Below are 70,644 nucleotides of genomic sequence, written 5' to 3'. Positions count from 1 at the left end.
ACTTCTATATGTAAACTGCATGGAATATACTTGTATTCAATGTGAATACACTGTTATACCATGAGTTTTTAGTTCTATATGTAAACTGCATGGAATATACTTGTATTCAATGTGAATACACTGTTATACCATGAGTTTTTACTTCTATATGTAAACAGCATGGAATATAAACTTGTATTCAATGTGAATACACTGTTATACCATGAGTTTTTACTTCTATATGTAAACAGCATCAAATATACTTGTATTCAATGTGAATACACTGTTATACCATGAGTTTTTACTTCTATGATGTAAACAGCATCGAATATACTTGTATTCAATGTGAATACACTGTTATACCATGAGTTTTTACTTCTATATGTAAACTGCATGGAATATACTTGTATTCAATGTGAATACACTGTTATACCATGAGTTTTTACTTCTATATGTAAACTGCATGGAAATATACTTGTATTCAATGTGAATACACTGTTATACCATGAGTTTTTACTTCTATATGTAAACTGCATGGAAATATACTTGTATTCAATGTGAATACACTGTTATACCATGAGTTTTTACTTCTATATGTAAACAGCATCGAAATATACTTGTATTCAATGTGAATACACTGTTATACCATGAGTTTTTACTTCTATATGTAAACTGCATGGAATATACTTGTATTCAATGTGAATACACTGTTATACCATGAGTTTTTAGTTCTATATGTAAACAGCATCAAATATACTTGTATTCAATGTGAATACACTGTTATACCATGAGTTTTTACTTCTATATGTAAACTGCATGGAATATACTTGTATTCAATGTGAATACACTGTTATACCATGAGTTTTTACTTCTATATGTAAACTGCATGGAATATACTTGTATTCAATGTGAATACACTGTTATACCATGAGTTTTTACTTCTATATGTAAACTGCATGGAATATACTTGTATTCAATGTGAATACACTGTTATACCATGAGTTTTTACTTCTATATGTAAACAGCATGAAATATACTTGTATTCAATGTGAATACACTGTTATACCATGAGTTTTTACTTCTATATGTAAACTGCATGGAATATACTTGTATTCAATGTGAATACACTGTTATACCATGAGTTTTTACTTCTATATGTAAACTGCATGGAATATACTTGTATTCAATGTGAATACACTGTTATACCATGAGTTTTTACTTCTATATGTAAACTGCATGGAAATATACTTGTATTCAATGTGAATACACTGTTATACCATGAGTTTTTACTTCTATATGTAAACAGCATCAAATATACTTGTATTCAATGTGAATACACTGTTATACCATGAGTTTTTACTTCTATATGTAAACAGCATGAAATATACTTGTATTCAATGTGAATACACTGTTATACCATGAGTTTTTACTTCTATATGTAAACAGCATGAAATATACTTGTATTCAATGTGGAATACACTGTTATACCATGAGTTTTTACTTCTATATGTAAACTGCATGAAATATACTTGTATTCAATGTGAATACACTGTTATACCATGAGTTTTTACTTCTATATGTAAACTACATGGAATATACTTGTATTCAATGTGAATACACTGTTATACCATGAGTTTTTAGTTCTATATGTAAACAGCATCAAATATACTTGTATTCAATGTGGAATACACTGTTATACCATGAGTTTTTACTTCTATATGTAAACTGCATGGAATATACTTGTATTCAATGTGAATACACTGTTATACCATGAGTTTTTACTTCTATATGTAAACAGCATCAAATATACTTGTATTCAATGTGAATACACTGTTATACCATGAGTTTTTACTTCTAATCGTAAACTGCATGGAATATACTTGTATTCAATGTGAATACACTGTTATACCATGAGTTTTTACTTCTATATGTAAACAGCATCAAATATACTTGTATTCAATGTGAATACACTGTTATACCATGAGTTTTTACTTCTATATGTAAACTGCATGGAATATACTTGTATTCAATGTGAATACACTGTTATACCATGAGTTTTTACTTCTATATGTAAACTCCACTGGAAATATACTTGTATTCAATGTGAATACACTGTTATACCATGAGTTTTTACTTCTATATGTAAACAGCATCAAATATACTTGTATTCAATGTGAATACAACTGTTATACCATGAGTTTTTACTTCTATATGTAAACTGCATGGAATATACTTGTATTCAATGTGAATACACTGTTATACCATGAGTTTTTACTTCTATATGTAAACTGCATGAAATATACTTGTATTCAATGTGAATACACTGTTATACCATGAGTTTTTACTTCTATATGTAAACTGCATGGAATATACTTGTATTCAATGTGAATACACTGTTATACCATGAGTTTTTACTTCTATATGTAAACAGCATCAAATATACTTGTATTCAATGTGAATACACTGTTATACCATGAGTTTTTACTTCTATATGTAAACTGCATGGAATATACTTGTATTCAATGTGAATACAACTGTTATACCATGAGTTTTTACTTCTATATGTAAACTGCATGGAATATACTTGTATTCAATGTGAATACACTGTTATACCATGAGTTTTTACTTCTATATGTAAACTGCATGGAATATACTTGTATTCAATGTGAATACACTGTTATACCATGAGTTTTTACTTCTATATGTAAACAGCATGAAATATACTTGTATTCAATGTGAATACACTGTTATACCATGAGTTTTTACTTCTATATGTAAACAGCATGAAATATACTTGTATTCAATGTGAATACACTGTTATACCATGAGTTTTTACTTCTATATGTAAACAGCATCAAATATACTTGTATTCAATGTGAATACACTGTTATACCATGAGTTTTTACTTCTATATGTAAACTGCATCAAATATACTTGTATTCAATGTGAATACACTGTTATACCATGAGTTTTTACTTCTATATGTAAACTGCATGGAATATACTTGTATTCAATGTGAATACACTGTTATACCATGAGTTTTTACTTCTATATGTAAACCGGGATGAAATATACTTGTATTCAATGTGAATACACTGTTATACCATGAGTTTTTACTTCTATATGTAAACTGCATCAAATATACTTGTATTCAATGTGAATACACTGTTATACCATGAGTTTTTACTTCTATATGTAAACTGCATGGAATATACTTGTATTCAATGTGAATACACTGTTATACCATGAGTTTTTACTTCTATATGTAAACTGCATGGAATATACTTGTATTCAATGTGAATACACTGTTATACCATGAGTTTTTACTTCTATATGTAAACAGCATCAAATATACTTGTATTCAATGTGAATACACTGTTATACCATGAGTTTTTACTTCTATATGTAAACTGCATGGAATATACTTGTATTCAATGTGAATACACTGTTATACCATGAGTTTTTACTTCTATATGTAAACAGCATCAAATATACTTGTATTCAATGTGAATACACTGTTATACCATGAGTTTTTACTTCTATATGTAAACAGCATGAAATATACTTGTATTCAATGTGAATACACTGTTATACCATGAGTTTTTACTTCTATATGTAAACTGCATGGAATATACTTGTATTCAATGTGAATACACTGTTATACCATGAGTTTTTACTTCTATATGTAAACTGCATGGAAATATACTTGTATTCAATGTGAATACACTGTTATACCATGAGTTTTTACTTCTATATGTAAAACTGCATGGAATATACTTGTATTCAATGTGAATACACTGTTATACCATGAGTTTTTACTTCTATATGTAAACAGCATGAAATATACTTGTATTCAATGTGAATACACTGTTATACCATGAGTTTTTACTTCTATATGTAAACAGCATGGAATATACTTGTATTCAATGTGAATACACTGTTATACCATGAGTTTTTACTTCTATATGTAAACTGCATGGAATATACTTGTATTCAATGTGAATACACTGTTATACCATGAGTTTTTACTTCTATATGTAAACTGCATGAAATATACTTGTATTCAATGTGAATACACTGTTATACCATGAGTTTTTACTTCTATATGTAAACTGCATGGAATATACTTGTATTCAATGTGAATACACTGTTATACCATGAGTTTTTACTTCTATATGTAAACTGCATGAAATATACTTGTATTCAATGTGAATACACTGTTATACCATGAGTTTTTACTTCTATATATAAACAGCATCAAATATACTTGTATTCAATGTGAATACACTGTTATACCATGAGTTTTTACTTCTATATGTAAACAGCATGAAATATACTTGTATTCAATGTGAATACACTGTTATACCATGAGTTTTTACTTCTATATGTAAACTGCATGGAATATACTTGTATTCAATGTGAATACACTGTTATACCATGAGTTTTTACTTCTATATGTAAACTGCATGGAAATATACTTGTATTCAATGTGAATACACTGTTATACCATGAGTTTTTACTTCTATATGTAAACTGCATGGAATATACTCTGTATTCAATGTGAATACACTGTTATACCATGAGTTTTTACTTCTATATGTAAACTGCATGGAATATACTTGTATTCAATGTGAATACACTGTTATACCATGAGTTTTTACTTCTATATGTAAACTGCATGGAATATACTTGTATTCAATGTGAATACACTGTTATACCATGAGTTTTTACTTCTTATATGTAAACTGCATGGAATATACTTGTATTCAATGTGAATACACTGTTATACCATGGAGTTTTTACTTCTATATGTAAACTGCATGGAATATACTTGTATTCAATGTGAATACACTGTTATACCATGAGTTTTTACTTCTATATGTAAACAGCATCAAATATACTTGTATTCCAATGTGAATACACTGTTATACCATGAGTTTTTACTTCTATATGTAAACAGCATCAGGAATATACTTGTATTCAATGTGAATACACTGTTATACCATGAGTTTTTACTTCTATATGTAAACTGCATGGAATATACTTGTATTCAATGTGAATACACTGTTATACCATGAGTTTTTACTTCTATATGTAAACAGCATGAAATATACTTGTATTCAATGTGAATACACTGTTATACCATGAGTTTTTACTTCTATATGTAAACAGCATGAAATATACTTGTATTCAATGTGAATAAACACTGTTATACCATGAGTTTTTACTTCTATATGTAAACTGCATGGAATATACTTGTATTCAATGTGAATACACTGTTATACCATGAGTTTTTACTTCTATATGTAAACTGCATCGAAATATACTTGTATTCAATGTGAATACACTGTTATACCATGAGTTTTTACTTCTATATGTAAACTGCATGGAATATACTTGTATTCAAGTGAATACACTGTTATACCATGAGTTTTTAGTTCTATATGTAAACAGCATCAAATATACTTGTATTCAATGTGAATACACTGTTATACCATGAGTTTTTACTTCTATATGTAAACAGCATGAAATATACTTGTATTCAATGTGAATACACTGTTATACCATGAGTTTTTACTTCTATATGTAAACTGCATGGAATATACTTGTATTCAATGTGAATACACTGTTATACCATGAGTTTTTACTTCTATATGTAAACTGCATCAAATATACTTGTATTCAATGTGAATACACTGTTATACCATGAGTTTTTATTCTATATGTAAACAGCATGGAATATACTTGTATTCAATGTGAATACACTGTTATACCATGAGTTTTTACTTCTATATGTAAACTGCATGGAAATATACTTGTATTCAATGTGAATACACTGTTATACCATGAGTTTTTACTTCTATATGTAAACTGCATGGAATATACTTGTATTCAATGTGAATACACTGTTATACCATGAGTTTTTACTTCTATATGTAAACTGCATGAAATATACTTGTATTCAATGTGAATACACTGTTATACCATGAGTTTTTACTTCTATATGTAAACAGCATCAATATACTTGTATTCAATGTGAATACACTGTTATACCATGAGTTTTTACTTCTATATGTAAACAGCATCGAAATATACTTGTATTCAATGTGAATACACTGTTATACCATGAGTTTTTACTTCTATATGTAAACTGCATGGAATATACTTGTATTCAATGTGAATACACTGTTATACCATGAGTTTTTACTTCTATATGAAACTGCAATGAAATATACTGTATTCAATGTGAATACACTGTTATACCATGAGTTTTTACTTCTATATGTAAACTGCATGAAATATACTTGTATTCAATGTGAATACACTGTTATACCATGAGTTTTTACTTCTATATGTAAACAGCATCAAATATACTTGTATTCAATGTGAATACACTGTTATACCATGAGTTTTTACTTCTATATGTAAACTGCATCAAATATACTTGTATTCAATGTGAATACACTGTTATACCATGAGTTTTTACTTCTATATGTAAACTGCATGGAATATACTTGTATTCAATGTGAATACACTGTTATACCATGAGTTTTTACTTCTATATGTAAACAGCATCAAATATACTTGTATTCAATGTGAATACACTGTTATACCATGAGTTTTTACTTCTATATGTAAACTGCATGGAATATACTTGTATTCAATGTGAATACACTGTTATACCATGAGTTTTTACTTCTATATGTAAACTGCATGAAATATACTTGTATTCAATGTGAATACACTGTTATACCATGAGTTTTTACTTCTATATGTAAACTAGCATGGAATATACTTGTATTCAATGTGAATACACTGTTATACCATGAGTTTTTACTTCTAATATGTAAACTGCATGGAATATACTTGTATTCAATGTGAATACACTGTTATACCATGAGTTTTTACTTCTATATGTAAACAGCATCAAATATACTTGTATTCAATGTGAATACACTGTTATACCATGAGTTTTTACTTCTATATGTAAACCAGCATGCAAATATACTTGTATTCAATGTGAATACACTGTTATACCATGAGTTTTTACTTCTATATGTAAACTGCATCAAATATACTTGTATTCAATGTGAATACACTGTTATACCATGAGTTTTTACTTCTATATGTAAACTGCATGGAATATACTTGTATTCAATGTGAATACACTGTTATACCATGAGTTTTTACTTCTATATGTAAACAGCATCAAATATACTTGTATTCAATGTGAATACACTGTTATACCATGAGTTTTTACTTCTATATGTAAACTGCATCAAATATACTTGTATTCAATGTGAATACACTGTTATACCATGAGTTTTTACTTCTATATGTAAACATGCATCAAATATACTTGTATTCAATGTGAATACACTGTTATACCATGAGTTTTTACTTCTATATGTAAACTGCATGAAATATACTTGTATTCAATGTGAATACACTGTTATACCATGAGTTTTTACTTCTATATGTAAACAGCATCAAATATACTTGTATTCAATGTGAATACACTGTTATACCATGAGTTTTTACTTATATATGTAAACTGCATGGAATATACTTGTATTCAATGTGAATACACTGTTATACCACATGAGTTTTTACTTCTATATGTAAACTGCATGAAATATACTTGTATTCAATGTGAATACACTGTTATACCATGAGTTTTTACTTCTATATGTAAACAGCATCAAATATACTTGTATTCAATGTGAATACACTGTTATACCATGAGTTTTTACTTCTATATGTAAACAGAATCAGAATATACTTGTATTCAATGTGAATACACTGTTATACCATGAGTTTTTACTTCTATATGTAAACTGCATGGAATATACTTGTATTCAATGTGAATACACTGTTATACCATGAGTTTTTACTTCTATATGTAAACAGCATCAAATATACTTGTATTCAATGTGAATACACTGTTATACCATGAGTTTTTACTTCTATATGTAAACTGCATGAAATATACTTGTATTCAATGTGAATACACTGTTATACCATGAGTTTTTACTTCTATATGTAAACTGCATGGAATATACTTGTATTCAATGTGAATACACTGTTATACCATGAGTTTTTACTTCTATATGTAAACTGCATGAAATATACTTGTATTCAATGTGAATACACTGTTATACCATGAGTTTTTACTTCTATATGTAAACTGCATGGAATATACTTGTATTCAATGTGAATACACTGTTATACCATGAGTTTTTACTTCTATATGTAAACAGCATCAAATATACTTGTATTCAATGTGAATACACTGTTATACCATGAGTTTTTACTTCTATATGTAAACTGCATGAAATATACTTGTATTCAATGTGAATACACTGTTATACCATGAGTTTTTACTTCTATATGTAAACAGCATCAAATATACTTGTATTCAATGTGAATACACTGTTATACCATGAGTTTTTACTTCTATATGTAAACTGCATGGAATATACTTGTATTCAATGTGAATACAACTGTTATACCATGAGTTTTTACTTCTATATGTAAACTGCATGGAATATACTTGTATTCAATGTGAATACACTGTTATACCATGAGTTTTTACTTCTATATGTAAACTGCATCAAATATACTTGTATTCAATGTGAATACACTGTTATACCATGAGTTTTTACTTCTATATGTAAACAGCATCAAATATACTTGTATTCAATGTGAATACACTGTTATACCATGAGTTTTTACTTCTATATGTAAACAGCATCAAATATACTTGTATTCAATGTGAATACACTGTTATACCATGAGTTTTTACTTCTATATGTAAACTGCATGGAATATACTTGTATTCAATGTGAATACACTGTTATACCAATGAGTTTTTACTTCTATATGTAAACAGCATCAAATATACTTGTATTCAATGTGAATACACTGTTATACCATGAGTTTTTACTTCTATATGTAAACAGCATCGAAATATACTTGTATTCAATGTGAATACACTGTTATACCATGGAGTTTTTACTTCTATATGTAAACTGCATGAAATATACTTGTATTCAATGTGAATACACTGTTATACCATGAGTTTTTACTTCTATATGTAAACTGCATCAAATATACTTGTATTCAATGTGAATACACTGTTATACCATGAGTTTTTACTTCTATATGTAAACTGCATGGAATATACTCTGTATTCAATGTGAATACACTGTTATACCATGAGTTTTTACTTCTATATGTAAACTGCATGGAATATACTTGTATTCAATGTGAATACACTGTTATACCATGAGTTTTTACTTCTATATGTAAACTGCATGGAAATATACTTGTATTCAATGTGAATACACTGTTATACCATGAGTTTTTACTTCTATATGTAAACTGCATGAAATATACTTGTATTCAATGTGAATACACTGTTATACCATGAGTTTTTACTTCTATATGTAAACTGCATCAAATATACTTGTATTCAATGTGAATACACTGTTATACCATGAGTTTTTACTTCTATATGTAAACAGCATGAAATATACTTGTATTCAATGTGAATACACTGTTATACCATGAGTTTTTACTTCTATATGTAAACTGCATCAAATATACTTGTATTCAATGTGAATACACTGTTATACCATGAGTTTTTACTTCTATATGTAAACTGCATGAAATATACTTGTATTCAATGTGAATACACTGTTATACCATGAGTTTTTACTTCTATATGTAAACTGCATCAAATATACTTGTATTCAATGTGAATACACTGTTATACCATGAGTTTTTACCTCTATATGTAAACTGCATGAAATATACTTGTATTCAATGTGAATACACTGTTATACACATGAGTTTTTACTTCTATATGTAAACTGCATGGAATATACTTGTATTCAATGTGAATACACTGTTATACCATGAGTTTTTACTTCTATATGTAAACTGCATGGAATATACTTGTATTCAATGTGAATACACTGTTATACCATGAGTTTTTATTCTATATGTAAACTGCATGGAAATATACTTGTATTCAATGTGAATACACTGGTTATACCATGAGTTTTTACTTCTATATGTAAACTGCATGGAATATACTTGTATTCAATGTGAATACACTGTTATACCATGAGTTTTTACTTCTATATGTAAACAGCATCAAATATACTTGTATTCAATGTGAATACACTGTTATACCATGAGTTTTTACTTACTTTTATGTAAACTGCATGGAATATACTTGTATTCAATGTGAATACACTGTTATACCATGAGTTTTTACTTCTATATGTAAACAGCATCAAATATACTTGTATTCAATGTGAATACACTGTTATACCATGAGTTTTTACTTCTATATGTAAACTGCATGAAATATACTTGTATTCAATGTGAATACAACTGTTATACCATGAGTTTTTACTTCTATATGTAAACTGCATGAAATATACTTGTATTCAATGTGAATACACTGTTATACCATGAGTTTTTACTTATATATGTAAACTGCATGGAATATACTTGTATTCAATGTGAATACACTGTTATACCATGAGTTTTTACTTCTATATGTAAACAGCATGAAATATACTTGTATTCAATGTGAATACACTGTTATACCATGAGTTTTTACTTCTATATGTAAACAGCATGGAAATATACTTGTATTCAATGTGAATACACTGTTATACCATGAGTTTTTACTTCTATATGTAAACTGCATGGAATATACTTGTATTCAATGTGAATACACTGTTATACCATGAGTTTTTACTTCTATATGTGAAACTGCATGGAATATACTTGTATTCAATGTGAATACACTGTTATACCATGAGTTTTTACTTCTATATGTAAACTGCATGAAATATACTTGTATTCAATGTGAATACACTGTTATACCATGAGTTTTTACTTCTATATGTAAACTGCATGAAATATACTTGTATTCAATGTGAATACACTGTTATACCATGAGTTTTTACTTCTATATGTAAACAGCATCAAATATACTTGTATTCAATGTGAATACACTGTTATACCATGAGTTTTTACTTCTATATGTAAACAGCATCAAAAATATACTTGTATTCAATGTGAATACACTGTTATACCATGAGTTTTTACTTCTATATGTAAACTGCATGGAATATACTTGTATTCAATGTGAATACACTGTTATACCAATGAGTTTTTACTTCTATATGTAAACAGCATCAAATATACTTGTATTCAATGTGAATACACTGTTATACCAATGAGTTTTTACTTCTATATGTAAACAGCATCAAATATACTTGTATTCAATGTGAATACACTGTTATACCATGAGTTTTTACTTATATATGTAAACTGCATGGAATATACTTGTATTCAATGTGAATACACTGTTATACCATGAGTTTTTACTTCTATATGTAAACTGCATGGAATATACTTGTATTCAATGTGAATACACTGTTATACCATGAGTTTTTACTTCTATATGTAAACAGCATCAAATATACTTGTATTCAATGTGAATACACTGTTATACCATGAGTTTTTACTTCTATATGTAAACTGCATCAAATATACTTGTATTCAATGTGAATACACTGTTATACCATGAGTTTTTACTTCTATATGTAAACTGCATGGAATATACTTGTATTCAATGTGAATACACTGTTATACCATGAGTTTTTACTTCTATATGTAAACTGCATGGAATATACTTGTATTCAATGTGAATACACTGTTATACCATGAGTTTTTACTTCTATATGTAAACAGCATCAAATATACTTGTATTCAATGTGAATACACTGTTATACCATGAGTTTTTACTTCTATATGTAAACAGCATCAAATATACTTGTATTCAATGTGAATACACTGTTATACCATGAGTTTTTACTTCTATATGTAAACTGCATGGAATATACTTGTATTCAATGTGAATACACTGTTATACCATGAGTTTTTACTTCTATATGTAAACAGCATGAAATATACTTGTATTCAATGTGAATACACTGTTATACCATGAGTTTTTACTTCTATATGTAAACAGCATGGAAATATACTTGTATTCAATGTGAATACACTGTTATACCATGAGTTTTTACTTCTATATGTAAAACTGCATGAAATATACTTGTATTCAATGTGAATACACTGTTATACCATGAGTTTTTACTTCCTATATGTAAACTGCATCAAATATACTTGTATTCAATGTGAATACACTGTTATACCATGAGTTTTTACTTCTATATGTAAACTGCATGGAATATACTTGTATTCAATGTGAATACACTGTTATACCATGAGTTTTTACTTCTATATGTAAACAGCATGAAATATACTTGTATTCAATGTGAATACACTGTTATACCATGAGTTTTTACTTCTATATGTAAACAGCATCAAATATACTTGTATTCAATGTGAATACACTGTTATACCATGAGTTTTTACTTCTATATGTAAACTGCATGGAATATACTTGTATTCAATGTGAATACACTGTTATACCATGAGTTTTTACTTCTATATGTAAACAGCATCAAATATACTTGTATTCAATGTGAATACACTGTTATACCATGAGTTTTTACTTCTATATGTAAACAGCATCAAATATACTTGTATTCAATGTGAATACACTGTTATACCATGAGTTTTTACTTCTATATGTAAACTGCATGGAATATACTTGTATTCAATGTGAATACACTGTTATACCATGAGTTTTTACTTCTATATGTAAAACTGCATGGAATATACTTGTATTCAATGTGAATACACTGTTATACCATGAGTTTTTACTTCTATATGTAAACTGCATGGAATATACTTGTATTCAATGTGAATACACTGTTATACCATGAGTTTTTATTTCTATATGTAAACTGCATGAAATATACTTGTATTCAATGTGAATACACTGTTATACCATGAGTTTTTACTTCTATATGTAAACTGCATGGAATATACTTGTATTCAATGTGAATACACTGTTATACCATGAGTTTTTACTTCTATATGTAAACTGCATGGAATATACTTGTATTCAATGTGAATACACTGTTATACCATGAGTTTTTACTTCTATATGTAAACTGCATGAAATATACTTGTATTCAATGTGAATACACTGTTATACCATGAGTTTTTACTTCTATATGTAAACAGCATCAAATATACTTGTATTCAATGTGAATACACTGTTATACCATGAGTTTTTACTTCTATATGTAAACGCAATGGAATATACTTGTATTCAATGTGAATACACTGTTATACCTTGAGTTTTTACTTCTATACGTAAACTGCATGGAATATACTTGTATTCAATGTGAATACACTGTTATACCATGAGTTTTTACTTCCAATATGTAAACTGCATGAAATATACTTGTATTCAATGTAAATACACTGTTATACCATGAGTTTTTACTTCTATATGTAAACTGCATGAAATATACTTGTATTCAATGTGAATACACTGTTATACCATGAGTTTTTACTTCTATATGTAAACTGCATGAAATATACTTGTATTCAATGTGAATACACTGTTATACCATGAGTTTTTACTTCTATATGTAAACTGCATGAAATATACTTGTATTCAATGTGAATACACTGTTATACCATGAGTTTTTACTTCTATATGTAAACTGCATGGAATATACTTGTATTCAATGTGAATACAACTGTTATACCATGAGTTTTTACTTCTATATGTAAACTGCATGGAATATACTTGTATTCAATGTGAATACACTGTTATACCATGAGTTTTTACTTCTATATGTAAACTGCATGGAATATACTTGTATTCAATGTGAATACACTGTTATACCATGAGTTTTTACTTCTATATGTAAACTGCATGGAATATACTTGTATTCAATGTGAATACACTGTTATACCATGAGTTTTATACTTCTATATGTAAACAGCATCAAATATACTTGTATTCAATGTGAATACACTGTTATACCATGAGTTTTTACTTCTATATGTAAACTGCATGAAATATACTTGTATTCAATGTGAATACACTGTTATACCATGAGTTTTTACTTCTATATGTAAACAGCATCAAATATACTTGTATTCAATGTGAATACACTGTTATACCATGAGTTTTTACTTCTATATGTAAACAGCATCAAATATACTTGTATTCAATGTGAATACACTGTTATACCATGAGTTTTTACTTATATATAAAAACGCATGAAATATACTTGTATTCAATGTGAATACACTGTTATACCATGAGTTTTTACTTCTATATGTAAACTGCATGGAATATACTTGTATTCAATGTGAATACACTGTTATACCATGAGTTTTTACTTCTATATGTAAACTGCATCAAATATACTTGTATTCAATGTGAATACACTGTTATACCATGAGTTTTTACTTCTATATGTAAACTGCATGGAATATACTTGTATTCAATGTGAATAAACACTGTTATACCATGAGTTTTTACTTCTATATGTAAACTGCATGGAATATACTTGTATTCAATGTGAATACACTGTTATACCATGAGTTTTTACTTCTATATGTAAACTGCATGGAATATACTTGTATTCAATGTGAATACACTGTTATACCATGAGTTTTTACTTCTATATGTAAACTGCATGGAATATACTTGTATTCAATGTGAATACACTGTTATACCATGAGTTTTTACTTCCATATGTAAACTGCATGGAATATACTTGTATTCAATGTGAATACACTGTTATACCATGAGTTTTTACTTCTATATGTAAACTGCATGGAATATACTTGTATTCAATGTGAATACACTGTTATACCATGAGTTTTTACTTCTATATGTAAACTGCATGGAATATACTTGTATTCAATGTGAATACACTGTTATACCATGAGTTTTTACTTCTATATGTAAACAGCATCAAATATACTTGTATTCAATGTGAATACACTGTTATACCATGAGTTTTTACTTCTATATGTAAACAGCATCAAATATACTTGTATTCAATGTGAATACACTGTTATACCATGAGTTTTTACTTCTATATGTAAACTGCATGGAATATACTTGTATTCAATGTGAATACACTGTTATACCATGAGTTTTTACTTTTATATGTAAACTGCATGGAATATACTTGTATTCAATGTGAATACACTGTTATACCATGAGTTTTTACTTCTATATGTAAACAGCATGAAATATACTTGTATTCAATGTGAATACACTGTTATACCATGAGTTTTTACTTCTATATGTAAACAGCATGAAATATACTTGTATTCAATGTGAATACACTGTTATACCATGAGTTTTTACTTTTATATGTAAACTGCATGAAATATACTTGTATTCAATGTGAATACACTGTTATACCATGAGTTTTTACTTCTATATGTAAACTGCATGGAATATACTTGTATTCAATGTGAATACACTGTTATACCATGAGTTTTTACTTCTATATGTAAACTGCATGAAATATACTTGTATTCAATGTGAAAACACTGTTATACCATGAGTTTTTACTTCTATATGTAAACTGCATGGAATATACTTGTATTCAATGTGAATACACTGTTATACCATGAGTTTTTACTTCTATATGTAAACTGCATGAAATATACTTGTATTCAATGTAAATACACTGTTATACCATGAGTTTTTACTTCTATATGTAAACTGCATGGAATATACTTGTATTCAATGTGAATACACTGTTATACCATGAGTTTTTACTTCTATATGTAAACAGCATCAAATATACTTGTATTCAATGTGAATACACTGTTATACCATGAGTTTTTACTTCTATATGTAAACTGCATGGAATATACTTGTATTCAATGTGAATACACTGTTATACCATGAGTTTTTACTTCTATATGTAAACTGCATGGAATATACTTGTATTCAATGTGAATACACTGTTATACCATGAGTTTTTACTTCTATATGTAAACTGCATCAAATATACTTGTATTCAATGTGAATACACTGTTATACCATGAGTTTTTACTTCTATATGTAAACTGCATGGAATATACTTGTATTCAATGTGAATACACTGTTATACCATGAGTTTTTACTTCTATATGTAAACTGCATGGAAAAATATACTTGTATTCAAATGTGAATACACAAGAAAATGTTATACCATGAGTTTTTACTTCTATATGTAAACAGCATGAAATATACTTGTATTCAATGTGAATACACTGTTATACCATGAGTTTTTACTTCTATATGTAAACAGCATGAAATATACTTGTATTCAATGTGAATACACTGTTATACCATGAGTTTTTACTTCTATATGTAAACAGCATCAAATATACTTGTATTCAATGTGAATACACTGTTATACCAATGAGTTTTTACTTCTATATGTAAACAGCATCAAATATACTTGTATTCAATGTGAATACACTGTTATACCATGAGTTTTTACTTCTATATGTAAACTGCATGAAATATACTTGTATAGAAAACTGTAAAAAATTCAATGTGAATACACTGTTAATAACCATGAGTTTTTACTTTTATATGTAAACTGCATGGAATATACTTGTATTACAAATGTGAAAAAATACAACTGTTATACCATGAGTTTTTACTTCTATATGTAAACTGCATGGAATATACTTGTATTCAATGTGAATACACTGTTATACCATGAGTTTTTACTTCTATATGTAAACTGCATGGAATATACTTGTATTCAATGTGAATACACTGTTATACCATGAGTTTTTACTTCTATATGTAAACAGCATGAAATATACTTGTATTCAATGTGAATACACTGTTATACCATGAGTTTTTACTTCTATATGTAAACAGCATGAAATATACTTGTATTCAATGTGAATACACTGTTATACCATGAGTTTTTACTTCTATATGTAAACTGCATGGAATATACTTGTATTCAATGTGAATACACTGTTATACCATGAGTTTTTACTTCTATATGTAAACAGCATGAAATATACTTGTATTCAATGTGAATACACTGTTATACCATGAGTTTTTACTTCTATATGTAAACTGCATGGAATATACTTGTATTCAATGTGAATACACTGTTATACCATGAGTTTTTACTTCTATATGTAAACTGCATGGAATATACTTGTATTCAATGTGAATACACTGTTATACCATGAGTTTTTAGTTCTATATGTAAACAGCATGAAATATACTTGTATTCAATGTGAATACACTGTTATACCATGAGTTTTTACTTCTATATGTAAACTGCATGGAATATACTTGTATTCAATGTGAATACACTGTTATACCATGAGTTTTTACTTCTATATGTAAACTGCATGGAATATACTTGTATTCAATGTGAATACACTGTTATACCATGAGTTTTTACTTCTATATGTAAACTGCATGGAATATACTTGTATTCAATGTGAATACACTGTTATACCATGAGTTTTTACTTCTATATGTAAACAGCATCAAATATACTTGTATTCAATGTGAATACACTGTTATACCATGAGTTTTTACTTCTATATGTAAACAGCATCAAATATACTTGTATTCAATGTGAATACACTGTTATACCATGAGTTTTTACTTCTATATGTAAACAGCATGAAATATACTTGTATTCAATGTGAATACACTGTTATACCATGAGTTTTTACTTCTATATGTAAACTGCATGGAATATACTTGTATTCAATGTGAATACACTGTTATACCATGAGTTTTTACTTCTATATGTAAACTGCATGGAATATACTTGTATTCAATGTGAATACACTGTTATACCATGAGTTTTTACTTCTATATGTAAACAGCATCAAATATACTTGTATTCAATGTGAATACACTGTTATACCATGAGTTTTTACTTCTATATGTAAACAGCATGAAATATACTTGTATTCAATGTGAATACACTGTTATACCATGAGTTTTTACTTCTATATGTAAACAGCATGAAATATACTTGTATTCAATGTGAATACACTGTTATACCATGAGTTTTTACTTCTATATGTAAACTGCATGAAATATACTTGTATTCAATGTGAATACACTGTTATACCATGAGTTTTTACTTCTATATGTAAACTGCATGGAATATACTTGTATTCAATGTGAATACACTGTTATACCATGAGTTTTTACTTCTAAATGTAAACAGCATGAAATATACTTGTATTCAATGTGAATACACTGTTATACCATGAGTTTTTACTTCTATATGTAAACAGCATGAAATATACTTGTATTCAATGTGAATACACTGTTATACCATGAGTTTTTACTTCTATATGTAAACTGCATCGAATATACTTGTATTCAATGTGAATACACTGTTATACCATGAGTTTTTACTTCTATATGTAAACTGCATGGAATATACTTGTATTCAATGTGAATACACTGTTATACCATGAGTTTTTACTTCTATATGTAAACAGCATCAAATATACTTGTATTCAATGTGAATACACTGTTATACCATGAGTTTTTACTTCTATATGTAAACAGCATCAAATATACTTGTATTCAATGTGAATACACTGTTATACCATGAGTTTTTACTTCTATATGTAAACTGCATGGAATATACTTGTATTCAATGTGAATACACTGTTATACCATGAGTTTTTACTTCTATATGTAAACTGCATAGAATATACTTGTATTCAATGTGAATACACTGTTATACCATGAGTTTTTACTTCTATATGTAAACTGCATGGAATATACTTGTATTCAATGTGAATACACTGTTATACCATGAGTTTTTACTTCTATATGTAAACTGCATGGAATATACTTGTATTCAATGTGAATACACTGTTATACCATGAGTTTTTACTTCTATATGTAAACAGCATCAAATATACCTGTATTCAATGTGAATACACTGTTATACCATGAGTTTTTACTTCTATATGTAAACTGCATGGAATATACTTGTATTCAATGTGAATACACTGTTATACCATGAGTTTTTACTTCTATATGTAAACAGCATCAAATATACTTGTATTCAATGTGAATACACTGTTATACCATGAGTTTTTACTTCTATATGTAAACAGCATCAAATATACTTGTATTCAATGTGAATACACTGTTATACCATGAGTTTTTACCTCTATATGTAAACTGCATGGAATATACTTGTATTCAATGTGAATACACTGTTATACCATGAGTTTTTACTCCTATATGTAAACAGCATCAAATATACTTGTATTCAATGTGAATACACTGTTATACCATGAGTTTTTACTTCTATATGTAAACAGCATCAAATATACTTGTATTCAATGTGAATACACTGTTATACCATGAGTTTTTACTTCTATATGTAAACAGCATCAAATATACTTGTATTCAATGTGAATACACTGTTATACCATGAGTTTTTACTTCTATATGTAAACAGCATCAAATATACTTGCATTCAATGTGAATACACTGTTATACCATGAGTTTTTACTTCTATATGTAAACAGCATCAAATATACTTGTATTCAATGTGAATACACTGTTATACCATGAGTTTTTACTTCTATATGTAAACAGCATGAAATATACTTGTATTCAATGTGAATACACTGTTATACCATGAGTTTTTACTTCTATATGTAAACAGCATCAAATATACTTGTATTCAATGTGAATACACTGTTATACCATGAGTTTTTACTTCTATATGTATACTGCATCAAATATACTTGTATTCAATGTGAATACACTGTTATACCATGAGTTTTTACTTCTATATGTAAACTGCATTGAATATACTTGTATTCAATGTGAATACACTGTTATACCATGAGTTTTTACTTCTACATGTAAACAGCATCAAATATACTTGTATTCTATTTCAATACACTGTTATACCATGAGTTTTTACTTCTATACGTAAACTGCATGGAATATACTTGTATTCAATGTGAATACAATGTTATACCATGAGTTTTTACTTCTATATGTAAACTGCATGGAATATACTTGTATTCAATGTGAATACACTGTTATACCACGAGTTTTTACTTCTATATGTAAAGTGCATGGAATATACTTGTATTCAATGTGAATACACTGTTATACCATGAGTTTTTACTTCTATATGTAAACAGCATCAAATATACTTGTATTCAATGTGAATACACTGTTATACCATGAGATTTTACTTCTATATGTAAACAGCATCAAATATACTTGTATTCAGTGTGAATACACTGTTATACCATGAGTTTTTACTTCTATATGTAAACAGCATCAAATATACTTGTATTCAATCTGAATACACTGTTATACCATGAGTTTTTACTTCTATATGTATACTGCATCAAATATACTTGTATTCAATGTAAGTACACTGTTATACCATGAGTTTTTACTTCTATATGTAAACTGCATGGAATATACTTGTATTCAATGTGAATACACTGTTATATCATGAGTTTTTACTTCTATATGTAAACAGCATCAAATATATTTGTATTCAATTTGAATACACTGTTATACCATGAGTTTTTACTTCTATATGTAAACTGCATGGAATATACTTGTATTCAATGTGAACACACTGTTATACCATGAGTTTTTACTTCTATATGTAAACAGCATCAAATATACTTGTATTCAATGTGAATACAGTTATACCATGAGTTTTTAATTCTATATGTAAACAGCATCAAATATACTTGTATTCAATGTGAATACACTGTTATACCATGAGTTTTTACCTCTATATGTAAACTGCATGGAATATACTTGTATTCAATGTGAATACACTGTTATACCACGAGTTTTTACTTCTATATGTAAACAGCATCGAATATACTTGTATTCAAGGTGAATACACTGTTATACCATGAGTTTTTACTTCTATATGTAAACAGCATCAAATATACTTGTATTCAATGTGAATACACTGGTATACCATGATATTTTATTTCTATATGTAAACAGCATCAAATATACTTGTGTTCAATGTGAATACACTGTTATACAATGAGTTTTTACTTCTATATGTAAACTGCATGGAATATACTTGTATTCAATGTGAATAAACTGTTATACCAGGAGTTTTTACTTCTATATGTAAACACAATCAAATATACTTGTATACAATGTGAATTCACTGTTATACCATGAGTTTTTACTTCTTTATGTAAACTGCATAGAATATACTTGTATTCAATGTGAATACACTGTTATACCATGAGTTTTTACTTCTATATGTAAACAGCATCAAATATACTTGTATTCTATTTCAATACACTGTTATACCATGAGTTTTTATTTCTATATGTAAACTGCATGGAATATACTTGTATTCAATGTGAATACACTGTTATACTATGAGTTTTTACTTCTATATGTAAACAGCATCAAATATACTTGTATTCAATGTGAATACACTGTTATACCATGAGTTTTTACTTCTATATGTAAACTGCATGGAATATACTTGTATTCAATATGAATACACTGTTATACCACGAGTTTTTACTTCTATATGTAAACAGCATCAAATATACTTGTATACAATGTGAATTCACTGTTATACCATGAGTTTTTACTTCTTTATGTAAACTGCATAGAATATACTTGTATTCAATGTGAATACACTGTAATATCATGAGTTTTTTCTTCTATATGTAAACTGCATGGAATATACTTGTATTCAATGTGAATACACTGCTATACCATGAGTTTTTACTTCTATATGTAAACTGCATGGAATATACTTGTATTCAATGTAAATACACTGTTATACAATGAGTTTTTACTTCTATATGTAAACTGCATCAAATATACTTGTATTCTATTTCAATACACTGTTATACCATGAGTTTTTACTTCTATATGTAAACTGCATGGAATATACTTGTATTCAATGTGAATACACTGTTATACTATGAGTTTTTACTTCTATATGTAAACAGCATCAAATATACTTGTATTCAATGTGAATACACTGTTATACCATGAGTTTTTACTTCTATATGTAAACTGCATGGAATATACTTGTATTTAATGTGAATACACTGTTACACCATGAGTTTTTACTTCTATATGTAAACAGCATCAAATACTCTTGTATTCTATGTGAATACACTGTTATACCATGAGTTTTTACTTCTATATGTAAACAGCATCAAATATACTTGTATTCAATGTGAATACACTGTTATACCATGAGTTTTTACTTCTATATGTAAACAGCATCAAATATACTTGTATTCAATGTGAATACACTGTTATACTATTAGTTTTTACTTCTATATGTAAACTGCATGGAATATACTTGTATTCAATGTGAATACACTGTTATACCATGAGTTTTTACTTCTATATGTAAACTGCATGGAATATACTTGTATTTAATGTGAATACACTGTTATACCATGAGTTTTTACTTCGATATGTAAACTGCATGGAATATACTTGTATTCAATGTAAAAACACTGCTTTACCATGAGTTTTTACTTCTATATGTAAACTGCATGGAATATACTTGTATTCAATGTAAATACACTGTTATACCATGAGTTTTTACTTCTATATGTAAACAGCATCAAATATACTTGTATTCAATGTGAATACACTGTTATACCATGAGTTTTTACTTCTATATGTAAACAGCATCAAATATACTTGTATTCAATGTGAATACACTATTATACTATGAGTTTTTACTTCTATATGTAAACTGCATGGAATATACTTGTATTTAATGTGAATACACTGTTATACCATGAGTTTTTACTTCTCTATGTAAACAGCATCAAATATACTTGTATTCAATGTGAATACACTGTTATAATATGAGTTTTTACTTCTATATGTAAACTGCATGGAATATACTTGTATTCAATGTGAATAAACTGTTATACCATGAGTTTTTACTTCTATATGTAAACAGCTTAAAATATACTTGTATTCAATGTAAATACACTGTTATACCATGTGTTTTTACTTCTATATGTAAACAGCATCAAATATACTTGTATTCAATGTGAATACACTGTTATACCATGAGTGTTTACTTCTATATGTCAACAGCATCAAATATACTTGTATTCAATGTGAATACACTGTTATACCATGAGTTTTTACTTCTATATGTAAACTGCATCAAATATACTTGTATTCAGTGTGAATACACTGTTATACCATGAGTTTTTACTTCTATATGTAAACTGCATGGAATATATTGTATTCAATGTGAATACACTGTTATACCATGAGTTTTTACTTCTATATGTAAACTGCATGGAATATACCTTGTATTTAATGTGAATACACTGTTCTACCATGAGTTTTTACTTCTCTATGTAAACAGCATCAAATATACTTGTATTCAATGTGAATACACTGTTATACTATGAGTTTTTACTTCTATATGTAAACTGCATGGAATATACTTGTATTCAATGTGAATAAACTGTTATACCATGAGTTTTTACTTCTATATGTAAACAGCTTAAAATATTGTCGCGGGTGAAAAGGGGTAAACATTATCTCCTAACACAGATGATTCACCCGCTCGTTGGACTATGTTGCGAGCGTGGGAATGATTCATCTTCAGTTATCTGTACTAAAGAAGATACGGAGACATGCGCTCCGGAAAAGGGCGTATATTGTATTTCGGTATAAATACCAGCGTAAAATTCAGTTAAAGTGTAGTTCCCTGGAGTCTTCAGACGCTCTCCGAGTTTGGTATGGTCATCCCTTATTGTTATTAGTTCAAAGTGAATAATTGTCTAGATTTAAGGTCATCACTACTTGTATTGATTTATGTTCATGTGACACAATACAAAGCCAGTGTGACAATTGGTGGAGATACAGTGTGACAATTGGTGGAGATACAGTCCGTTACCCGTGAGTAACAAAATCGTGCTTTAAGTGGCAATTGTTAAGAACGCAGCTCGTTACCAGTAAGTGACGAAGTCGTGCGGCAGTTGTGGTTAGCTGATGCCGACGAAGAAAAACCCACGACTACCCAGTTGCCCAAGAGACCCCAGCCGACGATTACACCCACTTCAAGAACTGTCAAGCGCTCCCGAAGAGGCTTTACTCACCCCAGACTCATCATCGGAGAGTGGAACTTCCGTTGTTGGTGAAGCCCAAACTCTTGAAGGGACCATTTCAAGAGAGCCCCTAATTGAAGAAGCTGACAGCCAAGGCGAATCAACCGAGGCTGAAGATTTACACTCGGATCCAGAAACCGAGGTCGTGTTGAGAGCCGCAAATCCAGTTGTTCCAGTAGGCGGACAACAAGTTATACTGCCAACAGGGCATATTTTACAGCAGCAAAGACAAGCTATGACAGCTGTCAGGAAATTCATCAGCCCGCCCATATTTCGAGGTGGTCCGATGAAGATGCGCGCCAATGGATGGAGCGTTATGAGACGATTTCTTCCCACAACGGATGGGGCGATGGTGAAAAACGTAACAATTTCAGCATGTACTTGGATGACACGGCAAGGAACTGGTTCCTGTGCGCAAGAGTCCCGAACGACTGGAACGACGTTGCGGCTCAACCTGCGGCAGGAGGAAACCCTGTCACGCCTGCAGTTACCGGTCTTCGTTCGATGTTTTTAAAAGAGTTTCAACCTGATAACTACGGTCTTTTTCAAGAGACAAGGCTAAGGAGCAGAACACAAGGAATGGACGAACCAGCCGTTAGGTACTATTACGAAATCCTCAACCTTTGCAGAATGGTCGATCCAAATATGACGGAAGCACACCGATTGGAACATCTTTTTCGAGGACTTCGACCGGCTCTTCTTAGAAAAATCTATCCGATGAAACCAAAAACATGTGAAGAATTTTTGACACTGGCAAAATCATATACAGAAGCATCGCTCATGTCCGAAGCAAGAGGATGGAAAGACACAGCAATGGAATCACAGAGACCCCCTGAGCAGTTACCGAACCTTTCCGTCGTCTATCCAGACCAGCAGGCAGAATTTATGAAATCAATGCGCGAATTAATCCAAGAAACCTGTGAGAAATTAATGGCAAAGGAGAAAAACGAGCAAGGAAAAGCAAAAGTATCCTTTAACACTAAGGGACGTACCATTGATGGTAAACCGAACTGCTTCTATTGCAAGAAGTCCGGACATATCGCCCGGCACTGTTTTAAAAATCCGGAATCTCCAAATTACAAAGCTCCGAAACTGGATGGAGCATCGGCAGCGACGCCAACGGCGAACGCAGCAGTTAACCTGGCGACTCAAGATCCTAACGAGCAGGAAGAAAAGCACCTATTAAATTTCGATGGAACAAACTTGATTAAAGAACCTGTGTTTTGTGGTGAGGTAAAGGCAACGGCAGTAATTGACACTGGTGCTGCTGTGACAGTGATCTCTCCCGATTTATTGAAGAAAACACAATTCATTCAGCAGCCATGGGATGGTTCTGGAATTATCCTCGCAAATGGATCACGAGTAATGCCCCTTGGAGCAGCCGAAATTCTCGTGACGCACAAAAACAGATCTGTGAAAGGAAAAGCAATAGTTATGGCAATGTCAGGAATGGAACTGTTAATGGGAAATGATTTCCTCGCACAATTTGGATCGATACGGATTAATTACCAGGCAGAGAAACCTCTTCTCACCATGGGTGATTTTCCGCTTGCGGCTATCTCTCTTCCAGCCGAGGAAGAATCTGAAGCCCCCGTGTTAGTGTCTAATGAACGTCAGGAAATTCCTGCGTATTCAATTAAACCAGTTCCAGCAAAAGTGTCGAGCAAAATGGAAGGTGCTTGTGTCTTGAAACCTTCGAATTCGCTTATGGCAACAACAAGTCTGTCTACGGGACACGCCATCGTGCAGAATGACCTGGAAAATATTCCCGTAGCAAACCTGTCCCCCAAATCAGTATGGCTGGAAAAAGGTGTAACGCTTGGTACATTAGAAGAATTCCAAGAGGGGGAAAACGCCGAAGAATCTAATGAAGCTTCAGGAGAAGTTACGGTGGAGAAAGTAAGTCAAAAAGAAGAAAAATTATTGGATAATTTGAAAAGCAAAATCGGAAAAAACCTGGATGAAAACCAGAAAAGTGAGGTGTTGAAAATCCTTAGAAATTCCATCAGTTGTTTTGCCTTTGATGAAGATGATTTGGGACACTGTACGTTGGTGGAGCATGACATTAACACTGGAGTTAACCCTCCAATTCACCAGCTCCCTTATAAGAGTGCCTGGAAAGAACGAGCAGTGATCCAGACACAGGTGGAGGGAATGCTACGTCAGGGAATAATTGAACACTCGGACAGCCCTTGGTCTTCGCCTGTAGTCCTAGTAAAGAAGAAAGATGGAACTTGGCGTTTTTGTGTGGATTACCGCAAACTTAATGCGGTTACCGTAAAAGATTCCTATCCACTGCCTCGGATAGCTGATACATTGAACCGCCTGGAGGGCGCTACAATTTTCTCCAGCATGGATCTTCAAGCCGGATATCATCAGGTTCCGGTTACCAGCAGAGATAGACAGAAGACAGCGTTCATAACGGCGGATGGATTGTATCAGTTCCGCGCTCTTCCATTTGGATTGACCAATGCCCCGGGCACCTTTCAGCGGGCAATGGATATTATTTTGGCTGGACTTCGATGGACGACGTGTTTGGTGTACCTAGATGACGTCATCGTCTACTCAGCAACGTTTGAACAACATTTGGAACGACTTCAATCAGTGATGGATTGCCTTGCAAAAGCCAATCTGAAACTGAAATGGTCAAAATGTTCATTTGCCGAGAATAACCTAAAAGTATTAGGACACGTCGTTACCCAGGAAGGTGTTGGCCCGGACCCTGAAAAATTAAAGGCAGTGGAAAAGTTCCCATGCCCGGCAGACGGTCACTCGACAGCGAACAAAATCAAACGAGTGCAAAGTTTTCTAGGATTGTGCTCCTATTATCGACGTCACATCCAAGATTTTGCAGCCATTGCACGCCCGCTCACATCGCTAACAAAGAAAGACATTCCATTCATTTGGGGAGTAGATCAAGTTAAAAGTTTCAACGCTCTAAAAATAGCACTTACATCGGCTCCAGTGCTCGCTCATCCAAACTACGAGTTGCCAATGGAAATTCTACCAGATGCCTGTGGTTTTGGAATAGGAGGTGTGTTAGCCCAACGCATCGATGGAGTCGAAAGACCAGTGGCATACGCAAGCCGGTTGCTATCTAAATCAGAAACGAATTATTCAATCACGGAAAAAGAGTGTCTTGCATTAGTGTGGTGTCTTACCAAGTTCAGATGTTTTGTGTGGGGCTGCCAAGTGAAAGTGATCACTGATCATCAAGCATTGTGTTGGCTAATGACCAAACGGGACCTCGCGGGACGTCTAGCACGTTGGAGTCTTTCACTGCAGGAGTACGATATAACTATCGTATATCGTAGTGGAAAGGTTCACGACAACGCCGACTGCCTATCACGAAACCCACTTCAGCAGGTGGAAGAAATGGAAGATGACCGTTGCTTTATCGTGGCAGCTGTCGGATCGGAGGCATCGGACATCCTTTCTTTCGAAGACGATGATTCAGTCGTCAGCAAACAGAGAGCAAATCGTGAGTGGAACGAAAAAATCTTGAATCTCCAGGAAGGCAAGAAAAGAGTGAAAAACTTTGTGCTGTGCAACGGAAAACTTTACAAAGAAACGTTTAAGGGTGGAAAAAATTACAGAAGATTATGTGTACCCGCGGATTTTCGCGAAAAAATTTTGCAAGCTTTTCACGATGACATTGTTTCCGGCCATCTAGGCATCAATCGAACTCTCCAGAAAATTGGCAATAGATTCTTTTGGCCCAAAATGAATCTTGACATAACCCGCTACGTTCAGAGTTGCGTGAGCTGTCAAGGAAGAAAAGGAGTTCCAGACCGACCTCCAGGATTCCTGCAATGCATAAAAGTAGAAAGACCTTTTGAGAAATTGGGTATGGATCTGCTAGGTCCATTCCCTTTGTCTCATAAGGGTAACAAAATGATAATTGTTGCAGTGGATTACCTTACTAAGTGGGTCGAATTAAAGGCTATGCCAACCGGCAAAGCAGATGACGTCGCTGAATTCTTCGTTAACCAAATTTTCCTACGCCATGGAGCTCCAGAACAAATCATCACCGACCGAGGAAAATGCTTCGTGGCTGAATTAACCCAAGCGGTGGTCAAGAAGTTACACACCAACCACAAGACGACATCCAGTTATCATCCTCAAGCGAATGGGGCTGTGGAAAGAATGAATCATACGTTAGCAGCGATGATTTCTATGTATGTTAGTACAGACCAGCGTGATTGGGACGAGACCCTGCAGTACGTGTGCTTCGCGTACAACACAGCTAGGCAGGAATCCACCGGATACTCTCCATTCTTTCTCCTGTATGGACGCGAGCCGAAATTGCCAATCGACTTGGAGCTGGGTGCTGATGCAAATCCATTACCGTCCGAAGATGACGCCACTTTAGACTACGCTGATCGCCTATTGGTTGAATTATCAACAGCAAGAGAAATAGTGAAAATTAGAATGGAAGAAGTAAAAAATAAGCAGAAAGAAAGGTATGACTCTTTTCACCGGGAGTTATCCTTCCGAGCAGGGGATTTAGTGCTAGTCTACAAGCCATTTAGAAAAGTGGGAAAAACCGAAAAACTTCTCCATCGATGGTTAGGACCTTTTAAAGTGTTAAGGAAAACCACACCGGTGAATTATGAAGTAATATCAGCAACGGGACGAGGAAAAACGGATATTGTGCACGTCATCCGTATGAAGCCATTTTTCGAAATTCCCATAGAGTGGCAACGACCACAAGAGATTCCTCCCAGCAATTCAGAGGAAAACGCTGGAAAAGAACAAAAGGATAAAGAAGCCGAATCAGAAGATGTACCTGTTGTGGCCAATCCCCAAACAGTAGCAGACGACGAGGGAACACTTCCCGCACATCCCACAGCAGACGGCGTTACAGTAGTACCTCCTGTCCCGGCCGGAGAAACGCCGGCAACAAGACCCATCCGTAATAGAAGACCACCGGCTAGGTACCTAACTTGCTTGGTCCCATTCCTGATGCTCCTGGTAACAATTACTAGCCCGCCAATGGCCATGGCCCTTATCCTGCGGGAAAATACAATCTTCAAGGAACATGTAGATGTCGCTTTCAGTGAATCAGCATGGACAATTGTTACGGACCTCGATTTAGGACCGGCTGGAGCAGCAATGGCTTATTTGCAGCAGAAAATTCTCCAACAGCAAGCAGTGGCAGAAAAATGGAGGCTGACTGGATCTCGACCTCAGAAAATAGCAGCCAAAAGGATGTTCAGCAAGTTAAGAAGCTTCACAAAGGACCTGGAAAGCGTGACTGAACAATTAACGACCGTGAAAGAAGCCCTAAACACCAACCCGAGAAACCGACGTAGTCTCATCGACGGAGGCGGGTCAGCTCTAAAGTGGCTTTTTGGTGTTTCAACGCAGCAAGACCTAGAAGAATTAAATGGTCAAGTGCAACGGGTTAAGCTAAACCAAAAGGAAATGATACACATTATGGAAAAACAAGCTACTGTGCTGAACGAATCACTGTGGGAATCCAGAGCCAATGCGCAGTTGATCAAGGAACTCCGAGGACAGTTCGCAAACCTGCAAACGGTTACGGCGCAAATTTTAGAATGGAATTCAAAATTGGAAGAACTTGACTTAGACCATTTTGAGTACTTCTTCCAGCTAGATGACACCTTTGAGGCAATGTACCAGATCCTACAATGGTTACACCAACTCGCTGACAGCCTCAATATTGGATTCAGCCTATTAGCAAATGGACATTTAGCACCACAAATCATCGCTCCAGCAAGATTCAATGCAGTTATAAAAAATGTTAACAGACAGTTACCTAGAGGATGGTCCATTTCCAGCGATGAGTTTTGGGTCGCTTATCGAGAAGCCACAGTCACGGTAGCAGCACTGGAACATCAATTCAGAATATTTATCCAAGTTCCTATCTTCGATCACGCTCAACAATACAAACTATTTCAAGTTATAAGCCTGCCAGGAGCGGCAGATAATGGAACGCATAGCGTGAGCTTCAGCAACTTACCCGGCTTTCTTGCAGTGGCCGCCGACCTCGAGACATTTTTGGAGCTGTCCAAAGATGATGTCCGGGAGTGCAGCAAGATCGGCCGGCCGTTGTGTAAATTCCATACGGGCATCAGCAAAAGGAACGCCCGCAAGTCTTGCGCCATAGCGGTCTTCATGAACGACGTCCCACGAATCAAGACGCAGTGCCGGAAGAAATTTGCAGACTGGCGAGGACCCGAAGCGGTGTACATTGGAGCGAACCAATGGGCATTCTCGGCGACGAAATCACACGACATCGTCTTCTCATGCCCAGCCAATGTCGGACAACCGCCCCTACGAACAGTTAAATTACCAGCAGTTGGAATCTTTGAGGTACCTTTGGGATGTACAGCGAGAACGGAGGACTGGGTATTTCCAGCCAGCATGGAGGGAAATATCGAAGCGCCAAATTTACAAGCTGCGGTTCTACCATCGGTCAATGTCTTCTCCCAGGATCCGACGAGCAACAGCAGTAGGCGGCACATCGTCATCGAGATTCCGCGGGGGAATACAAGCTCCATCGACATGATAAGCGAATTACTCCAACGTAACGACCGCGCCAGGTTGGCAGCGGAAATGACGGGAGAACAGATCCATAACCTCGTGGCTGAAGTGGACAAACACACTGATGCATCTTTTGCCCGATATCCCTATGAAATGATAATAGTAATGTTAGTACTAAGTATAGGAATAGTATTTTTGAGTTATAAATATCACTTACTGAGTGAACGCTTAGCCGCTCACGAACAGCTCGATGTGGTCAGTCTACCACCCGGAGACCGCGGGAGGGAAGAACTAGAGATGCAAAACCTATAAAAAACTCGTCCTTTCAACCTATTAATTGTCTAGGGTATAATTAGCTTATTGCCTAGTAGAAAAAACAAAAGTAAAAAAAAGTTCTTTCAAAAAACAAAATGTATTAAAGAGTTCATGTAAAATACCAGGATACACAGAATTAGTTAGTGGCGTCTTCCGACCGCAAGGAATTCAGCGCCTCCAGCGCCCCCAAGCGAGCCTCCAGTCGGGATTCCACGCTAGAGTACAGGATCTCGGGGTAAAAATCCGAACGTCGCGGATGAGGATGGTAAACATCCTCACCCGACTCCATCCACCACAGAAGCCGCGCGTAGTTGTGGGAATAGAGATCACGATAACGGGCGTAGCCAGGATACGTGCTAGATGGGGAGAAAAAGAAAATAAAAAGAAAAAAAAATGTGTCCAAAGCAAATAACAAACTTACCTGTAGTAAAAGTCACCTAGCTCCCAAACTTCTCCAGCAAAGGGAATGAAGTCCAAACAGGCATCCGTTTCCTTGGCATCGATTAGAAGCGCCTCGAAAAGCTTCTGGTCTAACACATCCAGTCGGCAGTGACGGCTCACAGGGTCGCAAAACACAATTTCGGCGAACCGCACAACGGCAACGTCGAAATACCTCCGGTTCTCCAGAATTTCAGAAAAGGTGAACATCTTGGAGGACCTGTATTCAGCAAAGACCAAAAAACTACTGTGCCGGCAGAAGGATGCACCCGAGTTTTATTCAGTTTCAATAACCTTCACGGATCAAATTATTACCTATCAGTTCCAAATTTTTTTTTTTCCCCTTTCAATTTTTATCGGGGTTATAGTTAGCGTTAACAAGAGTGACCTTCCAGCCGTTATCACGGGTAGATTAGTACAGTCGGGTCGCCTGTCTTGAAGAAGGGGGACCTGTCGCGGGTGAAAAGGGGTAAACATTATCTCCTAACACAGATGATTCACCCGCTCGTTGGACTATGTTGCGAGCGTGGGAATGATTCATCTTCAGTTATCTGTACTAAAGAAGATACGGAGACATGCGCTCCGGAAAAGGGCGTATATTGTATTTCGGTATAAATACCAGCGTAAAATTCAGTTAAAGTGTAGTTCCCTGGAGTCTTCAGACGCTCTCCGAGTTTGGTATGGTCATCCCTTATTGTTATTAGTTCAAAGTGAATAATTGTCTAGATTTAAGGTCATCACTACTTGTATTGATTTATGTTCATGTGACACAATACAAAGCCAGTGTGACAATATACTTGTATTCAATGTGAATACACTGTTATACCATGTGTTTTTACTTCTATATGTAAACAGCATCAAATATACTTGTATTCAATGTGAATACACTGTTATACCATGAGTTTTTACTTCTATATGTAAACTGCATCAAATATACTTGTATTCAGTGTGAATACACTGTTATACCATGAGTTTTTACTTCTATATGTAAACAGCATGGAATATATTGTATTCAATGTGAATACACTGTTATACCATGAGTTTTTACTTCTATATGTAAACAGCATCAAATATACTTGTATTCAATGTGATACACTGTTATACTATGACTTTTTACTTCTATATGTAAACTGCATGGAATATACTTGTATTCAATGTGAATACACTGTTATACCATGAGTTTTTACTTCTATATGTAAACTGCATGGAATATACTTGTATTTAATGTGAATACACTGTTATACCATGAGTTTTTACTTCTATATGTAAACTGCATGGAATATACTAGTATTCAATGTAAAAACACTGCTATACCATGAGTTTTTACTTCTATATGTAAACTGCATGGAGTATACTTGTATTCAATGTAAATACACTGTTATACCATGAGTTTTTACTTCTATATGTAAACTGCATGGAATATACTTGTATTCAATGTGAATACACTGTTATACCATGAGTTTTTACTTCTATATGTAAACTGCATCGAATATACTTGTATTCAATGTGAATACACTGTTATACCATGAGTTTTTACTTCTATATGTAAACTGCATGGAATATACTTGTATTCAATGTGAATACACTGTTATACCATGAGTTTTTACTTCTATATGTAAACTGCATGGAATATACTTGTATTCAATGTGAATACACTGTTATACCATGAGTTTTTACTTCTATATGTAAACAGCATCAAATATACTTGTATTCAATGTGAATACACTGTTATACCATGAGTTTTTACTTCTATATGTAAACAGCATCAAATATACTTGTATTCAATGTGAATACACTGTTATACCATGAGTTTTTACTTCTATATGTAAACTGCATGAAATATACTTGTATTCAATGTGAATACACTGTTATACCATGAGTTTTTACTTCTATATGTAAACAGCATCAAATATACTTGTATTCAATGTGAATACACTGTTATACCATGAGTTTTTACTTCTATATGTAAACTGCATCAAATATACTTGTATTCAATGTGAATACACTGTTATACCATGAGTTTTTACTTCTATATGTAAACAGCATCAAATATACTTGTATTCAATGTGAATACACTGTTATACCATGAGTTTTTACTTCTATATGTAAACAGCATCAAATATACTTGTATTCAATGTGAATACACTGTTATACCATGAGTTTTTACTTCTATATGTAAACTGCATCAAATATACTTGTATTCAATGTGAATACACTGTTATACCATGAGTTTTTACTTCTATATGTAAACTGCATGGAATATACTTGTATTCAATGTGAATACACTGTTATACCATGAGTTTTTACTTCTATATGTAAACAGCATCAAATATACTTGTATTCAATGTGAATACACTGTTATACCATGAGTTTTTACTTCTATATGTAAACTGCATGGAATATACTTGTATTCAATGTGAATACACTGTTATACCATGAGTTTTTACTTCTATATGTAAACAGCATGAAATATACTTGTATTCAATGTGAATACACTGTTATACCATGAGTTTTTACTTCTATATGTAAACAGCATCAAATATACTTGTATTCAATGTGAATACACTGTTATACCATGAGTTTTTACTTCTATATGTAAACAGCATCAAATATACTTGTATTCAATGTGAATACACTGTTATACCATGAGTTTTTACTTCTATATGTAAACTGCATCAAATATACTTGTATTCAATGTGAATACACTGTTATACCATGAGTTTTTACTTCTATATGTAAACTGCATGGAATATACTTGTATTCAATGTGAATACACTGTTATACCATGAGTTTTTACTTCTATATGTAAACAGCATCAAATATACTTGTATTCAATGTGAATACACTGTTATACCATGAGTTTTTACTTCTATATGTAAACTGCATGGAATATACTTGTATTCAATGTGAATACACTGTTATACCATGAGTTTTTACTTCTATATGTAAACTGCATGGAATATACTTGTATTCAATGTGAATACACTGTTATACCATGAGTTTTTACTTCTATATGTAAACTGCATGAAATATACTTGTATTCAATGTGAATACACTGTTATACCATGAGTTTTTACTTCTATATGTAAACTGCATGGAATATACTTGTATTCAATGTGAATACACTGTTATACCATGAGTTTTTACTTCTATATGTAAACTGCATGGAATATACTTGTATTCAATGTGAATACACTGTTATACCATGAGTTTTTACTTCTATATGTAAACTGCATGAAATATACTTGTATTCAATGTGAATACACTGTTATACCATGAGTTTTTACTTCTATATGTAAACAGCATCAAATATACTTGTATTCAATGTGAATACACTGTTATACCATGAGTTTTTACTTCTATATGTAAACAGCATCAAATATACTTGTATTCAATGTGAATACACTGTTATACCATGAGTTTTTACTTCTATATGTAAACTGCATCAAATATACTTGTATTCAATGTGAATACACTGTTATACCATGAGTTTTTACTTCTATATGTAAACAGCATCAAATATACTTGTATTCAATGTGAATACACTGTTATACCATGAGTTTTTACTTCTATATGTAAACTGCATCAAATATACTTGTATTCAATGTGAATACACTGTTATACCATGAGTTTTTACTTCTATATGTAAACTGCATCAAATATACTTGTATTCAATGTGAATACACTGTTATACCATGAGTTTTTACTTCTATATGTAAACTGCATCAAATATACTTGTATTCAATGTGAATACACTGTTATACCATGAGTTTTTACTTCTATATGTAAACTGCATCAAATATACTTGTATTCAATGTGAATACACTGTTATACCATGAGTTTTTACTTCTATATGTAAACTGCATGGAATATACTTGTATTCAATGTGAATACACTGTTATACCATGAGTTTTTACTTCTATATGTAAACAGCATCAAATATACTTGTATTCAATGTGAATACACTGTTATACCATGAGTTTTTACTTCTATATGTAAACTGCATGGAATATACTTGTATTCAATGTGAATACACTGTTATACCATGAGTTTTTACTTCTATATGTAAACTGCATAAAATATACTTGTATTCAATGTGAATACACTGTTATACCATGAGTTTTTACTTCTATATGTAAACAGCATCAAATATACTTGTATTCAATGTGAATACACTGTTATACCATGAGTTTTTACTTCTATATGTAAACAGCATCAAATATACTTGTATTCAATGTGAATACACTGTTATACCATGAGTTTTTACTTCTATATGTAAACAGCATCAAATATACTTGTATTCAATGTGAATACACTGTTATACCATGAGTTTTTACTTCTATATGTAAACTGCATGGAATATACTTGTATTCAATGTGAATACACTGTTATACCATGAGTTTTTACTTCTATATGTAAACTGCATCAAATATACTTGTATTCAATGTGAATACACTGTTATACCATGAGTTTTTACTTCTATATGTAAACTGCATGGAATATACTTGTATTCAATGTGAATACACTGTTATACCATGAGTTTTTACTTCTATATGTAAACAGCATCAAATATACTTGTATTCAATGTGAATACACTGTTATACCATGAGTTTTTACTTCTATATGTAAACAGCATGAAATATACTTGTATTCAATGTGAATACACTGTTATACCATGAGTTTTTACTTCTATATGTAAACAGCATCAAATATACTTGTATTCAATGTGAATACACTGTTATACCATGAGTTTTTACTTCTATATGTAAACAGCATGAAATATACTTGTATTCAATGTGAATACACTGTTATACCATGAGTTTTTACTTCTATATGTAAACTGCATGGAATATACTTGTATTCAATGTGAATACACTGTTATACCATGAGTTTTTACTTCTATATGTAAACTGCATGGAATATACTTGTATTCAATGTGAATACACTGTTATACCATGAGTTTTTACTTCTATATGTAAACAGCATGAAATATACTTGTATTCAATGTGAATACACTGTTATACCATGAGTTTTTACTTCTATATGTAAACTGCATGGAATATACTTGTATTCAATGTGAATACACTGTTATACCATGAGTTTTTACTTCTATATGTAAACAGCATGAAATATACTTGTATTCAATGTGAATACACTGTTATACCATGAGTTTTTACTTCTATATGTAAACAGCATCAAATATACTTGTATTCAATGTGAATACACTGTTATACCATGAGTTTTTACTTCTATATGTAAACAGCATCAAATATACTTGTATTCAATGTGAATACACTGTTATACCATGAGTTTTTACTTCTATATGTAAACTGCATCAAATATACTTGTATTCAATGTGAATACACTGTTATACCATGAGTTTTTACTTCTATATGTAAACTGCATGGAATATACTTGTATTCAATGTGAATACACTGTTATACCATGAGTTTTTACTTCTATATGTAAACTGCATGAAATATACTTGTATTCAATGTGAATACACTGTTATACCATGAGTTTTTACTTCTATATGTAAACAGCATCAAATATACTTGTATTCAATGTGAATACACTGTTATACCATGAGTTTTTACTTCTATATGTAAACTGCATGAAATATACTTGTATTCAATGTGAATACACTGTTATACCATGAGTTTTTACTTCTATATGTAAACAGCATCAAATATACTTGTATTCAATGTGAATACACTGTTATACCATGAGTTTTTACTTCTATATGTAAACTGCATGGAATATACTTGTATTCAATGTGAATACACTGTTATACCATGAGTTTTTACTTCTATATGTAAACTGCATGGAATATACTTGTATTCAATGTGAATACACTGTTATACCATGAGTTTTTACTTCTATATGTAAACTGCATGGAATATACTTGTATTCAATGTGAATACACTGTTATACCATGAGTTTTTACTTCTATATGTAAACTGCATGGAATATACTTGTATTCAATGTGAATACACTGTTATACCATGAGTTTTTACTTCTATATGTAAACAGCATCAAATATACTTGTATTCAATGTGAATACACTGTTATACCATGAGTTTTTACTTCTATATGTAAACTGCATCAAATATACTTGTATTCAATGTGAATACACTGTTATACCATGAGTTTTTACTTCTATATGTAAACTGCATGAAATATACTTGTATTCAATGTGAATACACTGTTATACCATGAGTTTTTACTTCTATATGTAAACTGCATGGAATATACTTGTATTCAATGTGAATACACTGTTATACCATGAGTTTTTACTTCTATATGTAAACAGCATGGAATATACTTGTATTCAATGTGAATACACTGTTATACCATGAGTTTTTACTTCTATATGTATGTTCGGGAGCTCAATTCAATAGAGGAAAACTTCGTAGACTCGAGGGGGGTATCCCTTAAGGGTGTATTAAACCGATCTCGGGGATACAGAGTAGGGTTGTAAGGCCTACTTGAGAATCACACCTTATGTGTGGGGAGTGTAGCTAAAGAGATCACACCTTATGTGTGGAGAGACGCCAACAAAATCAGAGACCCGCATGCAATGCACGCGGGGTTAAATAGGGACAAAACAAAGGCTTTGGGGTAAGGGTAAACGCGGGACAAACAAACAAATGAAGCGTACTACGCACAACCCAAAGTTGGCCTCTAGCGGCCCTTATACAAAATAAAACAATTTAATTCTTCGCCGGAACATCCTCCCCCGAAGCGGGTATGTCTGGGACGACATCGCCTGCTGAGCTAACTTCTAATAGCGCGAGAGTGTCGATTCCACGACGGAAAAGTCCTCTTTCCAGCTGCACATCTACGACTCGAACTAGGCCGTCTGGCCCTGGGAATACCTTCGCAATCCTGCCGATATTCCATTGTCCGCGTCGTAGGCTCTTGTCGATCTCCAACACAACATCCCCGACTTTAAAGTTGGGCAGAGGGGATTTCCACTTCTTTCTTCCGGCAAGTGACTGGAGATAAACTTTCTTCCAAAGATCCCAGAATAGATTGGCCATTCTCTGGACGTACCTATAATGCTCACGGGGCAGTGCGTCGTCGAATGTCCCAGCTGGTGGGTCGGCCGAACTCGGACGATTTAGAAAATCGTTAGGAGTTAACGGACGGAAGTCATTCGGATCTGTACTGGCTGCAGTGAGGGGACGACCATTTAATAAACCGGCTACTTCATATAGGAGAGTGCGGAGTGTGTCTTCCGCTGGATGTCGTAGCTTCTTACTCTCCAAGTCAAGAGCGGTATAAAGCGCCTTTTTTGCCGATCTTACAAGCGACTCGTGCGCTCCACCAAAATGTGGTGTTCTGGGTGGCTGGAATCTCCAGTCAATCCTTTTCAAATTCAGGAACTCGGCTACTTTCTCATCGGCATACAGTTTTTCGGCTTCTTCTTTCAGCTCGTGTTCAGCACCGACAAAGTTTGTGCCGTTGTCGGAATGCATGACGCGAGGTTTGCCGTAAAGTCCGATAAAACGCCGAAGGCTAAGAAGGAAATCGTCTGATGAGAGTGAGTTCACGAGATCCACATAGACGGCACGGGTAACGAGACAGGTGTACAAAACGGCCCATCGCTTTGCTGTGCGATTTCGCGAAAGTCCTACTTCCAATGGCCCAAACAGATCACAGGCTGTTCGAGTGAATGGAGCTGAGCCAGATTCTAGACGCGAATCCGGTAGTTCAGCCATAAGTTGTTCGCCTGGCTTGGCACGTTCTCGTTTGCACTTTTCACACTCGTATCTAATCCTTTTGACTAGTTCCCGGCCTCCTGGTATCCAGAAATGCTGCCTTATGTAGCTGATCTGGTAGTCTGTTCCAACGTGCTTAAGCAATACGTGGAACGCTCGAACGATAGTCTTCGTAAAACTATGCTGCGCAGGCAGCAATGGCGGGTGCAATTCTTCATAGGGCAACTTAGCTCGCCCGGCTCGTCCTCCTAGTCTCAAAAGTCCATCTTTTCCGAGAACGGGACAAAGAGAGAGTAAACTTGAGTTAGGCTGAAGCCATTTTCCTTTCTTCAAACGACGAATTTCTTCGCTATACACCTCCGATTGGCATCTTTTTACGAGATCGTAGAACACCTTTTCCAGTCTTACTAAGTCCGGAATGTCTTCTACACCGATCTTGACACTTTCCCAATCGAACGTTGAAGTAGTAACGGTGGCTTGATGTGATCGCACCGGCCGTATCTCTTCAACCACGGCAATCCATGGCAAATCTGCTGGCCATGTTTCTTCGTCGTCTTGTAGGAATTTCGGTCCGTCCCACCAGCGCGATGGAAGGGCTTCCTCTTCAATGGCTGAACGAGTTGCGATATCGGCTGTGTTCATCTTGCCCGGCACAAAACGCCATTCGTCTGGTTGAGTCAGTGTTTGGATTTCTCCAACCCGATGACTGACAAACATCTGATATTTGGACGCGGTTGCTCGAATCCAATTTCTTACGGTGCTGCTGTCGGTCCAGAAATACCGACGGTGCGGAATCCTTGTGAATGCTCCGATCACTGAGCGTGCGAGACGGGCTGCTTGCAGAGCAGCATTTAACTCCAACTTTGGCACGGAAATGCTTCTTTTCGGTGCCAATTTTGTTGACGCCCGCACGTGTCGTACTAGTACTCGACCATCAGAGTACACATTCCGAATGTAGATAACTGCAGCGTACGCTTCTTCCGATGCGTCTCCAAATGCGTGGAGTTCCGATCGGGTGATATTCTCCTCATCTGGGAATAAACAGCGTGGAATGTCGATGTCGTTGAGCTGCTGTAGGACGCTAAACCATTCTTCCCACCAATCACGGTCGTCGCTGCTGACGAGATCGTTCCACTGAAGCCCTTTTGTTCCGAGCTCCCTTAACTTGATCTTGGCTTTAACAATAAGGGGAGCTGCCATCCCTTGCGGATCGAACAAACTCGCAACCTTACTTGCAATTCCAACCCGTGTGTAGGTGATTTCTTCTAGCCCGCTCACTCTGAATTTAAGCGTATCCGAATTCGGGTTCCAGTAAACACCAAGGACTTTCTCAGAGTCGTCCTTGCTTAATGGAAGCTCGGCTGGGCCTTGACTAACACCTTTACTTGTAGGTGCTAAGATTTTCACAAAAGCTGCGGAATTGGAGATCCAGCTTTGAAGGTGCATGTCTCCTTTTGCTAGGGTTTCTTTAACGCCTACTGCTTCTTGAATACCTTCCTCCAGTGATTTGGCGGAGCTGAGGTAATCGTCAACGTACATCCTTGTGTTGATTGCCTCGATGACTTTCGGGTCATCGCTGAGATCAGCAGCAATTTTTCGCGTGGTACTGATCGCAATGAATGGCGAACAGGTAGCGCCGAATGGTAGCCGCTTCATCTCACACACGCACACTTTCTCCTCCCCGTTTCTTTTCCAAAGAAACCTAAAGTACCGTGCGTCTTCTGGTCTCAGTCGTATTCTGCTAAACATGGCTTCTATGTCAGCTGCCCATGCGATTTCGCCTTCCCGAAATTTCAAGATGACAGATGGCAATGGGGTTTGTAAAGCCGGACCACTGAGAATACTGTCGTTCAAGCACTTTCCCTTGAACGGTGCTGCAGCGTCAAACACAACGCGTAGCTTCGGACCTTTTCTCACTCCATGGTGAGCGAGATAATACTCCGGTGGGCCGTAGTCGGCGGGTGCCAACACAATTGCATAGCCCTTTTCGAAGTTCTTTTCCATGGCTTTTCTATACTCCTGCCCGAAATCGGGTTCTTCGTTGAACCGGTGCAGCAGGGTAGCCAATCTTCTTTCGGCCAAATGCCGATTGTTTGGCAGGTCTGGCTCCCCAACCTTCCAGGTGATGGGTGTTTCATAGCCGACGGCCAATTTTCGCGTTCCGCTTTCTAAAATATCGATAGCTTGTCTATCGTCTTCGGAAACGCCATCTGTCTTGTGCTCCGTCCCGAATTCTTCTGTGTCGCAAAAGCGTTTCATCTGCTGCGCTAGTGCGTCGCCTTCCTCTTCCATGCTGGTGAACACTGCGTGCGTTCTCGCCATAAGATTTCTGAATGTATTCCCAATTACTCCTCTTACGACCCATCCAAGGCGGGTACGAATAGCAGTAGGTTCGTCTTCTTGTCCGAAACGAGATTCAATGGCCGTTGTCAAATAGGCCTGATCTATTCCGAGAAGGATGTCTACTCTCCCGCCATTGCTTTCTAATGGCAGGTCTGCTAAATGTCTCCAACGCTTCTTTAAGGTGTTCCAATCTGTAAGTGGAACCGGACTGGCCACAGTAGGCATAGTCGAACCTTGAAGAGTGGCGAATTCGCCTGTGGGTAGCCGAACTCGGAGTTGAATACGACGCGAAGTATATTTTCTCAAAACTCCACCAGCGCCATCAACGGCGAGAGTCTGCGGAACACCTTTCAGTCCAAGTCGGCGAATAAATCCGTCTCGGAAAAGCGTACTGTCGCTACCTTCATCCAGAAATACATTGGCTTTCACAAGGTTTCCCTCTGCATCCAGAACATCCAGTTGGATCATTCCTACAGCTGCTTTCTTCCCCTTTGCTAGGTTGGTGCGGGCTGTAGCGGGGCGAACCGATTCGTCCGCGTCATCCGGCTGGTAGTGAAGCAGTGCATGGTGTGTGCGATTACAGTTAGGGACCGAACACGATTTCTTCATTCTGCAATCTCTAGCAGAATGTCCAGATTTCAGGCAATTGAAACATAACCGACGTCGGATACAAAACGACAGCTTATCTCTAGCCGTAAGACCCTTAAACGACGGGCAATCTTCCAACTTGTGGGAGCCTTCGCAATTGAAGCAATAGCTACTGTTGGGCTGACGATTGTCTCTTCCTCTTGTTTCACCCTGAACCTGGTTGGTGCGGGTATGCTGTCTGTCACGAGCTTTACCCGGCACTCCACTTGTTTGGTCTGCCGCAATGCTGTATGCGTTTTGATACGCGGCGGCCCGGTTGCAAAGCCAAGAACCAAACTGGTCGAGGCTTCGCCTTTCAAGTCCACTTCCTCTATCCGTATTCCAAGCTAAGCGATCAGCTAGCTGTAGCTTGAGACAGATTCTTTCAATGATGTCTGCGGCGGCGAATTCGCCTATTCTAGTGAGATCGAACAAGTGTGTGCGGACCTTTTCCGCATAACGCTTGAAGGAAGCAGGATCGTTCTTCTGGAACTCCAGTTTCTCTAACGCTTGAATATGCGCTGCTCGCATGACGTCACGTCTGCCAAAACTGTCCTTAAGCCTGACCAATGCTTGAATGTAAGCAGCTTCTCCCCCCTAGACCGTATACAACGTCTAGACAGTCACCTTGGAGATGTCTCCTCAAAATCGCAAATTTCTCGCCGGCGGCCTTGGATGTGTCGTGTACCAACGCCCGGAACAAATCGATCCATGCGAACCAATCTAGAGCCTTTCCACTGTAATCAGGTAACTCAGCTCGAATTGACGAATGAGGTCCTGCTTCTACTCGCGGAAGGGGTCGTAATCGACCGGCACGATACATATCAATCCAATCGTCTGGAGCTTCTTCCTGTAGGCTCGCTTCTCCTACTGCTCCCCATCTTCTGTTGTCTTGGCACCAGCGATTAACTGCGTCGAGTTCGACTACACCTGGCAATGACCGATATTCTAAGTCATTGTCTTCTAACCTTAGTGACTGTAGAGCCCTTTCTGCTTCCTGGAGGTCCTGTTGCGCTGCAAGGACTCTCTGTTGGGCTTCTGTGTGGGATTGTGGTCTGTCGGCTTCGGGATGCACTGCTGACGACTGCCGGCTACTGTATACAGAGGGTACAATGGCGGGATGGCCATTTCGAACTGATGGTGGATGTGCACGGGGGGTAAGGTAACGTTGAAGCTCTGCTGCCACGGCCTTAACCTGCTGAACATACCTAGTATGTGCCTCGTGCTGCCGATCGAATTCGTCTAGGCCAGCTTCTTCAAGCAGTCTGTTGTTGAGATCACTAGCGGTTCTCAACAATTCCTGCGCGTACTCTGCAAGGGCTTGAACACTGTCTCCTGGGTCACCTCTTCTAATGGCTGTGGTGATTTGGCTGCACGTGTTCGTAATCTGACGCCTTGTAGTAGTTCGCAGGCGTGTCCACTGCGCCATGGCTGCACTGGTGGAATCTATCGCGACTGCTTGGGCTGCTTCCTCTAACACTGGGGCTGCTACCGGGATAGAGGGACTTACTGATTGCGATCTCGCTGTCGCTGCTATTCTTGCTGCTGTGTTGTTGGTTAGATCATCCATGGCTGCTGCTGTGTAGACCTTGTAGAAAACGGAACGATGTACCTTGGTGTACTTGGTTCGGTAGACTGGGTCACGTGGCACGATGCTGATGATCCGGTGACTAGCCTTATGTTAGTCGAGAACTCTCGGGTCTTCTAAGTTTCCGATAGAGTTGCAGGTACACAAGAACTTACAGGTGCACCAAAACTTCTCTATGGCTTACTGACTTCGTTCCTAGCTTGAAGAACCAATGGATTGAAGACAGTCGGTTGAATAGCTCCGGTTCGAAGGACCAAAATGTTCGGGAGCTCAATTCAATAGAGGAAAACTTCGTAGACTCGAGGGGGGTATCCCTTAAGGGTGTATTAAACCGATCTCGGGGATACAGAGTAGGGTTGTAAGGCCTACTTGAGAATCACACCTTATGTGTGGGGAGTGTAGCTAAAGAGATCACACCTTATGTGTGGAGAGACGCCAACAAAATCAGAGACCCGCATGCAATGCACGCGGGGTTAAATAGGGACAAAACAAAGGCTTTGGGTAAGGGTAAACGCGGGACAAACAAACAAATGAAGCGTACTACGCACAACCCAAAGTTGGCCTCTAGCGGCCCTTATACAAAATAAAACAATTTAATTCTTCGCCGGAACATATGTAAACAGCATCAAATATACTTGTATTCAATGTGAATACACTGTTATACCATGAGTTTTTACTTCTATATGTAAACTGCATGGAATATACTTGTATTCAATGTGAATACACTGTTATACCATGAGTTTTTACTTCTATATGTAAACTGCATGGAATATACTTGTATTCAATGTGAATACACTGTTATACCATGAGTTTTTACTTCTATATGTAAACAGCATCAAATATACTTGTATTCAATGTGAATACACTGTTATACCATGAGTTTTTACTTCTATATGTAAACTGCATGGAATATACTTGTATTCAATGTGAATACACTGTTATACCATGAGTTTTTACTTCTATATGTAAACAGCATCAAATATACTTGTATTCAATGTGAATACACTGTTATACCATGAGTTTTTACTTCTATATGTAAACAGCATCAAATATACTTGTATTCAATGTGAATACACTGTTATACCATGAGTTTTTACTTCTATATGTAAACAGCATGAAATATACTTGTATTCAATGTGAATACACTGTTATACCATGAGTTTTTACTTCTATATGTAAACAGCATCAAATATACTTGTATTCAATGTGAATACACTGTTATACCATGAGTTTTTACTTCTATATGTAAACTGCATGGAATATACTTGTATTCAATGTGAATACACTGTTATACCATGAGTTTTTACTTCTATATGTAAACTGCATGGAATATACTTGTATTCAATGTGAATACACTGTTATACCATGAGTTTTTACTTCTATATGTAAACTGCATCAAATATACTTGTATTCAATGTGAATACACTGTTATACCATGAGTTTTTACTTCTATATGTAAACTGCATGGAATATACTTGTATTCAATGTGAATACACTGTTATACCATGAGTTTTTACTTCTATATGTAAACAGCATCAAATATACTTGTATTCAATGTGAATACACTGTTATACCATGAGTTTTTACTTCTATATGTAAACAGCATCAAATATACTTGTATTCAATGTGAATACACTGTTATACCATGAGTTTTTACTTCTATATGTAAACTGCATGGAATATACTTGTATTCAATGTGAATACACTGTTATACCATGAGTTTTTACTTCTATATGTAAACTGCATGGAATATACTTGTATTCAATGTGAATACACTGTTATACCATGAGTTTTTACTTCTATATGTAAACTGCATGGAATATACTTGTATTCAATGTGAATACACTGTTATACCATGAGTTTTTACTTCTATATGTAAACAGCATCAAATATACTTGTATTCAATGTGAATACACTGTTATACCATGAGTTTTTACTTCTATATGTAAACAGCATGAAATATACTTGTATTCAATGTGAATACACTGTTATACCATGAGTTTTTACTTCTATATGTAAACAGCATCAAATATACTTGTATTCAATGTGAATACACTGTTATACCATGAGTTTTTACTTCTATATGTAAACTGCATGGAATATACTTGTATTCAATGTGAATACACTGTTATACCATGAGTTTTTACTTCTATATGTAAACAGCATCAAATATACTTGTATTCAATGTGAATACACTGTTATACCATGAGTTTTTACTTCTATATGTAAACTGCATGGAATATACTTGTATTCAATGTGAATACACTGTTATACCATGAGTTTTTACTTCTATATGTAAACTGCATGGAATATACTTGTATTCAATGTGAATACACTGTTATACCATGAGTTTTTACTTCTATATGTAAACTGCATCAAATATACTTGTATTCAATGTGAATACACTGTTATACCATGAGTTTTTACTTCTATATGTAAACTGCATGGAATATACTTGTATTCAATGTGAATACACTGTTATACCATGAGTTTTTACTTCTATATGTAAACAGCATCAAATATACTTGTATTCAATGTGAATACACTGTTATACCATGAGTTTTTACTTCTATATGTAAACTGCATGAAATATACTTGTATTCAATGTGAATACACTGTTATACCATGAGTTTTTACTTCTATATGTAAACAGCATCAAATATACTTGTATTCAATGTGAATACACTGTTATACCATGAGTTTTTACTTCTATATGTAAACTGCATGGAATATACTTGTATTCAATGTGAATACACTGTTATACCATGAGTTTTTACTTCTATATGTAAACTGCATGGAATATACTTGTATTCAATGTGAATACACTGTTATACCATGAGTTTTTACTTCTATATGTAAACTGCATGGAATATACTTGTATTCAATGTGAATACACTGTTATACCATGAGTTTTTACTTCTATATGTAAACTGCATGGAATATACTTGTATTCAATGTGAATACACTGTTATACCATGAGTTTTTACTTCTATATGTAAACTGCATGGAATATACTTGTATTCAATGTGAATACACTGTTATACCATGAGTTTTTACTTCTATATGTAAACATGCATCAAATATACTTGTATTCAATGTGAATACACTGTTATACCATGAGTTTTTACTTCTATATGTAAACAGCATCAAATATACTTGTATTCAATGTGAATACACTGTTATACCATGAGTTTTTACTTCTATATGTAAACAGCATCAAATATACTTGTATTCAATGTGAATACACTGTTATACCATGAGTTTTTACTTCTATATGTAAACAGCATCAAATATACTTGTATTCAATGTGAATACACTGTTATACCATGAGTTTTTACTTCTATATGTAAACTGCATGGAATATACTTGTATTCAATGTGAATACACTGTTATACCATGAGTTTTTACTTCTATATGTAAACAGCATCAAATATACTTGTATTCAATGTGAATACACTGTTATACCATGAGTTTTTACTTCTATATGTAAACTGCATGGAATATACTTGTATTCAATGTGAATACACTGTTATACCATGAGTTTTTACTTCTATATGTAAACTGCATGGAATATACTTGTATTCAATGTGAATACACTGTTATACCATGAGTTTTTACTTCTATATGTAAACTGCATGGAATATACTTGTATTCAATGTGAATACACTGTTATACCATGAGTTTTTACTTCTATATGTAAACTGCATGGAATATACTTGTATTCAATGTGAATACACTGTTATACCATGAGTTTTTACTTCTATATGTAAACTGCATGGAATATACTTGTATTCAATGTGAATACACTGTTATACCATGAGTTTTTACTTCTATATGTAAACAGCATCAAATATACTTGTATTCAATGTGAATACACTGTTATACCATGAGTTTTTACTTCTATATGTAAACAGCATCAAATATACTTGTATTCAATGTGAATACACTGTTATACCATGAGTTTTTACTTCTATATGTAAACAGCATCAAATATACTTGTATTCAATGTGAATACACTGTTATACCATGAGTTTTTACTTCTATATGTAAACTGCATCGAATATACTTGTATTCAATGTGAATACACTGTTATACCATGAGTTTTTACTTCTATATGTAAACTGCATAGAATATACTTGTATTCAATGTGAATACACTGTTATACCATGAGTTTTTACTTCTATATGTAAACTGCATCGAATATACTTGTATTCAATGTGAATACACTGTTATACCATGAGTTTTTACTTCTATATGTAAACTGCATGGAATATACTTGTATTCAATGTGAATACACTGTTATACCATGAGTTTTTACTTCTATATGTAAACAGCATCAAATATACTTGTATTCAATGTGAATACACTGTTATACCATGAGTTTTTACTTCTATATGTAAACTGCATGGAATATACTTGTATTCAATGTGAATACACTGTTATACCATGAGTTTTTACTTCTATATGTAAACTGCATCAAATATACTTGTATTCAATGTGAATACACTGTTATACCATGAGTTTTTACTTCTATATGTAAACAGCATCAAATATACTTGTATTCAATGTGAATACACTGTTATACCATGAGTTTTTACTTCTATATGTAAACAGCATCAAATATACTTGTATTCAATGTGAATACACTGTTATACCATGAGTTTTTACTTCTATATGTAAACTGCATGGAATATACTTGTATTCAATGTGAATACACTGTTATACCATGAGTTTTTACTTCTATATGTAAACTGCATGGAATATACTTGTATTCAATGTGAATACACTGTTATACCATGAGTTTTTACTTCTATATGTAAACAGCATGAAATATACTTGTATTCAATGTGAATACACTGTTATACCATGAGTTTTTACTTCTATATGTAAACTGCATCAAATATACTTGTATTCAATGTGAATACACTGTTATACCATGAGTTTTTACTTCTATATGTAAACTGCATCGAATATACTTGTATTCAATGTGAATACACTGTTATACCATGAGTTTTTACTTCTATATGTAAACTGCATAGAATATACTTGTATTCAATGTGAATACACTGTTATACCATGAGTTTTTACTTCTATATGTAAACTGCATGGAATATACTTGTATTCAATGTGAATACACTGTTATACCATGAGTTTTTACTTCTATATGTAAACAGCATCAAATATACTTGTATTCAATGTGAATACACTGTTATACCATGAGTTTTTACTTCTATATGTAAACTGCATGAAATATACTTGTATTCAATGTGAATACACTGTTATACCATGAGTTTTTACTTCTATATGTAAACTGCATGGAATATACTTGTATTCAATGTGAATACACTGTTATACCATGAGTTTTTACTTCTATATGTAAACAGCATCAAATATACTTGTATTCAATGTGAATACACTGTTATACCATGAGTTTTTACTTCTATATGTAAACAGCATCAAATATACTTGTATTCAATGTGAATACACTGTTATACCATGAGTTTTTACTTCTATATGTAAACTGCATGGAATATACTTGTATTCAATGTGAATACACTGTTATACCATGAGTTTTTACTTCTATATGTAAACTGCATAGAATATACTTGGTATTCAATGTGAATACACTGTTATACCATGAGTTTTTATTTCTATATGTAAACTGCATAGAATATACTTGTATTCAATGTGAAAAACTGTTATACCATGAATTTTTTCTTCTATATGTAAACTGCATAGAATATACTGGTATTCAATGTGAATACACTGTTATACCATGAGTTTTTACTTCTATATGTAAACTTCATGGAATATACTTGTATTCAATGTGAATACACTGTTATACCATGAATTTTTACTTCTATATGTAAACAGCATCAAATATACTTGTATTCAATGTGAATACACTGTTATACCATGAGTTTTTACTTCTATATGTAAACTGCATAGAATATACTTGTATTCAATGTGAAAAACTGTTATACCATGAATTTTTTCTTCTATATGTAAACTGCATAGAATATACTGGTATTCAATGTGAATACACTGTTATACCATGAGTTTTTACTTCTATATGTAAACTGCATCGAATATACTTGTATTTAATGTGAATACACTGTTATACCATGAGTTTTTACTTCTATATGTAAACTGCTTGGAATATACTTGTATTCAATGTGAATACACTGTTATACCATGAGTTTTTACTTCTATATGTAAACAGCATCAAATATACTTGTATTCAATGTGAATACACTGTTATACCATGACTTTTTACTTCTATATGTAAACTGCATGGAATATACTTGTATTCAATGTGAATACATTGTTATACCATGAGTTTTTACTTCTATATGTATACTGCATCAAATATACTTGTATTCAATGTGAATACACTGTTATACCATGAGTTTTTACTTCTATATGTAAACAGCATCAAATATACTTGTATTCAATGTGAATACACTGTTATACCATGAGTTTTAACTTTTCTATATAAACAGCATCAAATATACTTGTATTCAATGTGAATACACTGTTATTCCATGAGTTTTTACTTATATATGTATACTGCATCAAATATACTTGTATTCAATGTGAATACACTGTTATACCATGAGTTTTTACTTCTATATGTAAACTGCATCAACTATACTTGTATTCAATGTGAATACACTGTTATACCATGAGTTTTTACTTCTATATGTATACTGCATCAAATATACTTGTATTCAATGTGAATACACTGTTATACCATGAGTTTTTACTTCTATATGTAAACTGCTTGGAATATACTTGTATTCAATGTGAATACACTGTTATACCATGAGTTTTTACTTCTATATGTAAACAGCATCAAATATACTTGTATTCAATGTAAATACACTGTTATACCATGAGTTTTTACTTCTATATGTAAACTGCATGGAATATACTTGTATTCAATGTGAATACATTGTTATACCATGAGTTTTTACTTCTATATGTATACTGCATCAAATATACTTGTATTAAATGTGAATACACTGTTATACCATGAGTTTTTACTTCTATATGTAAACTGCATAGAATATACTTGTATTCAATGTGAAAAACTGTTATACCATGAATTTTTTCTTCTATATGTAAACTGCATAGAATATACTGGTATTCAATGTGAATACACTGTTATACCATGAGTTTTTACTTCTATATGTAAACTGAATCGAATATACTTGTATTTAATGTGAATACACTGTTATACCATGAGTTTTTACTTCTATATGTAAACTGCATGGAATATACTTGTATTCAATGTGAATACATTGTTATACCATGAGTTTTTACTTCTATATGTATACTGCATCAAATATACTTGTATTCAATGTGAATACACTGTTATACCATGAGTTTTTACTTCTATATGTAAACAGCATCAAATATACTTGTATTCAATGTGAATACACTGTTATACCATGAGTTTTTAAATTTCTATATAAACAGCATCAAATATACTTGTATTCAATGTGAATACACTGTTATTCCATGAGTTTTTACTTATATATGTATACAGCATCAAATATACTTGTATTCAATGTGAATACACTGTTATACCATGAGTTTTTACTTCTATATGTAAACTGCATCAACTATACTTGTATTCAATGTGAATACACTGTTATACCATGAGTTTTTACTTCTATATGTATACTGCATCAAATATACTTGTATTCAATGTGAATACACTGTTATACCATGAGTTTTTACTTCTATATGTAAACTGCTTGGAATATACTTGTATTCAATGTGAATACACTGTTATACCATGAGTTTTTACTTCTATATGTAAACAGCATCAAATATACTTGTATTCGATGTGAATACACTGTTATACCATGAGTTTTTACTTCTATATGTAAACTGCATGGAATATACTTGTATTCAATGTGAATACACTGTTATACCATGAGTTTTTACTTCTATATGTAAACTGCATGGAATATACTTGTATTCAATGTGAATACATTGTTATACCATGAGTTTTTACTTCTATATGTAAACAGCATCAAATATACTTGTATTCAATGTGAATACACTGTTATACCACGAGTTTTTACTTCTATATGTATACTGCAACAAATATACTTGTATTCAATGTGAATACGCTGTTATACCACGAGTTTTTACTTCTATATGTAAACAGCATCAAATATACTTGTATTCAATGTGAATACACTGTTATACCATGAGTTTTTACTTCTATATGTAAACTGCATGGAATATACTTGTATTCAATGTGAATACACAGTTATACCATGAGTTTTTACTTCTATATGTAAACTGCATGGAATATACTTGTATTCAATGTAAATACACTGATATACCATGAGTTTTTATTTCTCTATGTAAACAGTATCAAATATACCTGTATTCAATGTGAATACACTGTTATACCATGAGTTTTTACTTCTATATGTAACAGCATGGAATTTACTTGTATTCAATGTGAATACACTGTTATACCATGAGTTTTTACTTCTATATGTAAACTGCATGAAATATACTTGTATTCAATGTGAATACACTGTTATACCATGAGTTTTTACTTCTATATGTAAACTGCATGGAATATACTTGTATTCAATGTGAATACACTGTTATACCATGAGTTTTTACTTCTATATGTAAACAGCATCAAATATACTTGTATTAAATGTGAATACACTGTTATACCATGAGTTTTTACTTCTATATGTAAACAGCATCAAATATACTTGTATTCAATGTGAATATAATGTTATACCATAATTTTTTACTTCTATATGTAAACTGCTTGGAATATACTTGTATTCAATGTGAATACACTGTTATAGCATGAGTTTTTACTTCTATATGTAAACAGCAACAAATATACTTGTATTCAATGTGAATACACTGTTATACCATGAGTTTTAACTTCAATATGTAAACAGCATCAAATATACTTGTATTCAATGTGAATACACTGTTATACCATGAGTTTTAACTTTTATATGTAAACAGCATCAAATATACTTGTATTCAATGTGAATACACTGTTATACCATGTGTTTTTACTTCTATATGTAAACAGCATCAAATATACTTGTATTCAATGTGAATACACTGTTATACCATGAGTTTTTACTTCTATATGTAAACTGCATGGAATATACTTGTATTCAATGTGAATACACTGTTATACCATGAGTTTTTACTTCTATATGTAAACTGCATGAAATATACTTGTATTCAATGTGAATACACTGTTATACCATGAGTTTTTACTTCTATATGTAAACTGCATGGAATATACTTGTATTCAATGTGAATACACTATTTTACCATGAGTTTTTACTTCTATATGTAAACAGCATCAAGTATACTTGTATTCATTGTGAATACACTGTTATACCATGAGTTTTTACTTCTATATGTAAACAGCATCAAATATACTTGTATTCAATGTGAATACACTGTTATACCATGAGTTTTTACTTTTATATGTAAACTGCATGGAATATACTTGTATTCAATGTGAATACACTGTTATACCATGAGTTTTTACTTCTATATGTGAACTGCATGGAATATACTTGTATTCAATGTGAATACACTGTTATACCATGAGTTTTTACTTCTATATGTAAACAGCATCAAATATACTTGTATTCAATGTGAATATACTGTTATACCATAATTTTTTACTTCTATATGTAAACTGCTTGGAATATACTTGTATTTAATGTGAATACACTGTTATAGCATGAGTTTTTACTTCTATATGTAAACAGCAACAAATATTCTTGTATTCAATGTGAATACACTGTTATACCATGAGTTTTAACTTCTATATGTAAACAGCATCAAATATACTTGTATTCAATGTGAATACACTGTTATACCATGAGTTTTAACTTTTATATGTAAACAGCATCAAATATACTTGTATTCAATGTGAATACACTGTTATACCATGAGTTTTTTCTTCTATATGTAAACAGCATCAAATATACTTGTATTCAATGTGAATACACTGTTATACCATGAGTTTTTACTTCTATATGTAAACTGCATGGAATATACTTGTATTCAATGTGAATACACTGTTATGCCATGAGTTTTTACTTCTATATGTAAACTGCATGAAATATACTTGTATTCAATGTGAATACACTGTTATACCATGAGTTTTTTTTCGATATGTAAACTGCATGGAATATACTTGTATTCAATGTGAATACACTATTATACCATGAGTTTTTACTTCTATATGTAAACAGCATCAAATATACTGTTATACCATGAGTTTTTACTTCTATATGTAAACAGCATCAAATATACTTGTATTCAATGTGAATACACTGTTATACCATGAGTTTTTACTATTATATGTAAACTGCATGGAATATACTTGTATTCAATGTGAATACACTGTTATACCATGAGTTTTTACTTCTATATGTAAACTGCATGGAATATACTTGTATTCAATGTGAATACACTGTTATTCCATGAGTTTTTACTTCTATATGTAAACAGCATCAAATATACTTGTATTCAATGTGAATATACTGTTATACCATAATTTTTTACTTCTATATGTAAACTGCTTGGAATATACTTGTATTCAATGTGAATACACTGTTATAGCATGAGTTTTTACTTCTATATGTAAACAGCAACAAATATACTTGTATTCAATGTGAATACACTGTTATACCATGAGTTTTTACTTCTATATGTAAACTGCATAGAATATACTTGTATTCAATGTGAATACTCTGTTATACCATGAGTTTTTACTTCTATATGTAAACTGCATGGAATATACTTGTATTCAATGTGAATACACTGTTATACCATGAGTTTTTACTTTTTATATTTATACTGCATCAAATATACTTGTATTCAATGTGAATACACTGTTATACCATGAGTTTTTTTTTCTATATGTAAAAAGCATCAAATATACTTGTATTCAATGTGAATACACTGTTATACCATGAGTTTTAACTTCTATATGTAAACAGCATCAAATTTACTTGTATTCAATGTGAATACACTGTTATACCATGAGTTTTAACTTTTATATGTAAACAGCATCAAATATACTTGTATTCAATGTGAATACACTGTTATACCATGAGTTTTTACTTCTATATGTAAACAGCATCAAATATACTTGTATTCAATGTGAATACACTGTTATACCATGAGTTTTAACTTTTATATGTAAACAGCATCAAATATACTTGTATTCAATGTGAATACACTGTTATACCATGAGTTTTTACTTATATAGGGCTGTTCGACATCTTTTTTAAGATTTGTTGAAATCGTGAAACGCAGCAACTCATGTATTTTTTCGTCTGCTACGAGTGACTTGTGTAGTTCTGCGAAATATTTATTTTTTTTAAAAACAGTGATAGAATAGGGGGTTGTTTTGAAGTTCTGATGTGTTTTCTTTATATATTAGTTCGTTATAGTGTTAGTGTTTAACTATGTCACTGTCTAATTATGCCAGTGGACTTAGTATTGAGACCAAAACACGTTATTTGGAAAAGTTACAAATGTTTAACAGTGATTGTCCATATTGTATTCCTAATTCTCTGTGGAAACATGGTTTAGACTGTTGTCCAATTGTTCCAAAAATTGCTCCCTCAGATATCTTCATATATCTCGTTGAAACAAAAAGCTATCAAAATCATATTCCATCTATGATGTAATTCTTATTTCTTTTGCAGGTTCTCAGTGACTACGACTCGAGTGTCCTTTGTGTCTGTTACCCTCAGATTCTGCCTCCTGAAATTTACAACATTTTATGGGATCAAATTCTTCGTGCCTGTTACCATACACTACTTGACGGGTATTCAGCCTTATTTTACGCACCTTTATGTAAGACCGTATCCGATCTGAAATTCTTTAGATTTTCCGCTGTAAGAAAATGCACGAACGAAGGTCGTGCACTAATGCAGTTAGACTTCAGGCATTTTCAAGTCAAAGTGGAAAGCTTGACACGTCTAAGACCTCTTCCTGACCCACATATTGTCGAAACATACATAAAGGCATATTATTTACCTGAAAATTCTTTCGAAAAATGGATTCAAGAACAAACGGTAACTCAATCAAATTTAGTATTAATACCGTTGTCATTAATTTAAGAAATTCGCGTCGTCAGCAGCTAATAATTTTGTTTATGCCTTTGTTGAAGGAATATACTCCTAGGCAGATGATGAATCTTCTTCAATACGTAAGTCAAGGCAGTAAAAAGATTCGGCTGAACTGAACTTCCTTCATGGAAGATTTAGATTTGAATCGTCGATAAAGATCTTTGTTATGATTCAAGTGATGAAAATTTTGTAAATTGAGAAATATACATGACATTCCATTACTTGTTGTCTGGCTTTCAATTTTGAGTTTAGATAAATATTTACAAAATATTACTCGAGATCTAGAAAATTAGCTTAGTTTCACTTAATTATATTTTACTTGCCTCAATTTGAAAACAGTTGTATTGAAGGTTGATTGCTTTACGCAGAATGCATTTACTTCACTTTCACTGTCTTCCCAGCCTTCATGTATGATACGAATTATTGGTCAAATCGAAACATGCAACCACATGAATTGATCCGACATCTTACTAGCAAATGCTTAGACCAAGTTCCTTCATAACCTGGAATCTTCTTAATGCAAAATTAAAATTCCCTTCGTACACAGCCTACTAAAGTTCCATACAAATAATCTTAATACTGACAATTTTTTAATGTAAAAATAGCCCTGAAAGTATGCGTCAAGGAATGGTGTCAAGTTTAATGCAGTAACAATTGTACAAATATAATGGTCATCGTTTATTACTTTACAGCAAAAACGAAACAACGGGGAGACGAACTTATTCCTTGTCATCATCATCATCCTCTTCCTCATTGTTGATCTAATAAGTTTCATAATTAGTAATGAAGCCGACATTAAAAACAGTATTGTTACTTACATTGAAGTATCTGAGTTCAAAAGAGGTCTTAACCCCCTTTTCTATCACTGTTTTTTAAAAAATAAATATTTCGCAGAACTACACAAGTCACTCGTAGCAGACGAAAAAATACATGAGTTGCTGCGTTTCACGATTTCAACAAATCTTAAAAAAGATGTCGAACAGCCCTATATGTATACTGCATCAAATATACTTGTATTCAATGTGAATACACTGTTATACCATGAGTTTTTACTTCTATATGTAAACTGCATCAAATATACTTGTATTCAATGTGAATACACTGTTATACCATGAGTTTTTACTTCTATATGTAAACAGCATCAAATATACTTGTATTCAATGTGAATACACTGTTATACCATGAGTTTTAACTTTTCTATATAAACAGCATCATATATACTTGTATTCAATGTGAATACACTGTTATACCATGAGTTTTTACTTATATATGTATACTGCATCAAATATACTTGTATTCAATGTGAATATACTGTTATACCATGAGTTTTTACTTCTATATGTAAACTGCATCAACTATACTTGTATTCAATGTGAATACACTGTTATACCATGAGTTTTTACTTCTATATGTATACTGCATCAAATATACTTGTATTCAATGTGAATACGCTGTTATACCATGAGTTTTTACTTCTATATGTAAACAGCATCAAATATACTTGTATTCAATGTGAATACACTGTTATACCATGAGTTTTTACTTCTATATGTAAACTGCATGGAATATACTTGTATTCAATGTGAAAACACTGTTATACCATGAGTTTTTACTTCTATATGTAAACTGCATGGAATATACTTGTATTCAATGTGAATACACTGTTATACCATGAGTTTTTACTTCTATATGTATACTGCATGGAATATACTTGTATTCAATGTGAATACACTGTTATACCATGAGTTTTTACTTCTATATGTAAACTGCATGAAATATACTTGTATTCAATGTGAATACACTGTTATACCATGAGTTTTTACTTCTATATGTAAACTGCATGGAATATACTTGTATTCAATGTGAATACACTGTTATACCATGAGTTTTTACTTCTATATGTAAACAGCATCAAATATACTTGTATTCAATGTGAATACACTGTTATACCATGAGTTTTTACTTCTATATGTAAACTGCATACTAAATATACTTGTATTCAATGTGAAAACACTGTTATACCATGAGTTTTTTCTTCTATATAAATATACTTGATTCAATGTGAAACACTGAACATAGACCAAAAAAATATACTTGTATTCAATGTGAATACACTGTTATACCATGAGTTTTTACTTCTATATGTAAACTGCATCGAATATACTTGTATTCAATGTGAATACACTGTTATACCATGAGTTTTTACTTCTATATGTAAACTGCATGGAATATACTTGTATTCAATGTGAATACACTGTTATACCATGAGTTTTTACTTCTATATGTAAACAGCATCAAATATACTTGTATTCAATGTGAATACACTGTTATACCATGAGTTTTTACTTCTATATGTAAACAGCATCAAATATACTTGTATTCAATGTGAATACACTGTTATACCATGAGTTTTTACTTCTATATGTAAACTGCATCAAATATACTTGTATTCAATGTGAATACACTGTTATACCATGAGTTTTTACTTCTATATGTAAACTGCATCAAATATACTTGTATTCAATGTGAATACACTGTTATACCATGAGTTTTTACTTCTATATGTAAACAGCATCAAATATACTTGTATTCAATGTGAATACACTGTTATACCATGAGTTTTTACTTCTATATGTAAACAGCATCAAATATACTTGTATTCAATGTGAATACACTGTTATACCATGAGTTTTTACTTCTATATGTAAACAGCATCAAATATACTTGTATTCAATGTGAATACACTGTTATACCATGAGTTTTTACTTCTATATGTAAACTGCATAGAATATACTTGTATTCAATGTGAATACACTGTTATACCATGAGTTTTTACTTCTATATGTAAACAGCATCAAATATACTTGTATTCAATGTGAATACACTGTTATACCATGAGTTTTTACTTCTATATGTAAACTGCATACAATATACTTGTATTCAATGTGAATACACTGTTATACCATGAGTTTTTACTTCTATATGATAAGACTGCATGGAATATACTTGTATTCAATGTGAATACACTGTTATACCATGAGTTTTTACTTCTATATGTAAACTGCATGGAATATACTTGTATTCAATGTGAATACACTGTTATACCATGAGTTTTTACTTCTATATGTAAACTGCATGGAATATACTTGTATTCAATGTGAATACACTGTTATACCATGAGTTTTTACTTCTATATGTAAACAGCATCAAATATACTTGTATTCAATGTGAATACACTGTTATACCATGAGTTTTTACTTCTATATGTAAACAGCATCAAATATACTTGTATTCAATGTGAATACACTGTTATACCATGAGTTTTTACTTCTATATGTAAACTGCATCAAATATACTTGTATTCAATGTGAATACACTGTTATACCATGAGTTTTAACTTCTATATGTAAACTGCATGGAATATACTTGTATTCAATGTGAATACACTGTTATACCATGAGTTTTTACTTCTATATGTAAACAGCATCAAATATACTTGTATTCAATGTGAATACACTGTTATACCATGAGTTTTTACTTCTATATGTAAACAGCATCAAATATACTTGTATTCAATGTGAATACACTGTTATACCATGAGTTTTTACTTCTATATGTAAACTGCATGGAATATACTTGTATTCAATGTGAATACACTGTTATACCATGAGTTTTTACTTCTATATGTAAACAGCATCAAATATACTTGTATTCAATGTGAATACACTGTTATACCATGAGTTTTTACTTCTATATGTAAACAGCATCAAATATACTTGTATTCAATGTGAATACACTGTTATACCATGAGTTTTTACTTCTATATGTAAACTGCATCAAATATACTTGTATTCAATGTGAATACACTGTTATACCATGAGTTTTTACTTCTATATGTAAACTGCATGGAATATACTTGTATTCAATGTGAATACACTGTTATACCATGAGTTTTTACTTCTATATGTAAACAGCATCAAATATACTTGTATTCAATGTGAATACACTGTTATACCATGAGTTTTTACTTCTATATGTAAACAGCATCAAATATACTTGTATTCAATGTGAATACACTGTTATACCATGAGTTTTTACTTCTATATGTAAACTGCATGGAATATACTTGTATTCAATGTGAATACACTGTTATACCATGAGTTTTTACTTCTATATGTAAACAGCATCAAATATACTTGTATTCAATGTGAATACACTGTTATACCATGAGTTTTTACTTCTATATGTAAACAGCATCAAATATACTTGTATTCAATGTGAATACACTGTTATACCATGAGTTTTTACTTCTATATGTAAACTGCATGGAATATATCTTGTATTCAATGTGAATACACTGTTATACCATGAGTTTTTACTTCTATATGTAAACTGCATCAAATATACTTGTATTCAATGTGAATACACTGTTATACCATGAGTTTTTACTTCTATATGTAAACAGCATCAAATATACTTGTATTCAATGTGAATACACTGTTATACCATGAGTTTTTACTTCTATATGTAAACAGCATCAAATATACTTGTATTCAATGTGAATACACTGTTATACCATGAGTTTTTACTTCTATATGTAAACAGCATCAAATATACTTGTATTCAATGTGAATACACTGTTATACCATGAGTTTTTACTTCTATATGTAAACTGCATGGAATATACTTGTATTCAATGTGAATACACTGTTATACCATGAGTTTTTACTTCTATATGTAAACAGCATCAAATATACTTGTATTCAATGTGAATACACTGTTATACCATGAGTTTTTTACTTCTATATGTAAACTGCATCGAATATACTTGTATTCAATGTGAATACACTGTTATACCATGAGTTTTTACTTCTATATGTAAACTGCATGGAATATACTTGTATTCAATGTGAATACACTGTTATACCATGAGGTTTTACTTCTATATGTAAACTGCATGGAATATACTTGTATTCAATGTGAATACACTGTTATACCATGAGTTTTTACTTCTATATGTAAACTGCATGGAATATACTTGTATTCAATGTGAATACACTGTTATACCATGAGTTTTTACTTCTATATGTAAACAGCATCAAATATACTTGTATTCAATGTGAATACACTGTTATACCATGAGTTTTTACTTCTATATGTAAACAGCATCATGGAATATACTTGTATTCAATGTGAATACACTGTTATACCATGAGTTTTTACTTCTATATGTAAACAGCATCAAATATACTTGTATTCAATGTGAATACACTGTTATACCATGAGTTTTTACTTCTATATGTAAAACTGCATGGAATATACTTGTATTCAATGTGAATACACTGTTATACCATGAGTTTTTACTTCTATATGTAAACAGCATCAAATATACTTGTATTCAATGTGAATACACTGTTATACCATGAGTTTTTACTTCTATATGTAAACAGCATCAAATATACTTGTATTCAATGTGAATACACTGTTATACCATGAGTTTTTACTTCTATATGTAAACTGCATCAAATATACTTGTATTCAATGTGAATACACTGTTATACCATGAGTTTTTACTTCTATATGTAAACTGCATGGAATATACTTGTATTCAATGTGAATACACTGTTATACCATGAGTTTTTACTTCTATATGTAAACAGCATCAAATATACTTGTATTCAATGTGAATACACTGTTATACCATGAGTTTTTACTTCTATATGTAAACTGCATGGAATATACTTGTATTCAATGTGAATACACTGTTATACCATGAGTTTTTACTTCTATATGTAAACTGCATGGAATATACTTGTATTCAATGTGAATACACTGTTATACCATGAGTTTTTACTTCTATATGTAAAACTGCATGGAATATACTTGTATTCAATGTGAATACACTGTTATACCATGAGTTTTTACTTCTATATGTAAACTGCATGGAATATACTTGTATTCAATGTGAATACACTGTTATACCATGAGTTTTTACTTCTATATGTAAACAGCATCAAATATACTTGTATTCAATGTGAATACACTGTTATACCATGAGTTTTTACTTCTATATGTAAACAGCATCAAATATACTTGTATTCAATGTGAATACACTGTTATACCATGAGTTTTTACTTCTATATGTAAACTGCATGGAATATACTTGTATTCAATGTGAATACACTGTTATACCATGAGTTTTTACTTCTATATGTAAACTGCATCAAATATACTTGTATTCAATGTGAATACACTGTTATACCATGAGTTTTTACTTCTATATGTAAACAGCATCAAATATACTTGTATTCAATGTGAATACACTGTTATACCATGAGTTTTTACTTCTATATGTAAACTGCATGGAATATACTTGTATTCAATGTGAATACACTGTTATACCATGAGTTTTTACTTCTATATGTAAACAGCATCAAATATACTTGTATTCAATGTGAATACACTGTTATACCATGAGTTTTTACTTCTATATGTAAACTGCATCAAATATACTTGTATTCAATGTGAATACACTGTTATACCATGAGTTTTTACTTCTATATGTAAACTGCATGGAATATACTTGTATTCAATGTGAATACACTGTTATACCATGAGTTTTTACTTCTATATGTAAACAGCATCAAATATACTTGTATTCAATGTGAATACACTGTTATACCATGAGTTTTTACTTCTATATGTAAACAGCATCAAATATACTTGTATTCAATGTGAATACACTGTTATACCATGAGTTTTTACTTCTATATGTAAACAGCATCAAATATACTTGTATTCAATGTGAATACACTGTTATACCATGAGTTTTTACTTCTATATGTAAACTGCATCAAATATACTTGTATTCAATGTGAATACACTGTTATACCATGAGTTTTTACTTCTATATATAAACTGCATGGAATATACTTGTATTCAATGTGAATACACTGTTATACCATGAGTTTTTACTTCTATATGTAAACAGCATCAAATATACTTGTATTCAATGTGAATACACTGTTATACCATGAGTTTTTACTTCTATATGTAAACTGCATCAGATATATACTTGTATTCAATGTGAATACACTGTTATACCATGAGTTTTTACTTCTATATGTAAACTGCATGGAATATACTTGTATTCAATGTGAATACACTGTTATACCATGAGTTTTTACTTCTATATGTAAACTGCATGGAATATACTTGTATTCAATGTGAATACACTGTTATACCATGAGTTTTTACTTCTATATGTAAACAGCATCAAATATACTTGTATTCAATGTGAATACACTGTTATACCATGAGTTTTTACTTCTATATGTAAACAGCATCAAATATACTTGTATTCAATGTGAATACACTGTTATACCATGAGTTTTTACTTCTATATGTAAACAGCATCAAATATACTTGTATTCAATGTGAATACACTGTTATACCATGAGTTTTTACTTCTATATGTAAACTGCATCAAATATACTTGTATTCAATGTGAATACACTGTTATACCATGAGTTTTTACTTCTATATGTAAACTGCATGGAATATACTTGTATTCAATGTGAATACACTGTTATACCATGAGTTTTTACTTCTATATGTAAACTGCATGGAATATACTTGTATTCAATGTGAATACACTGTTATACCATGAGTTTTTACTTCTATATGTAAACTGCATGGAATATACTTGTATTCAATGTGAATACACTGTTATACCATGAGTTTTTACTTCTATATGTAAACAGCATCAAATATACTTGTATTCAATGTGAATACACTGTTATACCATGAGTTTTTACTTCTATATGTAAACAGCATCAAATATACTTGTATTCAATGTGAATACACTGTTATACCATGAGTTTTTACTTCTATATGTAAACTGCATGGAATATACTTGTATTCAATGTGAATACACTGTTATACCATGAGTTTTTACTTCTATATGTAAACTGCATCAAATATACTTGTATTCAATGTGAATACACTGTTATACCATGAGTTTTTACTTCTATATGTAAACAGCATCAAATATACTTGTATTCAATGTGAATACACTGTTATACCATGAGTTTTTACTTCTATATGTAAACTGCATGGAATATACTTGTATTCAATGTGAATACACTGTTATACCATGAGTTTTTACTTCTATATGTAAACAGCATCAAATATACTTGTATTCAATGTGAATACACTGTTATACCATGAGTTTTTACTTCTATATGTAAACTGCATCAAATATACTTGTATTCAATGTGAATACACTGTTATACCATGAGTTTTTACTTCTATATTGTAAACTGCATGGAATATACTTGTATTCAATGTGAATACACTGTTATACCATGAGTTTTTACTTCTATATGTAAACAGCATCAAATATACTTGTATTCAATGTGAATACACTGTTATACCATGAGTGTTTTACTTCTATATGTAAACAGCATCAAATATACTTGTATTCAATGTGAATACACTGTTATACCATGAGTTTTTACTTCTATATGTAAACAGCATCAAATATACTTGTATTCAATGTGAATACACTGTTATACCATGAGTTTTTATTCTTCTATATGTAAACTGCATGGAATATACTTGTATTCAATGTGAATACACTGTTATACCATGAGTTTTTACTTCTATATGTAAACAGCATCAGAATATACTTGTATTCAATGTGAATACACTGTTATACCATGAGTTTTTACTTCTATATGTAAACTGCATGGAATATACTTGTATTCAATGTGAATACACTGTTATACCATGAGTTTTTACTTCTATATATAAACAGCATCAAATATACTTGTATTCAATGTGAATACACTGTTATACCATGAGTTTTTACTTCTATATGTAAACTGCATGAAATATACTTGTATTCAATGTGAATACACTGTTATACCATGAGTTTTTACTTCTATATGTAAACTGCATCAAATATACTTGTATTCAATGTGAATACACTGTCTATACCATGAGTTTTTACTTCTATATGTAAACAGCATCAAATATACTTGTATTCAATGTGAATACACTGTTATACCATGAGTTTTTACTTCTATATGTAAACAGCATCAAATATACTTGTATTCAATGTGAATACACTGTTATACCATGAGTTTTTACTTCTATATGTAAACTGCATCGAATATACTTGTATTCAATGTGAATACACTGTTATACCATGAGTTTTTACTTCTATATGTAAACTGCATGGAATATACTTGTATTCAATGATGTGAATACACTGTTATACCATGAGTTTTTACTTCTATATGTAAACTGCATGGAATATACTTGTATTCAATGTGAATACACTGTTATACCATGAGTTTTTACTTCTATATGTAAACTGCATGGAATATACTTGTATTCAATGTGAATACACTGTTATACCATGAGTTTTTACTTCTATATGTAAACAGCATCAAATATACTTGTATTCAATGTGAATACACTGTTATACCATGAGTTTTTACTTCTATATGTAAACAGCATCATGGAATATACTTGTATTCAATGTGAATACACTGTTATACCATGAGTTTTTACTTCTATATGTAAACATCAGGAATATACTTGTATTCAATGTGAATACACTGTTATACCATGAGTTTTTACTTCTATATGTAAACTGCATGGAATATACTTGTATTCAATGTGAATACACTGTTATACCATGAGTTTTTACTTCTATATGTAAACTGCATCAAATATACTTGTATTCAATGTGAATACACTGTTATACCATGAGTTTTTACTTCTATATGTAAACAGCATCAAATATACTTGTATTCAATGTGAATACACTGTTATACCATGAGTTTTTACTTCTATATGTAAACTGCATCGAAATATACTTGTATTCAATGTGAATACACTGTTATACCATGAGTTTTTACTTCTATATGTAAACAGCATCAAATATACTTGTATTCAATGTGAATACACTGTTATACCATGAGTTTTTACTTCTATATGTAAACTGCATGGAATATACTTGTATTCAATGTGAATACACTGTTATACCATGAGTTTTTACTTCTATATGTAAACAGCATCAAATATACTTGTATTCAATGTGAATACACTGTTATACCATGAGTTTTTACTTCTATATGTAAACTGCATCGAATATACTTGTATTCAATGTGAATACACTGTTATACCATGAGTTTTTACTTCTATATGTAAACTGCATGGAATATACTTGTATTCAATGTGAATACACTGTTATACCATGAGTTTTTACTTCTATATATGTAAACTGCATGGAATATACTTGTATTCAATGTGAATACACTGTTATACCATGAGTTTTTACTTCTATATGTAAACTGCATGGAATATACTTGTATTCAATGTGAATACACTGTTATACCATGAGTTTTTACTTCTATATGTAAACAGCATCAAATATACTTGTATTCAATGTGAATACACTGTTATACCATGAGTTTTTACTTCTATATGTAAACAGCATCAAATATACTTGTATTCAATGTGAATACACTGTTATACCATGAGTTTTTACTTCTATATGTAAACTGCATGGAATATACTTGTATTCAATGTGAATACACTGTTATACCATGAGTTTTTACTTCTATATGTAAACTGCATCAAATATACTTGTATTCAATGTGAATACACTGTTATACCATGAGTTTTTACTTCTATATGTAAACAGCATCAAATATACTTGTATTCAATGTGAATACACTGTTATACCATGAGTTTTTACTTCTATATGTAAACTGCATGGAATATACTTGTATTCAATGTGAATACACTGTTATACCATGAGTTTTTACTTCTATATGTAAACAGCATCAAATATACTTGTATTCAATGTGAATACACTGTTATACCATGAGTTTTTACTTCTATATGTAAACTGCATCAAATATACTTGTATTCAATGTGAATACACTGTTATACCATGAGTTTTTACTTCTATATGTAAACTGCATGGAATATACTTGTATTCAATGTGAATACACTGTTATACCATGAGTTTTTACTTCTATATGTAAACAGCATCAAATATACTTGTATTCAATGTGAATACACTGTTATACCATGAGTTTTTACTTCTATATGTAAACAGCATCATGGAATATACTTGTATTCAATGTGAATACACTGTTATACCATGAGTTTTTACTTCTATATGTAAACAGCATCAAATATACTTGTATTCAATGTGAATACACTGTTATACCATGACATTTTTACTTCTATATGTAAACTGCATCAAATATACTTGTATTCAATGTGAATACACTGTTATACCATGAGTTTTTACTTCTATATATAAACTGCATGGAATATACTTGTATTCAATGTGAATACACTGTTATACCATGAGTTTTTACTTCTATATGTAAACAGCATGCAGGAATATACTTGTATTCAATGTGAATACACTGTTATACCATGAGTTTTTACTTCTATATGTAAACTGCATGGAATATACTTGTATTCAATGTGAATACACTGTTATACCATGAGTTTTTACTTCTATATGTAAACAGCATCAAATATACTTGTATTCAATGTGAATACACTGTTATACCATGAGTTTTTACTTCTATATGTAAACTGCATGGAATATACTTGTATTCAATGTGAATACACTGTTATACCATGTGAGTTTTTACTTCTATATGTAAACTGCATGGAATATACTTGTATTCAATGTGAATACACTGTTATACCATGAGTTTTTACTTCTATATGTAAACTGCATGGAATATACTTGTATTCAATGTGAATACACTGTTATACCATGAGTTTTTACTTCTATATGTAAACTGCATGGAATATACTTGTATTCAATGTGAATACACTGTTATACCATGAGTTTTTACTTCTATATGTAAACAGCATCAAATATACTTGTATTCAATGTGAATACACTGTTATACCATGAGTTTTTACTTCTATATGTAAACAGCATCAAATATACTTGTATTCAATGTGAATACACTGTTATACCATGAGTTTTTACTTCTATATGTAAACAGCATCAAATATACTTGTATTCAATGTGAATACACTGTTATACCATGAGTTTTTACTTCTATATGTAAACTGCATCAAATATACTTGTATTCAATGTGAATACACTGTTATACCATGAGTTTTTACTTCTATATGTAAACTGCATGGAATATACTTGTATTCAATGTGAATACACTGTTATACCATGAGTTTTTACTTCTATATGTAAACACAGCATCAAATATACTTGTATTCAATGTGAATACACTGTTATACCATGAGTTTTTACTTCTATATGTAAACTGCATCAAATATACTTGTATTCAATGTGAATACACTGTTATACCATGAGTTTTTACTTCTATATAGTAAACTGCATGGAATATACTTGTATTCAATGTGAATACACTGTTATACCATGAGTTTTTACTTCTATATGTAAACTGCATCAAATATACTTGTATTCAATGTGAATACACTGTTATACCATGAGTTTTTACTTCTATATGTAAACAGCATCAAATATACTTGTATTCAATGTGAATACACTGTTATACCATGAGTTTTTACTTCTATATGTAAACAGCATCAAATATACTTGTATTCAATGTGAATACACTGTTATACCATGAGTTTTTACTTCTATATGTAAACTGCATCGAATATACTTGTATTCAATGTGAATACACTGTTATACCATGAGTTTTTACTTCTATATGTAAACTGCATAGGAATATACTTGTATTCAATGTGAATACACTGTTATACCATGAGTTTTTACTTCTATATGTAAACAGCATGGAATATACTTGTATTCAATGTGAATACACTGTTATACCATGAGTTTTTACTTCTATATGTAAACTGCATCGAATATATACTTGTATTCAATGTGAATACACTGTTATACCATGAGTTTTTACTTCTATATGTAAACAGCATCAAATATACTTGTATTCAATGTGAATACACTGTTATACCATGAGTTTTTACTTCTATATGTAAACAGCATCAAATATACTTGTATTCAATGTGAATACACTGTTATACCATGAGTTTTTACTTCTATATGTAAACTGCATCGAATATACTTGTATTCAATGTGAATACACTGTTATACCATGAGTTTTTACTTCTATATGTAAACTGCATGAAATATACTTGTATTCAATGTGAATACACTGTTATACCATGAGTTTTTACTTCTATATGTAAACTGCATGGAATATACTTGTATTCAATGTGAATACACTGTTATACCATGAGTTTTTACTTCTATATGTAAACAGCATCAAATATACTTGTATTCAATGTGAATACACTGTTATACCATGAGTTTTTCTTCTTCTATATATGTAAACTGCATGGCAAATATACTTGTATTCAATGTGAATACACTGTTATACCATGAGTTTTTACTTCTTATATGTAAACTGCATGGAATATACTTGTATTCAATGTGAATACACTGTTATACCATGAGTTTTTACTTCTATATGTAAACTGCATGGAATATACTTGTATTCAATGTGAATACACTGTTATACCATGAGTTTTTACTTCTATATGTAAACTGCATGGAATATACTTGTATTCAATGTGAATACACTGTTATACCATGAGTTTTTACTTCTATATGTAAACAGCATCAAATATACTTGTATTCAATGTGAATACACTGTTATACCATGAGTTTTTACTTCTATATGTAAACTGCATCAAATATACTTGTATTCAATGTGAATACACTGTTATACCATGAGTTTTTACTTCTATATGTAAACAGCATCAAATATACTTGTATTCAATGTGAATACACTGTTATACCATGAGTTTTTACTTCTATATGTAAACTGCATCAAATATACTTGTATTCAATGTGAATACACTGTTATACCATGAGTTTTTACTTCTATATGTAAACTGCATGGAATATACTTGTATTCAATGTGAATACACTGTTATACCATGAGTTTTTACTTCTATATGTAAACAGCATCAAATATACTTGTATTCAATGTGAATACACTGTTATACCATGAGTTTTTACTTCTATATGTAAACAGCATCAAATATACTTGTATTCAATGTGAATACACTGTTATACCATGAGTTTTTACTTCTATATGTAAACTGCATGGAATATACTTGTATTCAATGTATGAATACACTGTTATACCATGAGTTTTTACTTCTATATGTAAACTGCATGAAATATACTTGTATTCAATGTGAATACACTGTTATACCATGAGTTTTTACTTCTATATGTAAACTGCATGGAATATACTTGTATTCAATGTGAATACACTGTTATACCATGAGTTTTTACTTCTATATGTAAACAGCATCAAATATACTTGTATTCAATGTGAATACACTGTTATACCATGAGTTTTTACTTCTATATGTAAACTGCATCGAATATACTTGTATTCAATGTGAATACACTGTTATACCATGAGTTTTTACTTCTATATGTAAACTGCATGGAATATACTTGTATTCAATGTGAATACACTGTTATACCATGAGTTTTTACTTCTATATGTAAACTGCATGGAATATACTTGTATTCAATGTGAATACACTGTTATACCATGAGTTTTTACTTCTATATGTAAACTGCATGGAATATACTTGTATTCAATGTGAATACACTGTTATACCATGAGTTTTTACTTCTATATGTAAACAGCATCAAATATACTTGTATTCAATGTGAATACACTGTTATACCATGAGTTTTTACTTCTATATGTAAACAGCATCAAATATACTTGTATTCAATGTGAAT

General features: G+C 32.0%; 2 protein-coding genes and 3 long non-coding RNA genes across 5 annotated transcripts; 1 reads left to right on the top strand and 4 right to left on the bottom strand.

Annotated features, from left to right (window-relative positions):
• Positions 1–31,037: 31,037 nt before the first annotated feature.
• Positions 31,038–31,572, bottom strand: LOC123468195. Its single transcript, XM_045167827.1, has 2 exons — positions 31,346–31,572; positions 31,038–31,280 (listed from the first exon to the last, which is right to left on the bottom strand). Exons 1-2 carry the CDS (start codon positions 31,570–31,572, stop codon positions 31,061–31,063), a joined length of 447 nt encoding a protein of 148 aa, XP_045023762.1. The 3' UTR covers positions 31,038–31,060.
• Positions 31,573–38,075: 6,503 nt separating this feature from the next.
• LOC123468194 lies at positions 38,076–43,626 on the bottom strand. Its single transcript, XM_045167826.1, has 2 exons — positions 42,745–43,626; positions 38,076–42,653 (listed from the first exon to the last, which is right to left on the bottom strand). Exons 1-2 carry the CDS (start codon positions 43,624–43,626, stop codon positions 38,076–38,078), a joined length of 5,460 nt encoding a protein of 1,819 aa, XP_045023761.1.
• An 11,700-nt stretch (positions 43,627–55,326) lies between these two features.
• LOC123468192 lies at positions 55,327–55,936 on the bottom strand. Its single transcript, XR_006642103.1, has 3 exons — positions 55,789–55,936; positions 55,534–55,731; positions 55,327–55,446 (listed from the first exon to the last, which is right to left on the bottom strand). It is a non-coding gene; the product is annotated as an uncharacterized LOC123468192 (long non-coding RNA).
• Positions 55,370–55,936, top strand: LOC123468191. Its single transcript, XR_006642102.1, has 3 exons — positions 55,370–55,510; positions 55,571–55,760; positions 55,856–55,936. It is a non-coding gene; the product is annotated as an uncharacterized LOC123468191 (long non-coding RNA).
• A 498-nt stretch (positions 55,937–56,434) lies between these two features.
• On the bottom strand, positions 56,435–56,767 carry LOC123468193. Its single transcript, XR_006642104.1, has 2 exons — positions 56,633–56,767; positions 56,435–56,575 (listed from the first exon to the last, which is right to left on the bottom strand). It is a non-coding gene; the product is annotated as an uncharacterized LOC123468193 (long non-coding RNA).
• Positions 56,768–70,644: the final 13,877 nt, after the last annotated feature.

Source organism: Daphnia magna, unplaced genomic scaffold (genome assembly GCF_020631705.1).
Source record: "Daphnia magna isolate NIES unplaced genomic scaffold, ASM2063170v1.1 Dm_contigs326, whole genome shotgun sequence".
In the NCBI taxonomy this organism is placed as follows: Eukaryota; Metazoa; Arthropoda; class Branchiopoda; order Diplostraca; family Daphniidae; genus Daphnia; species Daphnia magna.
The sequence above is the reverse complement of the archived record's forward strand: the minus strand, read 5'-3'. Positions and strand labels throughout refer to the sequence as shown.

What these genes read in the sequence shown, in the direction of transcription:
- LOC123468194 (XM_045167826.1), bottom strand. Translation starts at nt 43,626, where the DNA reads ATGGATGATCTAACCAACAACACAGCAGCAAGAATAGCAGCGACAGCG. An exon ending in TCGATTTGTTCCGGGCGTTG is followed by an intron (nt 42,654 to 42,744) that starts GTACACGACACA and finishes TATACGGTCTAG; the next exon opens with GGGGGAGAAGCTGCTTACAT.
- LOC123468195 (XM_045167827.1), bottom strand. Translation starts at nt 31,572, where the DNA reads ATGTTCACCTTTTCTGAAATTCTGGAGAACCGGAGGTATTTCGACGTT. An exon ending in CTAGGTGACTTTTACTACAG is followed by an intron (nt 31,281 to 31,345) that starts GTAAGTTTGTTA and finishes CTCCCCATCTAG; the next exon opens with CACGTATCCTGGCTACGCCC.